The sequence below is a fragment of the Zea mays genome, chromosome 4, assembly GCF_902167145.1.
Source record: "Zea mays cultivar B73 chromosome 4, Zm-B73-REFERENCE-NAM-5.0, whole genome shotgun sequence".
NCBI lineage: Eukaryota > Viridiplantae > Streptophyta > Magnoliopsida > Poales > Poaceae > Zea > Zea mays.
The window spans coordinates 47,551,393-47,623,481 of NC_050099.1; the positions used below are offsets into that span (position 1 = coordinate 47,551,393).

General features: G+C 42.2%; 2 protein-coding genes across 2 annotated transcripts; both read left to right on the forward strand.

Annotated features, from left to right (window-relative positions):
• The first annotated feature begins 27,354 nt into the window (after window positions 1-27,354).
• Window positions 27,355-27,972, forward strand: LOC100284838 (pollen allergen Phl p 2). The gene has a single exon (NM_001291534.1). It carries the CDS (start codon window positions 27,413-27,415, stop codon window positions 27,773-27,775), a length of 363 nt encoding a protein of 120 aa, NP_001278463.1. The 5' UTR covers window positions 27,355-27,412; the 3' UTR covers window positions 27,776-27,972.
• Window positions 27,973-51,846: 23,874 nt separating this feature from the next.
• Window positions 51,847-52,590, forward strand: LOC118476901 (pollen allergen Lol p 2-A-like). The gene has a single exon (XM_035967270.1). The coding sequence runs from the start codon at window positions 51,897-51,899 to the stop codon at window positions 52,248-52,250; it is 354 nt and encodes a 117-aa protein (XP_035823163.1). The 5' UTR covers window positions 51,847-51,896; the 3' UTR covers window positions 52,251-52,590.
• The last annotated feature ends 19,499 nt before the right edge of the window (window positions 52,591-72,089 follow it).

A 72,089-nucleotide genomic window follows, 5' to 3' on the forward strand; every position in this document is an offset into this window, starting at 1 on the left:
AATTTTACACAAGTAAGATGAAGAAATTGGCTACAACTTTTATATACAACACCTCTACCGAAAACATGGTGTAATTTATTGAACTAGCGGCATAACCAAAACTGGTCATGTAGCCCCGAACATCAAGCAATAGATTTATTCAGGTTCTATACTCTTCTAAGATTAAGCGTTCATCGAAGGACTAATAACTTTAGGTTCTTCATTACGAGACACTTAGAGCCAACATAAGGGTAGAAGCAATATGCTTACTTTTTAAATCATTTTACATGCAAGCAAGAATCGATTTAAGCATACTACGCCTGCCCATATATCCATCCAAGCATATTCTATACATTATATCATCCCATCGAAGAACTCTCTCTTTTTTTTAATTATACTATGCATATATATATCCATCCAATAACTCACACAATCTGCATCTCCACCTAGACTTCACACGACGTAACTATTTTATGCTTACGCAAACACGCCAAGACCAGAAAACATGGCTTCACAACAATATGTACTGGCCTATTCAAATATCCCTCGCTATCTCTCTGTTTCAGCCCACGCTCCGCATATACAATAACAACATAACTATCACAACCACTACATCTATTCCCTCCCACCATACAACATAATTAACATGGATTGCGAAAGAGCTCACCATAACTAAACCAAACTCCCAAAGAAATATCCTTAAATAGAAAATTGACTATCAACAACACAAATGCTCATTCTGTCTCTACCTCTTTCACTATAAAAGCAATGATAACAAAGAAATATTGTAAAATCATCTAAACTTCATGACCTACAACTTTTGTATTCAAAGGATAAACAAAGTTTTATTTTATCTCCATTTTTTTTAATTTGGCTTGTAAGGCGACATACATGATCTGCCACCAGAACCTGACGAAACATGACCCATAAATTCAAAACCTCATAACTCTCTGCATCTAACAAAATTTTACAAATATAAACTCATTGAAAAGATTATAACATTCCCTAAAAATTTTATTATAATGAGTGTCTCAGAATTGGTTTCCAAACCGAAAAAACAATGCAACTGCTTTGTTGCAAAACTGATAGGTTAGAAACAATGGACAACTAAAATTCAAAATACTATAACTCCTGCTATACTCAACTTAAAACTACAACGAACACGCGTTGGAAAAGTTTGGAAATTGTCCACGACTTTTGCAATAAAGTTGCACCCAAATTTATCTTTATAGCCCTCAACTCTGTATGACCTACAGCTAAACTCAGCCTGAGATACTGCACATCAGAGATTCGACTTATATCCGGACAACCACCTCTCCCAATCTATTTAACAGACAATTACAAGTAAATACCCATTAAAAGGTACTAAGAAAAACTAAAAGTTTTTCTTAAAGAGAATTCCCAAATTTGAGCTCTGAAACTATCAAAACGCGGTCGATTTATTAGTGGTTTTTAACGACACCTAAAGTTCAGACACAACGGTGCAACAACTTCAGAGTAGCCTAACTCCAATTATATGCAATGAAAATTACAAACCAATACTCTTTGGGAAGATCATGAAATTACTAAAACTTTCATAATCCAACAAAACCCAAAATTTACCGTATTCAATGTCTATACTTCCGTACAAAATTAAGGCTGCTATAGGAAACCCATAACTCTCAAATGTTTAGACCAAACTGGGTGATTGAGCATCCTATGCAAAGATGAAGAAACCTACTACAAAACATTCTAGATAAGTGAAGCCTGATTCAGCCTCCAACTAATTTAAAATGACTCCCAAAACAAAACAACACCTTACCCATAATAAAAAACAATATAAAATAAAACCCAAGGCATTGGCAGGTGCGATCAACACTAGGATTTTGCACTACCAAATGGGGATGCAACTCCCCAAAGCCTTTAAGCAACACTTTACCTAATAGGTTAGAACACTAAGCACATCAATCAACGAATTCAACAACCTCATTTGTTAATGCCACTAAGGTCAAACATCCATGTATCGACAATGTATGAAACACCTGACATACCCGTCTCTAGCACTATAAAACATGGTTGTTATTACACTAGAATCCAACTATTAGAGCTCTCCACAACTATTCTGTTGACGTGAAGCAAATGGTGCTCATGTCATGTAACGTCTTTTCCTCCTCTCAAAAGAGATAAAATTTGCAATACTCATAAAGCAATGGAGGGATAACAACAAGAAAAACTAATGTACTTCTTGACACAGACTCATGCAAAAGCTTCATAAATATTACTTTCAATACTAAAATAATAACACGATACTATGCTCAATAGGAGTAATTGGACGTCAATAAGACAATCCACATAACCAAACTACCTTCATTAACCTCACATACAACAAAACCTACTATTACCGCACTTGAAAAATTTGTACCTCGTGATATCACAGGATGCATTCAAAGTAGTAGACATACATGATCTATCAGACCATCATTCATAAAAGAAAAATCTCAATCCGATGCAACAACCCCATCATTAAAGAGATAGATGACTAACAAACATAAGCAACTCCCAGTTAAGCATTGACTTCGTTTAAGATAAAGCGGTCCAAATAATGATTCAATAAGCATGCATAGAGAAACTGCTCATAAAAAAAATCAAACTGCCATACAATGTTGGCAAATAAAAAAATATAAAACAGGTTGTCAATATCGCCCACATGACTAGCCTGCAACAACTAAAAATTATGCATAGCCTTTATGGCTATTGAAACAAGCCATAGAAGGAAAACATGCACGACATAAAATCCACTTGAAACCACCCTATTTATTGTTAAAAATAAGGTTGCACATAATAAGAAAATCTATCAGGTAGACATGGTTGGACTTATCAATCTACGTCATCTCACAAATTCACTCGAGTTCTACCAGTCTAAAGATTTCATAGACATTACAATGTTGCCTCTGCTCTATAGAGACAAACCAATTTTATACTAAGATCAAGTTAGCAAGTAGCCACACTAGCCTAAAAAAAGTGAGGCGCAAAGCATTGCACCCATGGAAATATTACATTGATAAGTTGGGTTGTAACCCAACAGTCAATCAAACTCAACAACACCATAAAACTACATTATATAGTGTTTTCACACTACACCAAGTCGGATTAGACCCACTATACACAAGCTCAATAAACAATCGGTCCTATAAGTACAAGAACCCAAGAATCCTTTTGGAAAAAAAACATCCACAATCAAGCATATAGAAATATATGATGGTAATAGCTCAGAGATTTCAAAACATTGCATTCCAAAAAACATCATGACGATATGTATATAAAACAAGTACATTAGTATCTTCACTTGCATAATATCTTCAATAACAACCACATCAAGAAACCAATATTAAATAGAAGTAACATATCATATCAAGCATTACGTCGTTAACGACATACCCCATCAAACCATAAAGGGATTTGGAGTAAGGAAGTTCTAGTCATCTATACAATAAAATACTAATATGAAAGATATACGAACCCATACCCTTCCTATATGTGCAAGTGTGTCAAATTTATCTTCAAATTGCGTAGAATCTAAAGCCTATCCTCTGATACCAACTGTAACACCCCGGGGTCCACAAACACCCTGGAATGCTACTAAACAACACTTCTGACATCTATATACAAAATTTCGGCAGCATCCCCTTTGCAAAATTGCATAAATGAGGGGGCAACAGTGTATAAACATACATCATGACAAAAATATACTAAGTATTATTAATCGGCTAGCAAAGAGAAGTTAAACATACGACATGAACTGAATTAACTAGTGCGCACGACTAGTTAAAAAAACTTCCTTTGACAATAAATTTCTAATTAAATCATGGCTGCGCCTGGGCAGCGCTATTGTGAGAGTGAAAGTGGACGTGCTGCTACTCCCCTCATTCCCAACATGTATCAAGTACCTGCATTAAGTAATGCAAGAGTGAGATGACACATCTCAGCAAGTAAAATAATATCAAACTATTTAACCACATAAGAACATTGTTTTACCACCACTTGATTCCACAACCTTCTTATTACAAAGGTGCAGCACGTATACAACGTACAACACACCTAGTCACCACACCTCATAGGTAGAAACCACAATAGTAACATAGTAATGTCACACTTCATATATACCTCATGAGTGCAAATGTCTGCAAATGCAAGGATGACTTCTGCCTTCATACCTCTAAGGATATGAAGCCGCATCGTACCCCTCCTCGGGCAACGTATGATGCTAAAAATGTACCGGTACGGTCGGACCATAAGATCACGACATAACTTCAAAATGCAAGATGGATGATGCGATGTGCATGTCATGCCTACAACACTTCATATAACGTGATTCAAAAAGACACTTCAACTTCATCAAGATGGGAATCAACCACATATATCATTACCAAATTATGATCATCCACAATATTAGACAATTGAGAATTAATACTTCCAAACAAATAACTTCATCATAGAATTCAATGATTAACATAATTAAAACTTATGCATACTCAATGACAGGGAATAGGATGCAAACCAAACGGTAGCAACCACCACTGTATTTACTTGCCTTTACCGGAAGTTTGGGCAAATCCCTAAGTACGATCCGGAAGTCCACCACCTATTTTTGACACACAACTTAGTGCACCAATTTCACATAATCAGGCTCATAAGCGACGCCGCACCTACGCACAAACTCAAACCCCGCCGCGGGTTACATCTCTCCCCACACCCACCAAACTGCAGCGGCGCTGCCTAATAATTTCATAACTTTAAATTTATTACAGCAGTGGTAACAAACAAAAACTCAAGATGCATCTACATAAAATTCCCTACAAGTTTTGTATACAATTTATAATTAAATTCTAACATCTAATTAGCCCAAAACAGTCCACAAGATGAACCCTGTAATCTGTTTTTTTTGTCTTTTGGACAGCGACACACCCGGATTCAAACAGCGATATCTTTTAAAATATAATTCCAAATCAAGCGCATAAGTACCCATTGGAAAGATAAGACAAATCCCTACATGATTATTATACTGGTTAACACTAATTACCCACGAAAAATTCCCAGAAACTGCTAATACTACTGCTGTTCACCCACCTGAAAAATCTGTTTTTTTGGACAGCAACATAACCGGATTCAAACAACGATATCTCCTAAATTATAACTCCGAATCGAGCGCATAAGTACTCGTTGGAAAGGTATGACAAAGCTCTACATGATTCTCCCACTGATCCCCACTAATTGCCCACGAAAAAAATCCCAGAAATCCCTAGAACTACTATTGTTCGTCCACCCACTAAATTTCTGGACAGCACCTCTACCAAATCGCATAGATAAACATGTAACCAATTGGATTGCAGCACAAATACAACAAAATGATCACGAAAATCACCTTGGGTTCCTCCTTTCCTCCTTCTTTTCTTCCTTCTTCCTCTCTCCAAACTCCCATGGAAGACTCGCACCCACACGACGGACACCAAGCGGGGAGGCTCCACCTTGGAGAGGAAGAGGTGGGGGGGGGCTAGGGTTGAGGGGTGGCGCTGCAATCACTTGGGGAAGAAGGAGAGAGATTGGGGCGGCTGCAAGAGTGGAAGAGAGGAAGAGAGAGGGGGCGGCCAAAGGGGTGGGGGAGTGAGAGGGAGGGGGCGGCTAGGGTTAGGGGGGGGGGGGGGGAAACTAATGGGCTCCCCACCGCCGGATCGAGATCCACGGCCCAAACTCGCTCTCACGTCTGCTCCCGACCCCAGCGCACAAATCCAACAAGTATTCTACTGTTTTACTGGTGAATGCTTCCTAAAAAAACTCCAACCCCAAGGGAAAAATAAATTTAACTTCTTTTCGGAAAATTGGGTATCACATTCCCGCTTCACTTGGGTATTCTTTTTGCAGGATAAATCTGAAACCCAAGGGACCCTCAAGCTCTTCCTAAGGAGAGCCCAAAACGAGTTTGAGCTCAAAGTGAAGAAGATAAGGAGCGACAATGGGTCCGAGTTCAAGAACCTTCAAGTGGAGGAGTACCTTGAGGAGGAAGGAATCAAGCACGAGTTCTCCGCTCCCTACACACCACAGCAAAATGGTGTAGTAGAGAGGAAGAACAGGACACTTATAGACATGGCGAGGACAATGCTTGGAGAGTTCAAGACGCCCGAGCGGTTTTGGTCGGAAGCCGTGAACACGGCTTGCCATGCCATCAATCGGGTCTACCTTCATCGCCTCCTCAAGAAGACGTCATACGAGCTACTAACCGGTAACAAACCCAATGTTTTGTATTTCCGAGTTTTTGGGAGTAAATGCTACATTCTAGTGAAGAAAGGTAGGAATTCCAAATTTGCTCCCAAAGCGGTAGAAGGGTTTTTGTTAGGGTATGACTCAAATACAAAGGCGTATAGGGTCTTCAACAAATCATCGGGTTTGGTTGAAGTCCCTAGCGACATCGTATTTGATGAGACTAATGGCTCTCCAAGAGAGCAAGTTGTTGATCTTGATGATGTAGATGAAGAAGACGTTCCAACGGCCGCAATACGCACCATGGCGATTGGAGACGTGCGGCCACAGGAACAAAAGGAGCAAGATCAACCTTCTTCCTCAACAATGGGGCATCCCCCAACTCAAGACGATGAACAGGTTCATCAAGAGGAGGCATGTGATCAAGGGGGAGCACTGGATGTCCAAGAGGAAGAGGAACAAGCACCCCAGGCCCCTCCAACTCAAGTTCGAGCAACGATTCAAAGGAATCATCCCGTCGACCAGATTTTGGGTGACATTAGCAAGGGAGTAACTACTCGCTCTAGATTAGTTAATTTTTGTGAGCATTACTCCTTTGTCTCTTCTATTGAGCCTTTTAGGGTAGAAGAGGCCTTGCTAGATCCGGACTGGGTGTTGGCCATGCAGGAAGAGCTCAATAACTTCAAAAGAAATGAAGTTTGGACACTGGTGCCTCGTCCCAAGCAAAATGTTGTGGGAACCAAGTGGGTGTTCTGCAACAAACAAGACGAGCACGGAGTGGTGACAAGGAACAAGGCTCGACTTGTGGCAGAAGGTTATGCCCAAGTCGCAGGTTTGGACTTTGAGGAGACTTTTGCTCCTGTGGCTAGGCTAGAGTCCATTCGTATTTTGCTAGCATATGCCGCTCACCATTCTTTCAGGTTGTTCCAAATGGATGTGAAGAGCGCTTTCCTCAACGGGCCAATCAAGGAGGAGGTGTACGTGGAGCAACCCCCTGGCTTCGAGGATGAATGGTACCCCGACCACGTGTGTAAGCTCTCTAAGGCGCTCTATGGACTTAAGCAAGCCCTAAGAGCATGGTATGAATGCCTTAGAGACTTTTTAATTGCTAATGCTTTCAAGGTTGGGAAAGTCTATCCGACTTTATTCACTAAGACTTGTGATGATGATTTATTTGTGTGCCAAATTTATGTCGATGACATAATATTTGGTTCTACTAACCAAAAGTCTTGTGAAGAGTTGCGTAGTGAGCTAAATGTCTTAGATTCGCGGAACTTGGATTGATCTATAGCATACATGTGTTTATGCCTTGATCATGTTCCTTAATGCATTTTCTTGTTTATTTATGGTGCTCAAGTTGTACAAGTACTCCCCGGACCTCACAAGTCCGTTTGCAAGTGATGCACATATTTAGGGGGAGATGTGCTACAACTTGACCCTTTGAGACTAACTGTGTGCTTGAGTTTGCTCAATTTAGTCACAAAGGAGGTTTGAAAGGGAAAAGGTGGACTTGGACCATGCAAGACTTCCACTGCACTCTGATGAAAGAGTAACTGATTCCAAGTTCATCTTTGTACTCTTATTGCCTTTGTACTCTTATTTGAAGATTTTGGTGAGGCAATGGGGTTTAAGGGCCAAGATTGATCCCGTTTTGGTGCTTGATGCCAAAGGGGGAGAAAATAAGGCCAAAGCAACAAATGGATCAGCTACCACTTGAGAATTTTGAAAATAGTAGAATAGAGCTTTTGGTTAGTCAAAAATCTCTTATTGTCTTATTTGTCAAAAGTTGGCCTCTTGTGGGGAGAATGGTTAATTATGGGAAAAAGGGGGAGTTTTTGAAATCTTTGATCAATTTCTCTTGGAACAACTCTCTTTATGTCTCAACAAGTGTGTTTGACTTAGAGATAGGAAATTGAGGTCGATTTGCAAAAACAAACCAAGTGGTGGCAAAGAATGATCCAAATATGCCAAATTTGATTCAAAGCAAATTTGTGTTCTCATTTGAATTGATGTTGCACTTCTTTTAGTTGCTTTTATGTTGTGTTGGCATAAATCACCAAAAAGGGGGACATTGAAAGGGAAATGTGCCCTTGGGCCATTTCTAAGTATTTTGGTGATTTAGTGTCCAACACAAGTGCTTAAATGATAAATTATGCCAAATGGTGGATAAGGTGCAAATCAATACAAAGGTATGATTCTAGACTTAGTACATTGGTTTTTGTGTACTAACATGTTTGTCTAAGTGCTAGAATCAGAGAAAATACAATTGAAAAAGCTTGGATCGAAGCAGCCAAGAGTCAGCTCAGTCTGGGTGCACCGGACTGTACGGTGGTGCACCGGACAGTGTCCGGTGCGCCAGGCTGGCGTCTGTCAACTGGCTGCTCTCGGGACTTCGACGGCGGCGTACGGCTATAAATCACCGGACTGTCCGGTGGTGCACCGGACTGTCCGGTGAGCCAACAGTCGGCTCGGCCAACGGTCGGCCGCGTAATCCGCTCGCGACGCGTGGCAGAGCCAACGGTCAGAAGGGGGCACCGGAATGTCCGGTGTACACCGGACAGTGTCCGGTGCGCCAATGGCTCCAAAGCGCCAACGGTCGGCTTCGCCATAGAAGGAAAGAAATCCGCACCGGACAGTGTCCGGTGGTGCACCGGACTGTCCGGTGCGCCAGGCGACAGAAGGCAAGAATTGCCTTCTTGAAATGCTCTCAACGGCTCCTAGCTGCCTTGGGGCTATAAAAGGGACCCCTAGGCGCATGGAGGAGTACACCAAGCATCCTTTGAGCATTGTTGATCACTCACACTTCATTCTTGCGCACTTGTTCGACATTCTTAGTGATTTGAGCTCCGTTCTAGTGAGAATCTTGAGATATTGTGTTGAGCTCAAGTCTTGATATTGTGTGTGCATATTTGTTGTGGTTTTGAGTGTGTCGCTTTCCTCCCTTACTCTAGAGCTTCATTTTGATTCTTATTGTAAGGGCGAGAGACTCTAAGTTGTGGAGATTCCTCGCAAACGGCAAAGAGTAAAGTAAAGAAGATCACTGTGGTATTCAAGTTGATCATTGGATCACTTGAGAGGAGTTGAGTGCAACTCTCGTCCGTTGGGACGCCACAACGTGGAGTAGGCAAGTTTTGTACTTGGCCGAACCACGGGATAAATCCTCGTGTCTCTTGTGCTTGTCTTTACTGTGTCTGTTGTGTTTCACAAGAGAACTCCTCTCTAGCCACTTGGCCTTATTGTGCTAACTCCTAATCAAGTTTTGTTGGATTAAGTTTCAAGTTTTTACAGGATCACCTATTCACCCCCCCTCTAGGTGCTCTCAATTATCCATTTCCCATTAGCTTTCTTCACCATAACGGTGTTAGCCGGCCACTCTGGATATGTTACTTCTCTGATAACACTGGTACTGAGAATTCTCTTTACTTCATTTCGTGCACCTTCGGCTTTATCATCAGACATTTTCGGAAGCCTCTGCTTTCTTGGTCTGAAGGATGGGTCCACATTGAGTGAATGCTCAATGACGTCTCTATTGACACCATAGAGATCATTAGCTGTCCAAGCGAAGACATCTTCGTTGTTGAACAAGAATCTAAGCAGAGTCTTTTCCTGTTCACCGGATAGCTGAGATCCCCGCAATACCATTTGGTTTGCTATGTCTTCACACAAGAGCATAGGCTTCGGCTGATCTGCTGAAGCAGCCTTCTCTCTTTTGTGCTTATACTACTAATAAGCTTCGGCTTCATCTATATTATGGATAGCCTTCGAATCCGTCCAACTCCCTTCAGCCCTCCTAGCAGCTTCTTGACTTCCGTGAACAACAATAGGCCCTTGTTCCAAAGGTATCATCATGCATAAATATGCTAGATGAAGTATTGCTTCGAAGGCATTAAGCGTCCCTTGACCAATGATTGCATTGTATGGATACTCCATATCAACAATGTCAAAGACAACCTGTTCAGTTCTTGTGTTATGGACATAGCCGAAGGTAAGTGACATTGTTATCTTGCCAAGTGCCACAATCTATCTTCCTCCAAAGCCACAAAGAGGGTGTGTTGCATCGTGTATCTTATCTTCTGGCTCTTTCATTTGCCTGAAAGCCTTTGCAAAGATAATGTCCGCTGCGCTGCCTATGTCAACTAGGACATTGTGGACCAGAAATCCCTTGATGACACAAGATATAACCATTGCATCGTTTTGGGGATAATCTTTGAGCTGAAGATCTTCCTGAGAGAAGGTAATTAGAATGTGAGACCACATGGATTTGATGAAGGGTCCTTGCACCCCAACTTGTTGTACCCTTCTTTGTGCTTCCTTCTTCTCCTTCTTGTTGGCTGGTTTAGAGCTTGAACCACTTGTGATTGGGAGCACCAGCTTCGTGGCTGAAGGTGCTACAGCTTGATTGTTGTGCGAAGCCATCGTCACAACCGTGGAAGTGAGTTCACCGGAGGTGGGCGCCAATGTTGGTCCTTGTTCTCGGATGCTACACATCAAGAACAAAGCAACACAATTGTTAACGATTAGGGACCTTCGTCCTTCGAAGCATTATCTCCCCTAGGATTGAAAGTGCATTCATCCCTTTTGTGAGTTTTGGTGATTTGGATAACAACACATTTAAAGGTCTAACAAATTTGCTAAGTGTTGAACAGGGAATTCAGTATGATGAACATACTTGAATAGTGTATAATGATCAGTGAACAAAGTTCAACACAAGGTCAAATAACCAGTGAGACAATGCAAATGGATATAATATGGTCTCTATATTGGTTTGAATATATGGACAAGTCCTGAGAAATCACTATGCATAAATATGATCATAATAGAGGTTGAAGTGATTAAGAGGATTGGTCAAGCCAAAGTGAACAAGATATGAGGAATCGTGAATTGGCTTGACCATATTACTATTAGTCCATATATGAATATATGAGAATCAAACTAGAGCTTGATTGATCTTAGCAGTTATATCTAGATGACATTCAAGCAAGGTTCACAATATTGAAGAAATGATTCTCTCAATGGATGCTCAATAGGATGTGACTCAAGAATGGCTTGATAGGGTGAAGATAGCAAGGAAAGGGCTTCGAGGAACTAAGCGAAGGTGAAGGCCAAGCGACGGCTTGTAGACCGAGGTACCATGGCTAAGGTGAAGAAGAGAGTACTTGCACTAAGTCGATGAACTAATCAGCTATGAAGAGTTATAACATGTTGATGCATCAGCAAGGTGACTTGAAGCCATGATTTGAACTCCTATATGGTGAAATGGCACAAGTCATAGGCTCGATTTGTGTTTGCTTCAAAAGGTGAGACAAAGATGTTTGTGATCCTTATGAAGCAACACCATGGAGAAATCACACTTGAGACACCAATGACTCAAGGAGTTTACTTAATTATATTTTATTTAACTTGAGTATAGGAATCGTCGTACTATCAAGGGGGATCCAAAAAGAAGGTTGGTGTTGGTACAAAAGCTCAAAAATCCTTGATCCAAAACTTCCATTTTACCCTTGTTAATCCTTAGTGAAAGTATGTAGTACAACCTTTTAAAGTCTATCTTGGTCAAAATTGATTTTTGGAAAAACAGGTTCAACCGGTTTTTGCACTATTCACTTTTTTCTGCCAGTCTGCTGTGTCAGCCAAAAAGCTGTGCGCAGCTTTTTGAAAACCGGTTCAACCGGTTTTGGAACCGGTTCAACCAGTTTTTGGGCAGAAAAGTCAAAAACGGCTAGTTTTGGAGCCCCACCTATATATACTCACTCCTACCTCTCTCCCCACAGGAGAGCACGCACAAAACTTCATTCCCAACCTGAGAAACACCTCCCACTCTCTCTCACACACCTCTTGCCTCTCCCATTTCAAATCTTTGGAGAAGAAATCTTTGAGTGAGTTTGAGAGCTGCGGTTTTTGTGCTTCATCTCCAAATCTCTCTTACTCTTCTTCATTCGAGCTTTGGTACTACATCGAGTTCTTTGTGGATTCATTACTCTTGGAGCTTCTAGCTCCTAGACGACTAGGTGTCTCTTGTGAGTCTCCAAATCTTGTGGAAGACCACAAGAAAGTTTGTATTACCCGCTCGTTTGAGCAAAGATTATTGTGTGGGCTTGACCTCTGTGGTTGGCAAAGGGAGGATTAGGGTTGAAAGAGACCCGGCTCTTTGTGGGCGCCTCAACGAGGAAGTAGGGCACCTTGGTGGTGTGACCGAACCTCGGGATAAATCTTGTGTCTCTTGTGTTCTTGCTCATTGTGTTTGTTTGTGTTCTTCGTTCTCTCACCATTGCGTGGAAGATTTGTTTATATATATTTGGTGTGTGGATTTTGAGAAGTGCCCTTCTCAGATCTACTATTTTGAACCCTGTGGATCAACTAGAACATCTCATTTCCAAAGTTAACTGGGTGAATTTCGAGATCAATTCAGTTTTACCGAGTTTGCTTCTAGTTTTTGTTGAAAAAGTTTTAACTTGCCTATTCACCCCCCCTCTAGGCAACTTTCAATTGGTATCCGAGCCTAATCCTCGTTCTAACGCTTAACCGCATGAGGAAAAGATCATGTCGGGGGGACTAAGAAACAAAAGTGCTTCTAAGCTTGAAAAAGTTGAGGTTGCCTCGACTTCATCTTTTGTTGCAGATGTCGATCCTAGGGCAATAGATCTTGCCATGAGAATCGCCGAAAGGATGTTCCTCAAAATGAAGGAAGATGAGGCGAAGAACAAAATTGAAGAAGAAAATGATCGATGGAGACCAAATGATGAATCCACCTCTTCACAAGGTTCGTCTTTCAAATCCACTTCTCATATGTGCTTTATTGCTAATGGGAGTGACAGTGAAAGCGAAAGTGAGGATGAGGAGGAGCAAGAAAGTGATAGTGAAGATGAGGATGATCTTCAACAATTCTTCGCTCAGCTAAGCAAGAAACATCGGATGAGCTTGCTCAAACTCATGAAAAGAGCGGAAGAACAAAAAGAAATGCTTCATAAGCAAGAAGACTTCCTCATCAGAAAAATTGAAGACTTAGAGAAGTTGACCAAAGAGCATGAGAAGCTAAAGTGCTCTCATGATGATTTGGTCCAAAGGTATGAAGACATTTCAATTGAGCAAATTAAAGTTGTTAATCATTCATCATATATTGCTCAATTAGAAAGTAAAAATGATATGCTCAAGAACACAATAGAAAAGCTAAATATTGAAAATCTAGCTTTACAAGAAAAACATGATATGCTTGTGTTCTCTCATAATAAATTGATGGATTCACATATCATGTTAGAAATGGCTCATGAGGTTGTGTTAACTAATTTGAAATCATACCAACCTCACATATGCACATGTACTCAAGTAGAAACTATATTATCATGTGCTAACAAATGTTGCTCTCAAGAAAGCCAATCTTCCATTGAGCTAGAAATTTCAGGAATTAGTGATATTTCTATCACACAAGAAAATAAAGAGCTCAAGGAAGAAGTTGGAATGCTAAGAAGGAGCTTAACTCGTTTGAAGGGAAAGTGTCATGCTCAACATTCTCAAGATAATCGTGATAATATGGTGAAAAATCTTGATAAGGGGACAACCGTAGCATGCACAAAACCCCTTCAAAAGAATACCAAGCTTTCCAAGAAGGGCATGAGCAAAATCCACGGTGAGAAAATTAATGCTCATATGATTTTCTCTAACAATGTACCTATGTGCTTCAACAAAGAAAGATCAAAGAGAAGCGATAGGAGGTGCTATGGATGCAAGGAGAAGGGCCATGAAATTGATTCATGCCCCCACATGAAGAATCAAGACCTTGCACGATCAAGAAAGATGACCATCAAAAAGGATGAAATCAAAAGGCAAATGCATTGCAAGGACAAGCATCGCATTTGCTACAATTGCCGTGAAAAAGGTCATCTATTCAAGGTTTGTCCAAAGGGTAAAACACCTAAGCCTAACTTCTTAATACATTCAAATATGCTTAGGAGACCCAAATTTGACCCTTGTGCTAGAAAGGTGATGAGTTTACCACATTCTAGGACCAAGGCTATTTGGGTGCCTAAGTACTTATTAGCTAACCTTGGTGGACCCATCCAAAAATGGGTACCAAAATATACTTAATAAGTTTTTGCAGGTACCTAGAGATGATATGAAGCTTTGGGGTGCTTGAGCGGTTTAACTCAATTCTTATCTCAAGCTATCAATCTTACATTGTCTATCCTTTAAGATTGACCCAGAGATGAATTGAGTTGTTATATCACTAACTTCATATTTATCTCTAGCAAGAACTTGTGTTGTAGGGAATAAGGATTAACCTTTGTGGGAATCAAGCAAAAGGCCTACAACCAAGTGATATCCAAAGGATGGTAACAATTAATTCTTAAGTGCACATTGCTTTTAATTGGTATATTCCTTTGTGTCTTTTGTAGCCACATAGGAAAAATGAAGCACTTGAGAATGAACTTAAAAGATTTTACCTTGCTTTGGAAATGATCTAATTATATGGTAGATTGCAAGTTCATATTTTTATATTGTGACAATCTACATGCTTTAAATTGATTATATGTACCTTGTGGCATATTTCAAATTAATTATCGTGTTATTGCCATGACCTAGACATAAAGAGGATTATCCCATGTTCTTAAATGAATAGAGTGCTAAGTAAGAAATTCAAATTCTTATAGCACTTACCAAATGGGGAATTCTCTATATGACTAGAGTTGTGAGACTAATGTTTCTATCTAAGTGTTTATGTAGTCTCACAACATGAGAATGTGTTTCCCAAATGGAGTGTGCCATTCAACATTCAAAGAAGATCGAACCAATACTATGTGTTGTATTCATTCTTGTTTAAATTGGTTTTGAGTCTTCTACATTAATCACTCACCATGCTATGAATTAAACTTGCCATGTGAACTTAATTAAATAATCGTGCTACTTTCATCTTTTTTTACAATTGATGTTATGCATGATGCTTGTAAGGGTAATTTAGTTCATATCATGAGGTTTCCTTGCATGTTTTAGTAACCTTCTTGTCATTCATATACTAGAGGTTGCTAAATAGGAAACTATCGCTTGTGTTACTAATACAATCTCTTTTAAGATATTTCATGGAAATTCATAAGTAGAGATTGTGCTCTTTCCATTGGTAAAATCACAAGCTTTAAAGGTTAATCTTCACCTAAAAGAAAGATTAGGAATGCTCAAGGCAAAGGTATGGAACAAATTGCTTCAATTGGTTGTTGATCAATGGTAGTTCCTTTCAAGTGACATTCTTTCAATTGCTAATAATATATTCTATGGAAAGGAAGGTCAATATGAAGGTTAAATTCCTTTTGGCTTAAATTTGTAAATTAGTGCATATTGTGAATTCACTGCTCCATGTGCATTAACTTAAAAGGAATTTAATTTATGCCTTTACGCCTCATAAATGATGATTTGTTTGCCATTCATATATAGATATCATCATTCATTAAATACTTCCTTGTACTACTAATACCTCTTTTCAAAGTGTTTTATCGACTAGTTTTAAAAGGAAAAAAGATAACAAAGAAGGAAGTCTCCACAAATGATGAAAAGAAGAATACTAAGGTGACACCACCACAGATAGTAAGATCTGTCAAATTGGTATAACAAATGGTACATTCTATATGGTGGTAAGTATTCTTAGGCATAAGTTAATTCATTGCAAATTTGTCATGCCTTGACCAATATATGTAATGTACTCCTCATGCGACTCCTAATTGAATTGAAAGTGCATTTGACAAGTCATTCAAATACTTGATGCACATATCTGGGGGAGCACATTAGGTATCTTGTGTCTTAGAGAATAAGTTTCTCTTGAGTAAGCTATACTAACTCAATCCATAATGGTAAAAATTGTATCTCATTTTTATGGATTGTAATCTTTGTTTTCAAAATAGCTACTCTTGATGCAGTTTAAAATTCTCTTATCGTTAATTCTAAAAGTGCATAGGAATCTTTTTGTTGATATTCATCACATACATATGCACTAACATGGATATGATTTTTAAACTGTAAAAGGTACAATTAGTGATCCATACTCTCTAAATTTTGGAAACCCATATTTTGATATCTTAGAAATCTACTTCAATCGATATACATATGCTTCACATTGAATTGGATCACTAAGTTGTAAATTCCATGCATAACTTGTCTTTATGATATGAATGCTTGTGCGACTAACCTTGATAAGCTAGGTGCACCCAAAGTCAAGGTAGGTTCATCATCAAGAAGGCAACACAATGATGTATAAATAAAAGGAGAAAAGGCTCCTATTCTTAACTCTAGTTTTTATCTATGTGATTAAATATTGACTTGAAACCATGTAAGATGGTTGTCAAGTATATGTGGGTGCCTACACAAAGAGAAAGGCCACAATAAGGATTGTGTGGGTACTCAAGGCTCTTACCACTAATCTCAAAGGACCCAATTCAAATTGGGTACCAAGATATGAAGCTTAAACTTGTTTTGCAGGATCACTCCTTCAATGGATCAAGTTGGGTGCTCGATAATGAATGTATAAATCATCTTTGGAGATAGTAGCTAGGGTGGTAACAACTGAATCTCAAGTGCATATTATTTTCAAATCTTATCTTTTTGTGACTTGTGTAGCCACTAAGGAAAAAGAAGCACTTGAGGATATACATCAAATGTTGATTATGAAATAAAGGTCTAATTGGAAGTTGAATGAATATTATCATATGGTGAACAATCCAAAATTATGTGATGTATTCTCTATCTAGTTAATTTGGATTTGATTCTTCTATATTAGACACTCACCATAATATGGATTAAGTCATCCCTTTAGACTTCATTGAATAACCATGCATATTATCCATGTCATTCAAAATATATTGTGCATGAGGGTTCAAGGAAATTTAGTCCATATTATGATGTTTCTCTATTTTAGCAACTCGTTTGCCCTTCACATATAAAGGGTTGCTAAATAAGAAACTAGTGCTTGTGCTACTAATGCCATCTCTTGTGTTGAGTTTATCCATAGAAAATCTATGATAAGAGATGGCGCTTGTTTTAAATTGTATAAATCACAAGCTTAAAGGATACTATTCAACTAAAGTAAGAAGAAGTTGATAAGAGGCCAAGGTATGAAAACTTCCTATCCTTCAGTTGTTTTAGTATTCTATCCTTAGTGGGATGTGCCATAGTATAGGTTAAATTCCTCGCAATACAAAATGTTCAATAGTGCATATAACTTTGACATCAACTATATGTGTGCACTAATTTAAAGGAATTTAATCTATCCTTTTGGGTTTCAAGAATGATGATTCATTTTCCATCCACATATAAGGATTATCATTTGTGAAACCCTCCCTTGTGTTTCTAATGCTCTCTTTTCTAAGTGTTTCAATAAGGTCCTTCCAAGTGCTTTCAAGATGGATTGAAAATCTACGGATATAAGAGTCTTAGTTGTTTCAATCATTGAGTTTCAATTGATCTCATATCAAGTATGATCGAATCAAGAAAAGATGAAAGAAGTTCATGATCACTTGGTTGGATGAAATCGTAAAGGGAAAAGAAATCACAGTGATTCAAGAAAGGAGTTATATTTTTTTGTCAACCAAATAATGAAGATGTAGTGACATATTTATGTGATATCCTTCATTATGAGGTTTGAGGTTCATATTAGCATGTTTTACCATTTAGGATTTCAATTGATATACTTTCAGTTTTTAAACTTTCAATTGGTTTGATTTTCATCATCTATGTAAAGCATATTATGTTAAACCAATATATAGTGCAAACATCTCCTTTAACCTCGTATTGTTGATGTGCATAAGTGTACTTTGTGTACTCTTGCATGCACAAATTGAGGGAGAGTTTAACCTATATCTTGTGAGATTAATGATTTCTTAAAGTTCATGTTTTGTAGTCTCACACCTTGGAGAACATCAAATGAGGATGAGTGGTTCCAAGGAAATGATCAAATATTTACCACATGTCACCCCATGGATTAGTTCTATTGAGGATCAATATGTGTTCTCTAGCATAAATTCAATTGTTTCAAATATATTATGCCTTGACCAAGATATATGATGAACCCCTCTAAATCTTAATTGAATCAAGTGCATGTTACAAGTAATTCGAGTACTTGATGCATACATTTAGGGGGAGCTCATTCTATATCTTGTGTCCTTAAAACTAACATTTTCTTTTAGTGAACTTGTGTAGTTCTTTGAAAAGAATGGGTTTCTCTTGTTTTTTTAAGAGGATATGTTTGTCCTTGGCATGCTAAATTTACTCAATACATGTCGTAATGAAGACTGATGGGCATGAATGAAAATCATCTTGCTTTGTGCAAAAATAATGTCAAGCCTATCAAAAGCTAAGATGTAAATTCATGATTATAATGGAGACCATGTGGCGTAGAACAAAGGTGTGTCACTCCATGAACTATTGTATTACAATTTTTGTATCTAGGCTCTTACATGCTAATGTGTGCATGTATATGCAATATCTTAAGTCTCACCATAAGGTTGCACTAGTGGTGATGATTATAGAATCTCTAGATATTTGATTAATACCTCTTGTGGTGATGTCATAAGTTTGTCTTAAGTCATCTTAGTGAGGTATGAGTCAAACATGCTAACTTCTCTTGAATCTTGGCTTAAAATATTGCATATCATATCTATTAGTATACCTTTTTATTATGAGTAATTCCTTCAATTGGTACAATTTCACATTTTCATACTTTATCTGTACCAAGGTTCAAATTGTAGAACTTAATCCCCTGACCTCACAAGTCCAAGTGCATAAGCTAAACAAGTATTCATCACTTGTATGCACACATTTAGGGGGAGAATGGTCTATAATTTGAATCTTTGAGACTAACTTCATTTCCAAGTCTATTATGTGTGTAGTCTCAAATTAGAAAGGAATCTTCGGGCAAAGACAATCGCTTCCACTGCAAATTTTGATGGGTATAAAAAATTCTTTGCTCCAATAAATGTATCTTTTATACATTTTATAAGAGAATGAGTTTATCTTGTATATGCTACTCCAAAATCATCTAAAACTGGTAAACATATATCATATTCTTTTGGATTGCAAATGTCTAAAGTAGCATAGCTTATAAATTCTCCTGTCTAGAACTTAATTGATTAAATAGTGCACATGTTTCTTATGTCGCATGATTATGTTCAATTTATACTCATTTTATGCTAATGGTACTTTAAATTACAAATAAGTACTCTCAACTGGTATCAATTGAATTCATATATATGTGCGCTCTAAAACTTGAGGAGAACTTAGTGTAATATGCTATTAGTGATCTGCTTATCTATCAAATTGTATCAATTGGTGTTTTTCAATTGATATTTTTCATACATGATCACTAGTTGTATAATCCATACTTGTGCAATTTTCATGCTGCCTCTTGTTATGATAAGAAAATGCTAGGTGACATCTAGACTCCAGGTATCAAGATTTATCTTTCAATTAGTATGACAATATTCATTTGATATCTTGGACCTATGTCATAATTATGCCAACAAGAGATTGCAAAATGAACTCTAAATACAACACAAGTGTGGAACACCCCTTTGAAAAGGTAAAACGTAAAGGTACATCACTTATGGCACTTCTCCATTACCTTTGTGCCATATAAGGACCCTTTTCATGATAGTGTGTTCAAATCTTGATTAATCATAATTTCTACCCTTTATATTCTTTATATCTTTTTTTTGGAGATTTATGACAAAGGGGGAGAAATTTTGCATTAAAGCTTACCTTTAGTCTTATGTAACTAAGTGTTAGAAGACTTTAAAAAGGGGAGAAATAATTAAAAAAAGGGGAAGTCATAAGAAAAACATAAGATGTAGAAAGTTGATGAGTGCATACTATGTCATGAGCATCACGTTTATTTTATGACGCACTGCATCCTATGAATAGTATGATATAAGTTGTCTCCATACTTTGACCCAAATATGTGCTTTTGGCATTTGAGTACAAAATTGGTATTTTCTGAAATGCACATATTTAGGGGGAGGAAACTATATCATAGGATTCAAAATCTTATTTATCAAATCTTATGTAAGCTTTAAATGTGTTGTCATCAATCACCAAAAAGGGGGAGATTGAAAGTGCATTCATCCCTTTTGTGAGTTTTGGTGATTTGGATAACAACACATTTAAAGGTCTAACAAATTTGCTAAGTGTTGAACAGGGAATTCAGTATGATGAACATACTTGAATAGTGTATAATGATCAGTGAACAAAGTTCAACACAAGGTCAAATAACCAGTGAGACAATGCAAATGGATATAATATGGTCTCTATATTGGTTTGAATATATGGACAAGTCCTGAGAAATCACTATGCATAAATATGATCATAATAGAGGTTGAAGTGATTAAGAGGATTGGTCAAGCCAAAGTGAACAAGATATGAGGAATCGTGAATTGGCTTGACCATATTACTATTAGTCCATATATGAATATATGAGAATCAAACTAGAGCTTGATTGATCTTAGCAGTTATATCTAGATGACATTCAAGCAAGGTTCACAATATTGAAGAAATGATTCTCTCAATGGATGCTCAATAGGATGTGACTCAAGAATGGCTTGATAGGGTGAAGATAGCAAGGAAAGGGCTTCGAGGAACTAAGCGAAGGTGAAGGCCAAGCGACGGCTTGTAGACCGAGGTACCATGGCTAAGGTGAAGAAGAGAGTACTTGCACTAAGTCGATGAACTAATCAGCTATGAAGAGTTACAACATGTTGATGCATCAGCAAGGTGACTTGAAGCCATGATTTGAACTCATATATGGTGAAATGGCACAAGTCATAGGCTCGATTTGTGTTTGCTTCAAAAGGTGAGACAAAGATGTTTGTGATCCTTATGAAGCAACACCATGGAGAAATCACACTTGAGACACCAATGACTCAAGGAGTTTACTTAATTATATTTTATTTAACTTGAGTATAGGAATCGTCGTACTATCAAGGGGGATCCAAAAAGAAGGTTGGTGTTGGTACAAAAGCTCAAAAATCCTTGATCCAAAACTTCCATTTTACCCTTGTTAATCCTTAGTGAAAGTATGTAGTACAACCTTTTAAAGTCTATCTTGGTCAAAATTGATTTTTGGAAAAACAGGTTCAACCGGTTTTAAAACCGGTTCAACCGGTTTTTGCACTGTTCACTTTTTTCTGCCAGTCTGCTGTGTCAGCCAAAAAGCTGTGCGCAGCTTTTTGAAAACCGGTTCAACCGGTTTTGGGACCGGTTCATCCGGTTTTTGGGCAGAAAAGTCAAAAACGGCTAGTTTTGGAGCCCCAGTTATATACTCACTCCTACCTCTCTCCCCACAGGAGAGCACGCACAAAACTTCATTCCCAACCTGAGAAACACCTCCCACTCTCTCTCACACACCTCTTGCCTCTCCCATTTCAAATCTTTGGAGAAGAAATCTTTGAGTGAGTTTGAGAGCTGCGGTTTTTGTGCTTCATCTCCAAATCTCTCTTACTCTTCTTCATTCGAGCTTTGGTACTACATCGAGTTCTTTGTGGATTCATTACTCTTGGAGCTTCTAGCTCCTAGACGACTAGGTGTCTCTTGTGAGTCTCCAAATCTTGTGGAAGACCACAAGAAAGTTTGTATTACCCGCTCGTTTGAGCAAAGATTATTGTGTGGGATTGACCTCTGTGGTTGGCAAAGGGAGGATTAGGGTTGAAAGAGACCCGGCTCTTTGTGGGCGCCTCAACGAGGAAGTAGGGCACCTTGGTGGTGTGACCGAACCTCGGGATAAATCTTGTGTCTCTTGTGTTCTTGCTCATTGTGTTTGTTTGTGTTCTTCGTTCTCTCACCATTGCGTGGAAGATTTGTTTATATATATTTGGTGTGTGGATTTTGAGAAGTGCCCTTCTCAGATCTACTATTTTGAACCCTGTGGATCAACTAGAACATCTCATTTCCAAAGTTAACTGGGTGAATTTCGAGATCAATTCAGTTTTACCCAGTTTGCTTCTAGTTTTTGTTGAAAAAGTTTTAACTTGCCTATTCACCCCCCCTCTAGGCAACTTTCAAGGATATATGATCTTCAGACGAAGGTCAAGAAGGGCATACCTTCATCATTTCAGTGAATGAAATATAAATAAAGACATATGAAATACAAAGGAATATAAACAATCATTACAAATCATTATATTATTTACATTATCGTTTTATAAACATGGATAAACATCAATGATATTTATATTACATTTATACCTTCGGTTTGACAGAAGATGGAAAAGCGAGAGTGACGCGAGAGTGATTATAATTCAGCGTGAACAGTACGGGGGTACTGTTCATCTATTTATAGGCATGGGACGCAGCCCGGACAAAATTACATCCATGTCCCTGATAATTAATTATAATCATATTACAGATTATCAGGGGCTATACAGTCTTTTCCTCTTTAAGTTGGTATCGTCCTTCGTCTTTAGCATGTCACCATGCCGAAGCTCCTTCAATCGTAGCTTTGACTTATATCTTCATGTCACACCTGCTTATGTATTGTCCTACCGAAGGTGTTTTTGCTTAGAGGACCTTCGACGAAGAAGAAGGCCCCCAACAGAACCTATCATAGACAGGTATGCCTTTTGATCAACGGACTTACCTCCTTTGTCGAGGTCCAAGTGTCCGTCCGTTCCCATCGGCGTCTTAGAGGGCTTTGCATCCTTCATCCCAAACCTCTTGAGTAAGTCTTGAGTGTACTTCGTTTGAGAGATGAAGGTTCCTTCCTTGATTTGCTTTACTTGGAATCCAAGGAAGTAGTTCAACTCGCCCATCATAGACACCTCGAATTTCTGCATCATTACCCTGCTAAACTCCTCACAAGACTTTTGATTAGTAGAACCAAAAAATATGTCATCAACATATATTTGGCATACAAACAAATGACCATTAAAAGTCTTAGTAAAAAGAGTAGGATCAGCTTTCCCAACCTTGAAAGCATTGGACATAAGACTGATTATAAGAACCACAAGAGTAAGGGAGGGAACAGAAACACACACAAGAACTAGAGTCGCAACAATAACACGCACACAAGTCAAGAACTGAGCACTCAAAACAACGCAGCGGAGCCACAGCTCAAAGAAGTGCTCAAATCTCAAATGCAATGAATAGAATGCGTGCTTGCAGAGTCTAGGCATCTTAGGATGTTCAATGGAGACTTGGTGTAGTGCTCCATGCGCCTAGGGATCCCTTTTATAGCCCCAAGGCAGCTAGGAGCCGTTAGAGTTCCATTTGGAAGGCTTTGGTTGCCTTCTGTCTGTGGGCGCACCGGACAGTCCGGTGCACCACCGGCCAGTGAACAGTGCGTGATCTCCTTCCTTTTCTAGCAAAGACGATCGTTGCCAGCCACGGCCCATGTGGCACACGCACTGGACTGAGCCACGTGTCACCCGCTGATCGCTCGGTCGACCGCTGGTCGGGCGCGCGGCTGGCACACCGGACAGTCCGGTTAATTATAGCCACGGTGCCCTCAACATTTTCCCGAGAGTGACCTGTTCGCCAAGGCGCCAGCCTAGGCACCGAACACACACATGCTGGTGCAAGTTTGGCTAGACTTAGCCAAACTTCTCCAATCCAATTTCTCTCGATTTGACAAGGTTCCTAGCACTTAGTAGAATAATGTTAGTACCAAAAACAATTTACTAAGTCTAGCATCATACCTTGCTTTTTCCATTTGCATATCTTTGATACTTAGCTTATATCAAACAAAACAATATGTGTTGAGCATCTCATCACTAAAACATTTATAGAAATGGCCCAAAGGCACATTTCCTTTCAGTTTTTTTGTTGAGTTGTTTTTACAGGATCACCTATTCACCCCCCTCTAGGTGCTCTCAATTGGTATCGAAGTCGTTCTCTTCATCAAGGGACTAACCGCCCAAAGAGATGGATCCCAAGGGCAAGGGGGTGGTGATCAACGACAAATAGAAGGAGACTCTCAACATAAATGAGCCAAAAGGTGACAAGCCCACCGACTCGTGCTCAAACAACAAAAGGAAGGATGGGAGGAAGAAGAGACACATCAAGAAAATCATATACTACGATAGTGACACCTCCTCTTCTGCACCAAGGAATTAGCCTTTATGAAAGGGAAATGTACCCTTGGGCCATTTCTAAATGTTTTGGTGATTAAGTGCCTAACACATCACTTTGAACTAACATGCTACTGTGAGTATGAGCTCAGAGTCAAAGAAAAGGAAATTGGAAGTCTTGGAAGAAAGTTGAACATCCTATACAATTGGAGAAACTAAGGTATGATTCTAGCACTTAGTAAAATGTTTTGGTATTAACTATGTTCTACTAAGTGCCAGGGAACTTCTCAAAATGAGAGAAATTCAATTGGAGAAGTTTGGCATAGGGTAGCCAAACTTGGACCAGTCTACGGTGCACCGGACTGTCCGGTGCGTTTCCGGTGCTCAGGCTGCATACCCAGCGAACAAGCCACTCTCGGGAAAAAGCCAGGGTGCCGCGGCTATAATTCACTGGACTGTCTGGTGTGTCAGCCACGCGCCTGGCCAACAGTCGACCGTGCGATCAGCGGGCACCACTTGGGCTCGGCCAACGGTTACTAGGCCGCACCGGACTATCTAGTGTGCCACCGGACTGTCCGGTGTGCAAAGGGACCAGAGGGTGGCAATAGCCGGCTTCGCCAAATAAGGAAGGTATCGTGCACTGTTCAATGTCCGGTGGTGCTCCGGACTGTCTAGTGCGCCAACTGACAGAAGGCAATCAGAGCCTCGCTAATGGAGCTCCAACGGCACCTGTGTCCCTTGGGGCTATAAAAGGGACACCTAGGCGCATGGAGCACTACACCAAGCATCATTTGAACATCCTAATACACTGAGACATTGCGATCATGCTAGAGCTTTGATAGTTTGAGATTTGAGCAAGAGTTTGAATTGTAATTCAACTATGTTGTTTCTTATGCTCCTCTCTCAACTTGTTAGTGTGTTTTGCTATGATTTTTGTCTCTTGTGTGCGGTTCTACTCCCCCTTACTCTTGTGTTCATTTGAGATCAAATTGTGTAAGGCGTGAGGGACTCCAAATTGTGGAGATTCCTCACAACAGAAAAAAGTTGAGATAAGAAATAGAACCGTGGTACTCAAGTTGATCAGTGGATCGCTTGAGAGGGGTTGAGTCCATCCCTCGTCCATTGGGACACCACAACATGGATTAGGCAAGCATTTTACGCTTGACCAAACCACGGGATAAAATCGCCATGTCATCTGTCTTTATACCTTATAGCGATTCTACTCTTTCTTATAGTTCACTTCACTTCATAATTGCTCTAAGTTTAATACTCACCTTGTGAGAGCAATTAAGTGAAGAAGTTCACTCCTCTCATCTTCTTCATTCAGACTTGGCTCTTGCTTTCACTAATCCAATATTAGTCCAAGTTTGTTTTGTTGAGTTGTTTTTATAGGATCAGCTATTCACCCCCTCTAGGTGCTCTCAATTTGGTACTGTCGAAAACGGTCATTCATGGTCGTTTTTCGGCCAAAAATATTGGTCGTGTACTCATGGACCTTTGGTGAGAGGCTCCTATTACTTACCCCATACATATTACCTTGCTAAAATTTAGTTTCTTGTGTTTTTGGCAGAGCATTTATTCATGTAAAATCTATAGGTGTTAGCATTTAGTATTGCCGAAAACAGACGTTCAAGCCTGTCATGGGTGTAGTAAATCCAAAGGACTCATTATTTATGAGTATAAGCTAGCTAGAAAATTATTGTCTTAGCTCGGTGGTGGCTCAAGAATGTGTGATACTCAATAGATCTAGACATCAAAAAAACTTGAATTCAGTAAACTAGCTAACAAAAAAATGTGAAACATGAAAACTGGCCTGATATCATGGGATGTCCAAAATTTACACAAGAAAATGGATTTGTTGGGGACTTGTTCTCAAATGGTATGAGTTAAGAACAAGGCAACACAAATGTTAATGGTTAAAGGCGTTCGTCCTTCGAAGCATTATCTCCCTTAGGATATAATGATCTTCAGACGAAGGTCTTGAAGGGTATACCTTCGTCATCCCAATATATAATAGAAAGCAGAAGTATAAATTACATATAAAGAATATGAATAGGCATCTCAAATCATTAGATCATTTATATATTTATTGAATAACCATGAATGAACATTAATGATATTGAATTACACTTGTACCTTTGGCTTGACGGAAGGCAAAAGTCTGAGAGTGACGTGCGAGCGGTTACAAGTCAGCGTGAACAGTACAGTGTTACTATTCATCTATTTATAGGCACAGGACGCAGCCTGTGTAAAATTACATCCATGCCCTTGACATTTATTATTGACTAAGGGCAAACTATCGAGGACTAGACAACCTTTTCCTCTTTAGGTCGGTTTCATTTTCCACCGCTAAGCCAAAGCTTCTCCATCCGTAGCTTCGGAACTGGTTGGTCCTTCTCCCAGATCGCGCCTTTCATTCCACGCGCACCTTCATCTCAAGGCCGAAGGTTCCTGTGAAAGTATATTATACTTGGAAAACATGTTAGTCGTGTTTCTGAGGACCTTCGGAAGATGAAGGCCCCCAACAGGATTTAAGAAACAACACATGCTTGAGTGCCAAGTTTGCCATGTTTGACATGTCAGAACCAACAAAAAGTCGAGAAATCATAATCCAAAAAGAGCAAAAGGAGTGGAACAAGAGTGAAGGTGATTTGTTGTTTATAGTTTACTTTATTTTATAAAAGAATTTAAAAAGGGAGTTGGAAAAGAGTGAATGAGGTTTATTGTCTATAGTTTTTAAGGGGCATGGAGTGGGACAAGAGCGACAGTGATTTGATGTTTATAGTTTTTTAAAGATGATTTGATGTTTATAGTTTTTATAAGGAAATAAGTAGAGAACTGATGATGACTACATGCTTTTGCTTTTTGTTTCTTTTCTTTTGAGAGGAGTGCATGTCATGCGTTTGTTTTGAACTTTTGCATGAGAGGAAAAGAGCTAGGACCTACTTATAGCAATTGTGTACACGTGTTAGTCTTTGAACTAGCTGGCCAGGGTTTTTTCAAGGAACAAAAATAGGACGGCCAGCGATGTCTGTGGCGTGCCATACGTTAATGTCTAGCTTCCTTGCCTCCATTGTCCATAAATACATGAGCATCTGCAACATCGATCTCCACACACACACATCCATCAAAGAAACAAGCGCACAAGATCAAATACCTCGCCGCCAACAATGGCCTCCAGGTCCTCCATCCTGCTCGCCATGGTGATGCTGGCTGCGCTATTCGTTGTTGGTTTGTGCACCACCCCCCTCACCTTCCAGGTCGGCAAGGGATCCAAGCCTGGCCACCTGATCCTCACCCCCAATGTTGCCACCATATCCGACGTGGAGATCAAAGAGCACGGTGGCGATGACTTCTCCTTTACGCTCAAGGAGGGCCCGACTGGCACCTGGACGCTCGACACCAAGGCCCCGCTCAAGTACCCCCTTTGCATCCGCTTTGCTGTCAAGTCCGGCGGCTACCGCATCGCCGACGACGTCATCCCTGCCGATTTCAAGGCCGACACCACCTATAAGACCACACTCAGCATCTAATCAATCTCTGGTGATGAATTAGATTTCAAAAGAGCTCATCTAGCGCACATGTTAGCAAGACAATATTATTTTTTCTATGGTTATTTTGTGGAACCAAACCACCCAAGAAATAAGTGATGCTAGATGTACCTTCTGACCTTGTTGTATTGGGTTGATATTATTACATAAACTAAATACATTATTTATTTAAGATTTTAGGAGAAATATGTTGATCTGGTCCACCTTCATTATCGAGATGGTTGTAAATTACATTTTCCAATGTTTTCATACTTATGAAATGCTTTGTGACACGACCACGCCATTAAGCAACACGTTACAACCCCCAAGTCATACTACATCAACTCAAGTACAACCAACATCATCACCAATCCAAGTCTTTGATGGACCAATTACACGTAGCCGAGCTAAGAAGCTACAACAAGAGGTGCACACGCTACTTTATAAATTTCAATTAAACACTAATGAGAACTTTATGCTACCTAAGTCGTGTATGTTGATATTACATAGGTTCACCAAAGAGGAAGGACAAAACATATCAAGGGCGAATCAGCAAGAAGAGCTATGTTCGAGTCAGTCCAGCGCAACAGAACCGTCCAGAAGAAACAGTCATATCTTTTGATTCCCAAAAGCTATGAAGGCCCATAAGTATTTTTTGGAAAGCTCTTGAAGTCTAGTTTCCAATGCTTCTAAGGCCGACTTAATCAAATCTACCAGAAAGGCAGCCGACCTACTTTAGTGCTGACTGGTCAGAAAGTCAACAGTCTGTTTGATGACCAAGTTTTTGTATTAAACTGCATCATCTACGAAGTTTCTTTAAGCATGCTATACATGGTGAGAAAGCTTATCAAGTCAACTTTCCAACACATCCAGCCCCACCTCATTTGTAGATTCCTAGGAGAAGTTATTATCAAAATACTAAAGGTTGTGCAGAAGTCAAACAGCCATACGGAAATCAGCTCTGCAGAACTCTCGAAGAGGCTCCTTCACATTAGCACGTGAAAATACTTTTGTTTCGTGTTTATACCTCTCTAAGGCTGGTTGTTACTAGTAAAAATACCCCCTATGTCTATGATGTAAGGCAACTTTTGATAATCTAAAAACAGAACCCTTTTGTTCAGTTGTGTGCTAACAAATATTGAGAGTGATCTCTACCCATTTGCTCTTGTGAATTCTTTCGCGGGATTGCAGAAGCAGCAACTTTATCTGCTCCCAAGTGTTGCTCCTACTCCCTTTGAGGTATCCTCGATTGATTGTAGGCTGTGTTGGTTGGTTCTTTGAGAGTGTGGTTGGGCGAATCCTCGATTCAGGTTGCCGATTAAAGACGGTGGTTGGCTTCGAGTTTTATTTGTTAGGTTGCACTAGTTATCGCTGCTTGCAGCAAGTTATCTTGGCTTCTTGGAAGCTAGTTATCTGAAGATTGATCCTACGTCGTGAAGATCGGGCATCGTGATGCATCATTTGGTATCAAAGCCTCAGTTGCCACGGTAGAATTCTTTACCCCTAGCTACATCTATTTTGTGTTCGTCCTATCCACCAAAAAGCCATAAAATATTTTTGCCATAGCCCTTTGTTTCAATCTATTGTTCCAGTGAGTTTTGTTAAGTTTTAGTCCTTAGAGTCTTTGTTTAGTTGCTGGTCACTCTATCCTTTGTGTTCCCTTTGAGCCTCTTATATATATATATCTGAAAATATCCACAAAAAGAAAAATCTGAAAAAAACCTCATCATTTCCTTCGCGTTAACTTTGATCCTATTTAAGTTATAGCTGTTGGTTGAGTTCTTTGTTAATTATTATAAAGTGTGCAATAACATATCATATCTCTGTGTTTAGTTCTAAAAAAGAGTATCAAAAAAAGAGAAGAAAGAAAAGTAACAAAAAAAAGTGTTGAGCAAGATTGTGAAAAAAGTAGAACGATCAGTTTGTTTATGTGCACAAGTGCTGAAAGTTCATCAAGTTGTTCAACCAGTTTGCAATTGTCATTTGGTGCAAAATTTTGGTTGGGTCTGATCGCAAAACTTACATTCCAATCATACTCCTTGATTTGCATCAAATATGAAATTTCTTTGCGCGTGTGTTTGATCTACTTACATCACTCATATCTTGTGGTCAGCACTAGGCAGTGAACTTCTAGTTGGATGGTTATTTAACTTTACAACAACTAGGATTCAGGTTGCATCCCTTGTTTATTATTCCCCACCAAGCTCCACATATAAGCCATCGTAATCTGTACTCTGGTCTTGTATTCGCTTAACCACCACTTTCTTGTTACCACCACACATTTTCTTGCAACCCACAGGGACCTCATAAGAGCTTTGGTTGGTAAGAGTGGTGAAGTTGTGAGATTCTATATAGCTTCATATTCCACCTATATTTGTTGCCTTGTCGCCACTAATTTCGCAGGAAGATGGATTCCAACGCTGAGATTGAAGAATGTGTCACCATGATACAATTCAATGAACTCAAACAAAGCATAGAAAACAAGCAAGATCGATTGGCACAAGATCTTCAGACACTTATGGCTGAAATCAGAGGTCGTCGTCGACTCCCTTATGGTGCAAGAAACCATGATGAAGACGGGGACAAAGGTGAAGGAAATTATTCTAGAAGAGCAAGTGAACATGGGAGGAGAAATCAAGGTGCTGCACGTGGTAGAGGAAGAGGCCGGAATCGAAGAAATGATGACAATGAAGAACCTAAATTTGGGGATGATGATGATCAGTCCCAACATCGCTATGGTCGTCGTCATCATAGAAGCGTCAACCAAGAAGAGAGATTTGGGAAACTTAAGTTTACCATGCCAAAATTTGATGGTAGATCTGATCCTGAAGATTATTTCACATGGGAATTGAAGGTGTAGAAAATCTTCCGCCTACATAATTATTCAAAGGAGAAGAAACTTGCAATGCCAGCTCTTGAGTTTGAAGGATATGCTCTGATTTGGTCGGAGCAACTTCTTCGTGATCGTGAATAAGATGGAGAGGACCCTATTATTACTTGGCAAGAGATGAAGCGAGAAATGAGAATTCATTTTGTACCAAAGCATTATCAGTGTGATCTTTTTGATAAATTGCAGAATTTGAGGCAAGAAAGTTTCTCTGTTGAGGAGTATTATAAGGAGATGGAGAAGGTCATGATTAGAGCCAATGTGTATGAAGATGAAGAGCAAACCATTGCACGTTTCATGGCTGGGTTACACCGCAACATTCAGCGTATTGTTGAGTTTCAGCCGTACCAAAGTCTTATTGATTTGGTACATCAAGCCACCAAAGCTGAATGCCAGCTCCAACAAGATGCTAAGAGCACCAAGACCTTGTCATATGGTACACGAACCATGACTGGAGGAAGCAAATCAATCTCATGGTTTACTGCTGCATCCTCAGCGATAAAAGGTTCAACTGGAGGCTTGCGATTCAATATTCAAGGCAATTTTAGTGGAAAGAACGGTGCTGCTCCAGACACGAGTTATAAACCAGCAGTATCCACTTCAACATCAAAGGGTTCAACAGCCAAGAGTAGTGGTATTCAGTGCTTCAAGTGTGAAGGTCGTGGTCATGTCATAAAGGAGTGTCCAAACAATCGTGTGATCCTTGAGAATGATGATGGAGAATATACATCAGCTAGTGAAGAGTAAGCTGAAGCAGGAAATGTAGAAGACACTCATAAAATTGAGGAACACACTTGATGTGAATTTGAGCATGGTACTACTCTTGTGGTTACACAAATCTTGAGTGTTCAAATGAAAGAAGCTGAAATTGGACAGCGACATAATCTTTTTCAAACGCGAGCAAAAGTGCAAGACAAAGTAGTAAATGTTGGGACCATGCTTCGTCGCCGAAGGTCCTGCAAAAAGAAACAGCTTCGGCTGAAGCTGCTTGAACATGATGCCGAAGACACCATTCACGAAGCTTCGGAACTACAGCATATCCGAAGACGAAGGGTCGAACCGACTTAAAGATAGAATGACCTTTTAGTCCATAAAGGTCTGAGTCATTATTGTAAACTTTTATGAGGGGCATAATTGTAATTCCTCATGAGCTGTGTCCTGTGCCTATAAATAGTGAACAGTATTCCTTTACTGTTCACGCATTCCTGTAATTGCTATCGCATCACTCGGGAATTATTGTCAAGGCAGAGGTATAAATATACCTAAACATTGTGTTCAAATACCTTAAATTCATATAATAAGACATGTGAATGGTGTTATTCATTTTCAATATATTTATCTTTAACGTTTCATATTTTATATTACTTTTGTACTATCTTTGTAAGTTTAATTACGAAGGTGAAACCTTCGTAACATTATACTTGTGACCTTCATCCGAAGATTCATTAAATCCTTGTGGAAATAATGCTTCGGCGGACGAAGGGCTTTGATATTTAACATTCTATGTTGCCTTGTTCTTAATTCATAGCATTTAAGAGCAAGTCCACAACATTGGAGCCCACCTCCGGTGAACTCACTTCCACTTTTTTGAGCTAATGGCTTCGTTCAACATTCAAGCTGGAGCTGCTTCGAATCCGAAGTTGGTACTCCCGATAACAGGCGGTTCATGCTCAGAGCCAGCCAACAAGAAGTAGAAAAAGGAGGCACAGAGAAGGGTACAACATGTCGGGGTGCAAGGACCCTTCATCAAGTCAAGATGGTCTCACATTCCAATTACCTTCTCCCAAGAGGATCTTCAACTCAAGGATTACCCACACAACGATGCTATGGTTATCTCTTGTGTGATCAAAGGATTTCTGGTCCATAATGTTTTGGTTGATACAGGCAGCGCAGCTGATATCATATTTGCTAAGGCCTTCAGACAGATGCAAGAGCCCAAAGATAAAATTCACGATGCCACACATCCCCTTTGTGGCTTCGGAGGAAGGCAGATTGTAGCACTCGGCAAAATCACAATGTCAGTGAACTTCGGATTTATCAACAACACAAGGACTGAACAAGTCGTGTTTGATATTGTTGACATGGAATACCCTTACAATGCAATCATTGGTCGTGGTACTCTCAACGCCTTCGAAGCAATTCTTCATCCAGCTTATCTTTGCATGAAGATACCTTTGGACCAAGGGCCCATTGCTATTCATGGAAGTCAGGAAGCTGCCAGAAGGGCCGAAGGATATTGGACAGACTCAAAAGGAATCCATAATATAGATGGAGCTGAAGCTTGTGAGCAATACAAGTTTAGAAGGGAAAAAGCTGTTTCGGCTGATCAGCCGAAGCCCATGCTCTTATGTGAAGACATAGCAGAGCAGAAGGTGCTATTGGGATCTCAATTGTCTGAAGAACAGGAGAAAACCTTGATAAGGTTTTTGTTCAACAATAAAGATGTTTTTGCTTGGTCAGCTAATGATCTTTGCGGAGTTAACAGGGATGTTATTGAGCACTCGCTCAATGTTGATCCATCCTTCAGACCCAGAAAGCAGAGGCTTCGGAAGATGTCTGATGACAAGGCCGAAGGTGCTCGGAATGAAGTGAAAAGACTCCTCAGTGCCGGAGTTATTAGAGAGGTAAAATACCCAGAATGGTTGGCTAACACTGTTATGGTGAAGAAGGCCAATGGTAAATGGAGAATGTGTATCGATTTTATTGATCTCAATAAGGCCTGTCCAAAGGACGAGTTTCCATTGCCAAGGATAGATTCCTTAGTCGATGCAGCAGCTTCATCAGAGCTTATGAGTCTGCTAGATTGCTATTCAGGCTACCACCAAATCTGGATGAAGAAGGAGGATGAACCGAAAACCAGCTTCATAACCCCTAGTGGAACATATTGTTATCTTCGGATGCCTGAGGGGCTTAAGAATGCTGGAGGAAGCTTCAGCAGAATGACAGCGAAGGTTCTCCATTCTCAGATAGGCAGGAATGTGCTAACTTATGTTGATGATATCATTGTAAAAAGCACGAAGCAAGATAATCACATTGCTGATCTGCAGGAGACCTTCGCTAATTTTAGACAGGCTGGTTTGAAGCTGAATCCAGAAAAATGTGTCTTTAGAGTGAAGAAGGGGAAATTTCTTGGTTGCCTAGTTTCAACAAAGGGAATTGAGGCTAATCCAAGCAAAATCGAAGCTATACTTCGAATGGAAACACCAAGTACAAAGAAGGGGGCTCAAAGATTGACAGGAAGCCTGGCATCTCTCAACAGATTCATATCCAGATCAACAGAGAGAAATTTACCATTTTTCGAAGTGCTGAAGTCAGCCGAAGTTTTTCAATGGGGACCAGTCCAGCAGAGAGCCTTCGAAGAACTGAAGCAATATTTGATAGATCTAACAACACTAACTCCACCAACGCCAGGGGCTCCTTTGTTATTATATGTGGCAGCTTCGCACTCAGTGGTAAGTGCAGCACTTGTTCAGGCGAAGCTTGAAGGCCAAGTCAAGAAGCAGGCCCCAATATATTTTGTATCCGAAGTTCTTAGTTTATCAAAGAAAAATTATACAGAATTGGAGAAAGTACTGTATGCTGTTTTAATGGCCTCCAGGAAGCTTCGGCATTATTTTCAAGCTTACAACATAATTGTTCCTTCTTCACAACCTTTGAAGGATATTATGAGAAACCGAGAAGCTACTGGAAGGATTGGAAAATGGGCTGCAGAGCTCAATGAATTTTGTATTGATTATGTCCATAGATCTTCGATTCAGTCCCAAGCGTTGGCAGACTTCATTGCTGACTGGACGCCAGGGGCTCAGGAGGAAGAAATGAATAAAGATGCCGAAGCGTGGATAGTGTTTTGCGATGGGTCTTGGGGAACCTTCGGAGCAGGAGCAGTTGCTGTATTGGTTTCACCTTCCAAAGTTAAAACTTGTTATGCGGCAAGACTTGATTTCAGTTGTACAAACAATATTGTTGAATACGAAGCTCTGCTTTTGGGTCTTCGAAAGTTAAAGGCAATGGGCATCAGAAGGGCCATTCTTAAAACTGATTCCCAAGTTATTTCTGGTCATGTTGACAAGAGCTATAAAGCAAGGGATCCGAAGCTTGAAAAATATCTAGATACAGTCCGAAGAATTGAGGCCTCCTTTGAAGGATTCTCTGTTAAAAATATTCCTCGTGGAGAAAATGAATATGATGATCTATTGGCCAAGTCAGCAGCACAGGGGCTTCCTTTACCTTTGGAAGTATTTTTTGAAACAATGAAAGCACCTTCGGTCGAGCTTCTTGAAAGAGCGGTCCTCAATATATCCCCTGTTTATAGTGAAGATTGGAGAACTGAAATCATCTCTTTCCTTCAGGGTAATTTTCTTTCAGACGAAGAAGCTTACAACAGGAGGATAGAAGCAAGAGCTCGACCATATGTCATAATAGAAGGGGAGCTATACAAGCGTGGGGTCTGTTCCCCATTGCTCAAGTGTTTATCCAGATCCGAAGGTATAGAATTAATGAAGGAAATACACGCAGGCCTGTGTGGATCTCACATTAGAGCTAGGCCTTTGCTTGGGAAAGTTTTTCGTCAAGGATTTTATTGGCCAAAGGCAGCTTCGGATGCAGCGGATTTAGTCCAAAAGTGCGAAGGTTGTCAGAAATGTGCAAGAGATCAAAAACAACCTTCGTCTTTAACTCAATTAATACAACCCACTTGGCCGTTGCAAAGGTGGGGCCTTGATTTACTAGGTCCATTACCACCAGCACATGGAAACTTAAGATATGTTGTAGTGGCAGTGGAATATTTTTCTAAGTGGATTGACGCAAAGCCTTTAGCCACAATAACTTCGGTCACTATTCAAAAGTTTTTCTGGCAAAATATTGTTTGTCGCTTCGGAGTGCCGAAGGCCATTACTGTGGATAATGGGACACAATTTGATTCTGAAGCTTTCAGAGAATTTTGTGATCAAATTGGCACGAAGATCCATTTTGCATCAGTTCAACATCCGGAGTCAAACGGACTTGTCGAAAGAGCTAACGGGATCATAATGACAGGAATAATGAAGTCAATCTTCAATCAGCCTAGGGGAAAGTGGCTAGACGAGTCAATCAATGTGGTATGGAGCCATAACACAACCATGTCAAGATCAACAGGCTTTACGCCATTCAAACTGTTGTTTGGGGATGAAGCAATAACCCCGGAAGAGGCCAAAGCAGGATCGATAAGAACGGTAGCTTCGGCAGAAGGTGAAGACGAAGCTGATAGCTCTGTGGAAAAAGATGCTATAGAAGGGATCAGACTTCAAGCTGTGGAAAATATCAATAAATATCAAGCCGAAACAATAAAATGGCGTGACAGGAAGGTTAAGCTCAAGAACATTGAACCAGGACATCTGGTGCTTCGAAGAGTAGCCAACCCTGAAACAGTAGGCAAATTACAGCTGAAGTGGGAAGGACCCTTTTTGGTAGTATCTTCGTCAAGACCCGGTTCCTATAGATTGAAGGATATGGACGGCAACGACATTCCTAGATCATGGAATGCGGATGAGCTTCGGTGATATTATGTTTAGTTTGATGTAATTTTTTCTATTCTTTTTTGTGGCACCCTTTTCCTTTCCAAAGGGGGAGAAAGGTTTTTAATGGGGCCACAACATGTAATTTTTCTTTTCCTTATTTCCATTCTATAAAAGTGATATCCCCCAAAAAATGTAAATGTAAATGCCAAGGGAAAAGAACAGAAAACAGGGAGAAGCTCAAAAGTCGTTCCTAAGGGAATGCAGAGCTTACAGCGAAAAGTCAACGCTGATTCCGCTGAAAGTAAAAGGCGAAGAAGCTCCTAAGGGAGGCTTACAGCGAAAAGTCAACGCTGATTCCGCTAAAAGTAAAAGGCGAAGAAGCTCCTAAGGGAGGCTTACAGCGAAAAGTCAACGCTGATATGTCAAAAAGAAAATGATGAAGCTGAAAAGTAAAAAGATTTGAATCATTCCCAAAGGGACGAAGGGCTATGATTATGGTTTTTGAGCATGTGTCCCGATATTCACTTACACAATGCATTTCATCATGTCATTTGCATTCATAAACATTCATTTAGACATATATAGAATCATCATCATACCACACAAAAAGATAGGTGCTTCGGCAATGAGGAAAGACTTCGAAAAAGGAAATCTTTATGCTTCGTTGTGCACGAAAAGAAGGGAAGGTGTTTTTCGCCTTCGGCTCAAAAAAGAAGTTTCGTCCACAGCAAAGCAGATTGTACACAGATAGCGGGAATAAGATATATTACAAGGTATGTACAAATTTACATGAGTTTTTCCATAATGATATTACAAAAGTCTCTCCAGAATTTTTGCAGGAAAGAATATTGTAGCAACTATCAAGCTTCAGGTCGTCATACTTCAGATTTGTCACACTTCAGCTTCGTCATACTTCAGCTTCGTCATCCTACGTATATTAAATAACAGAATAAGAAAGGTGCAAATTTCAAGGAGAAGGTAAAAGTAATAAATATAAGTTTCTTACCGGCTTAAGATGCCTTCGAGCTTCGTCACCCGCCAGTTTCCGCCCGCCATTTACCCAAATCTGGGTCATAAATCTATTTCCGATGCTTCGGGCTAGGCTTGGAATATATATCAGATCTGACGATGATAAGCTGAAGTTTGGTCTATTCACAATTTTTCCATGCGTGCAACCAGCCTTCAGAAAAGCGGTAGCTGTGCCCCGAGAAGCTACCAGGGCGCAGAAGTCAGCATAGCCACCAATAACTTCGTCAAGAGCGTCAACCTCGCCTTCAATATATTCTAATGTGCTGGGCAGGTTTTCAGCTGAAGGTGTAAATTTTTCAGAGCTGGCTCCGATAGAATGGAACACATCCTTCAGCCGTTGCACGCATCGACTGCCGAAGCCTAGGCACTTCTCTTGAAGCTCCTTCAAGGATTTTTGCAAATTTTAATTCTTCTCCATCTCAGTTTTAAGACTTGCTTCAAGGTGTTTCTTTTCCTGCTCAGATTTTTCTGATTGTTTGAGCAATTCATTCTTTAAACTGTTATTCTCGGCTTGGACCTTAGCCAAGGAGCCTTCCATAGACTGAATAACAAAGTCTTTCTTTTCCAATGCACTTTCGTGTTCTTTAGCCATGATTTCAAGGTCCTGGATGGCGAAGTCCTTCTTTTTTAGAACAGCTTCGTAATTTTCAACTTTTTCTTCCAAATCTTTGATGATAGTTTTGTTCTTCTCCTCATCGAGATCTTGTTGCATTTTTAGAACCTTACTTAATAGTATACTCTGTCAAAACAATCTTTGTCAGAAAACGACCTAATATATATATATAATAATGATAATAATAAAATTTGTTACCTTAAAATTAGCATAAAGCAGGCTTCCGGCGATATGGTGTCGCTGGTACCTGCAGAGGTCTGCTTCTAGCTTCGGCAGGCCAACGCTTTTGGAGAGGGTTCTAACAACTTTGGCCTCGGTGCGGTTCCGAAGGCATCTTAGTTTCCCTTCGTTGACCCCACCAAATAGCGTAGCCCCTGGCTTATACCCGCAAGATATGACATATTTTTTCAACTCTTCTTTTTCGGCGCCTGTTAGCTCTTGTCCAAGCAAATCTTGAAAGTTAAAATTTTCTTCTAAAATGTCATCGATCTGCTCTTTTCCCTTTTCAGTTGTCGTGTTTACCGCAGCCACAGCAGCTTCTTCTTCTGCCATTTTCAGTAGAATATTGTCAATAACTTCAAGAGTAGTTTCCAGATTCGAACCTTCCGTAGTCCCGGCTTCGGCCCCAGCAGCTTCGGCTTCGCCGGTCTCAGCTTCGGTGGTTTCCACTCTAGAAGCTTCGGCTGCGGCGCCTTCGGCTTCAGCGGTCTCGGCAAAAACAATTTTTGACACTGTCGTCGGTGGCGGCGTCTGATGAATCACATCTGTTATTTGAATAATTCTTCGTTTTTTCGGCAGTGCAGGACTTTCTGTTGCCGAAGCTTCTTTGTCCTTCTGAAAAAACTTCGTCAGTTCCGGCGCCAGCGGACTTAGCTTGACAGGCAAGGGTTTAGTCATTACCTTCAGAATCTCTTCTATTTGGGAGCAGAAGGTGTCGCAGGAGTGTCTTCTTCTTGAACCAACGTTTTTGGTTCTGAGGATGCAGTTTTCCTCTTTCTTGCAGCAGCCACCTTCGGCTCAGGGCTCAACTTTTCAGGGCTCAGCTTTTTAGAAGTCTCCTTTTTCTTTTTGGTCACTTTGGTGCTTTCTTCGTCAACGGCGCTGGCAATTCTTTTCCTCTTCGGGCCTCCAGCATCTCCGCCCAATCGCCCATAATCAGGATATTCAAAGCCTATAGCATCAAGCACTCTGTTTAGCCTTCATTTCGGCCGGGTGCCGAAGGCTGCTGTCATCAATTGGTCCTCTTTCTTAGAGTAATTTCCAAGAATTTTAGTACTCATTATTTCGATTGTTTCGAGCCATTCTTGGCAGGGTGCCTTAAAATACTTCTTGAATTTATAATGATAGGGTAGTCAGACAAGCTCCCCCTCTTTCTTCTCTCCTTTAAGCTTCGACATAGCCCATTCCTTCATAGTAGGAAATACTTTGAAAGCCAGAAATTCCTGCACCAAATCCCTAGTGCCAATGTGCTCTGCAATAATTCTGAATTCAGCCAACGTCGTTTGAGTTGGACCTTCTGGTGTCATGCTGCACTGGGGACGGGTTTCTCCGAAGATCAATTCAAGCGGACTCTGTACAAGCTTCTCCTTGTCGTCATCAACTTTGACGTAGAACCATTCCGATTTCCAGCCTGCCGGCCACTTGCTTCGATAGCTGATCACAGGAAATTTTGTAGTTTTCCGATATGCAAAATTGTAACAACCAAAATTTTCATGTAGCCCATCCTTTCTGGCCTTAGTTTGGTAGTGTAGCTCGTGTACTCGGCAGAAACCTTCGGCAAATGGCTCCACCCCCTAGCTTTGGAGAGCCCAAATATAAACACTAAGCCTAACAATAGCGTTAGGGGTTAGTTGATGAAAATAGATCCCAAACTTTTGTAGCACATCAGCAATCATCCTATTCAAAGGAAATCTCAAACCAGCTTTGAGGAAACTCTTAAAAATCACTATTTCATCTTTCTGTGGCTTCGGGGTAATCTCTTCTCCACCAAAGCGGATCATCTTTTTCTCATCTTCGCTGAAGTAGCCCGACTTCACCATCTTTGTGAAATCAGCCTTCGAGATGGTCGACTTCCCGAAGTCCAGATGACTAGGCTTGCTCGGTACTGCGATATTATAATCACCGTCAGTATCGGCCTCCTCAATATCTGCTTGTTCTGCTTCAGCAGCAGGGATGTGTTCTGATGTCATCAATCCAGATCGCTTCATTGCTTCAGAGATAGGAACAGTTTCCGCGTCTTCGGTTTCGTCTCCCTCGCGCTCAACTCTAGCAGTAGAGCGCACCCTGGCCATTTAGATTTGAATTTCTTGAAAATTTTCTTGGAAAATAATAACCTTTTCTTCCGAAGCTCTTCTTCTGACGAAGAAAGCACCAAATTGGAGCTTCGTTTGAATGCGAAAGTCAAGCTTCGGCTATGGTTAAAAATTTTGGCAGCAAAACAGTGCAATAACAATGAATGTTGTGGTAACTTCACACCTACCCGTCTATTTATATAGTGCTGCAGGTAAGAAGGTGAATCGTCAGGATTTTTACACCAGGCGAACAGTTGCTCGCACCCGCTGAACGGTGGGCCGCAAAAACCATAATAGTGAACCTGCACGGTGGGACCGCTACGCGCTCGAAAGCTGAATCGTTTCTCGACAACGAGCTCAGGGAAGGTGTTTTTCGGACCTTCGGCTTCCTGAAGCCTAAGAGACTTTTTTCACGGATCAAGCTCGTTACGAAAAACGATCTAGCACCGTGAAGGGGCTACTGTTGGGACCATGCTTCGTCGCCGAAGGTCCTGCAAAAAGAAACAGCTTCGGCTGAAGCTGCTTGAACATGATGCCGAAGACACCGTTCACGAAGCTTCGGAACTACAACATATCCGAAGACGAAGGGTCGAACCGACTTAAAGATAGAATGACCTTTTAGTCCATAAGGGTCTGAGTCATTATTGTAAACTTTTATGAGGGACATAATTGTAATTCCTCATGAGCTATGTCCTGTGCCTATAAATAGTTAATAGTATTCCTTTACTGTTCACGCATTCCTGTAATTGCTATCGCATCACTCGGGAATTATTGTCAAGGCAGAGGTATAAATATACCTAAACATTGTGTTCAAATACCTTAAATTCATATAATAAGACATGTGAATGATGTTATTCATTTTCAATATATTTATCTTTAACGTTTCATATTTTATATTACTTTTGTACTATCTTTGTAAGTTTAATTACGAAGGTGAAACCTTCGTAACATTATACTTGTGACCTTCGTCCGAAGATTCATTAAATCCTTGTGGAAATAATGCTTCGGCGGACGAAGGGCTTTGATATTTAACATTCTATGTTGCCTTATTCTTAATTCATAGCATTTAAGAGCAAGTCCCCAACAGTAAAGGTGATCATTGATGGAGGGAGCTGCCATAATCTTGCAAGTCGTGAGATGGTTGAAAAGCTTGGTTTGAAGTTGCAGCGACACCCTCACCATGTCCAATGGTTGAATGAATCGGGAGATATCAAGATTGGTTATAAGGTGAAAGTTCCGTTCAAGATTGGAGAGTATGTTGACACGGTGGAGTGCGATGTTGCGCCCATGTCTGTGTGTCACATGCTGCTAGGAAGACCTTGGCAATATGATCGATATTCTCAGCATTGTGGAGGAACAAATCAATACATGCTAGATCTGAAAGGGAGAAAGTTTGTACTCAAGCCTATGACCCCTCAACAAATCATGGCTAAACATTTACAAAAGAAAACTGAAATTAGTGCAGCATGTAGAGGAGGAGAAGAGCAAAATAAATTGAGTGCCATCCACAATTCGGTGAGCGAGTGCTACAAGCCAAATTCAAGAGATGAAAGGAAGGAAGAGGGAGAACATCTAGTTATGCTAGCCACAAAATCTGAGCTGAGAGAAGTGAGGAACAACCCATATCAAGTGCTCTTTGTACTTGTGAACAAAGATGTTTTGATTTCTCCTAACGACATAACATCTCTTCCTAGTGTTGTGGCTGATATTTTGCAGGACTTTGAAGACGTGTTTCCACAAGAAACATCGGCTGGACTACCTCCAATTCGAGGGATTGAGCATAAAATCGATCTTATTCTAGGGGCTGCACTTCCTAACCATCCACCATATCTAACCAATCATGAAGAAACTAAGGAAATACAAAGGCAAGTGCAAGAACTTCTTGATAAAGGTTTTGTTCGTGAAAGCTTAAGCCCTTATGCTGTTCCTATGATTTTAGTACCTAAGAAAGATAGATCTTGGAGGATGTGTGTTGATTGTAGAGCTATAAATAATATTACCATTCGCTATCGCCATCCTATTCCATGGCTAGATGATATGCTTGATGAATTAAGTGGTTCCACAATTTTTACTAAAATTGATTTGAGAAGTGGATACCATCAAATAAGAATGAAAACTGGAGATGAATGGAAGACTGCATTTAAAATAAAATTTGTTGTTGTCTACTTCGATGATATTCTAATTTACAGCAAGTCTTTTGATGAACATGTGAAACACATTTGACAAGTTTTAGATGAGCTTAGAAAGGAGAAATTATTTGCTAATCTTGAGAAGTGCAGTTTTTGCACATACCATGTTGTGTTTCTTGGCTTTGTTGTTTCAGCAAAAGGAATAGAGGTGGATGAATCCAAGGTGAAAGCAATAAAGGATTGGCCAGCTCCAACGAATGTAAGTCAAGTAAGAAGTTTTCATGGTCTTGCTGGTTTTTATAGAAGATTTGTGCGAGATTCCTGTACAATTGCTTCCCCTTTAAATGAATTGACAAAGAAAGGTGTTGAATTTAAATGGGGAAACTCACAAGAAGATGCTTTTCAAGAATTGAAGAAACGTTTGACTGAAGCACCTGTACTTATTCTTCCTGATTTCACTAAAACTTTTGAAGTAGAATGTGATGCTAGTGGGATTGGGATAGGAGGACTTTTAATGCAACAAGGAAAACCTATAGCATATTTTAGTGAAAAATTGGGAGGTGCTCAATTAAATTATTCTGTGTATGACAAAGAATTGTATGCTTTGGTCCGAACGCTTAAAACTTGGCAGCACTACTTATGGCCAAAAGAGTTTGTTATTCATTTCGTTCATGAAGCTTTGAAGTATTTGAAAGGGCAAGCCAAACTGAACCGTCGCCATGCCAAATGGGTGGAGTTTATTGAAACATTTCCATACATTGTGAAATATAAGAAAGGTAAGGACAATGTGGTCGCTGATGCCTTGTCTCGAAGGAATGTGTTGTTGAATCAACTAGAGGTAAAAGTTTTGGGTCTTGGAAATTTGAAAGAAATGTATAATGATGATCCTAAATTTTCAGAACCATACAATCATTGTAAAGATGGAAAAGGTTGGGAAAAATATCATATACATGATGGATTTTTGTTTAGAGCTAACAAACTTTGTGTACCAAATTCTTCAGTTTGATTGCTTTTATTGCAGGAGTCACATGGAGGAGGTCTAACAGGTCATTTTGGACAAAAGAAGACTTATGAACTGCTCAGTGATCATTTCTATTGGCCCAAGATGAGGAGAGACATCATCAGATTTGTGGAGCGTTGTGTCACCTGTCACAAAGCTAAGTCAAAACTGAACCCTCATGGTTTATATACTCCTTTACCCGCTCCTAAAATTCCTTAGGAAGACATAAGCATGGATTTTATTTTAGGGCTGCCGATGACTCAAAAAAAGAGAGATTCTATTTTTGTTGTGGTTGATAGATTTTCAAAAATGGCTCATTTTATTCCATGCAACAAGAGCGACGATGCTTCACATGTTGCCAATTTGTTTTTCAGAGAAATCTTGAGGCTACATGGAGTGCCCAAGACCATCGTATCTGACCGTGATGTGAAGTTTATGAGCTATTTTTGGAAAACATTGTGGGCAAAGCTTGGGACTAAACTTTTGTTCTCCACCACATGCCACCCCCAAACTGATGGACAAACTGAAGTGGTGAATCGTACATTGCCAATGCTGCTGCGAACAATGGTAAAAAAGAACTTGAAGGATTGGGAGGAATGTTTGCCACACGTGGAGTTTGCTTATAACAGGGTAGTACATTCTACAACTAATTTATGCCCCTTCGAAATTGTATATGGGTTCAAACCTATTGCTTCGATAGATTTGTTACCCCGTCCATTGCAGGAAAGAACCAATATGGAAGCTTCCAAGCGTGCTGCATACATAAAAAAGATACATGAGAAGACTATAAGGAAGCAATTGAGCTCAAAGCAGTGCGCAAGGCTGCAAGCATGAACAAGCATAGGAAAAAAGTGTTATTTGAACCGGGGGACTTGGTTTGGATTCACTTACGCAAGGAGCGTTTTCCTGATCAGCGCAAATCCAAATTGATGCTACGAGGGGATGGTCCATTTCGTGTTCTTACCAAGATCAATGATAATTCATACAAGATAGATCTTCCTCCAAGCTATCGCGTGAGCAACCGTTCAATGTTGCTGACCTCTTACCATATACGAGTGAAGACACTTCAGAGTCGAGGACGACTCCTTTTCAAGGGGAGGAGGATGATACGACCACGCCATTAAGCAACACGTTACAACCCCTAAGTCATACTACATCAACTCAAGTACAATCAACATCATCACCAACCCAAGTTTTTGATGGACCAATTACACGTAGCCGAGCTAAGAAGCTACAGCAAGAGGTGCACGCGCTACTTTATGAATTTCAATTAAACACTAATGAGAACTTTATGCTACCTAAGTTGTGTATGTTGATATTACTTAGGTTCACCAAAGAGGAAGGACAAAACATATCAAGGGCGAATTAGCAAGAAGAGCTATGTCCGAGTCAGTCCAGCGCAACAGAACCGTCCAGAAGAAACATTCATATCTTTTGATTCCCAAAAGCTATGAAGGCCCATAAGTACTTTTTGGAAAGCTCTTGAAGTCTAGTTTCCAATGCTTCTAAGGTCGACTTAATCAAATCTACCAGAAAGCCAGCCGACCTACTTTAGTGCTGACTGGTTAGAAGGTCAATAATCTGTTTGATGACCAAGTTTTCGTATTAAACTGCATCATTCTATGAAGTATCATTAAGCATGCTATACATGGTGAGAAAGCTTATCAAGTCAGCTTTCCAACGCATCTAGCCCCACCTCATTTGAAGATTACTAGGAGAAGTTATTATCAAATTACTAAAGGCTGCACAGAAGTCAAACAGTCATACGGAAATCAGCTCTGCAGAACTCCCGAAGAGGCTCCTTCACATTAGCACGTGAAAATACTGTGACAGAACCACCCGAATTATTCCAACTTAAGTGCCTAAGTCCCGCCTTAGAGGCTAGACTACACTTAAATAGGAATAACACATCAGTCCCTCGGATCTAGTCCGACGAGGCCACTAACAGGATCAAGTACCACGTACTCACTCGATGGTGAGGCACAGAGCAAATACAATAAAGCATAAAACCATACATTAAGGAGTATCAAATTTATTATATCATCATTGGAGTTTTAGCAAAAGTAGTGATCATTGTTCGGAATGTAGCAGAATAAAACTAACAATAAATAGAGGGATGGGGAAGCATGTCCCACCACTCCTCATGCTCCTCCTCAGCTGAGGTAGGGTCCCACTCGACTGTCCAACCCGGTGGCAAGATGGACGGCCAAGTCACTCCAGCAACCATGTCCTCCAGAGAACCTGTAAAATTATGCCACAAGCAAGGCTGAGTATACTAATACTCAGCTAGACTTACCCGATGTGAGGAGTCTACTCCTCTACCTCTAGACATGCAGCTGTTTGGCTGAGGGGTTTGGTTTGCCAAAAGCACTAGTTGAGTCTAAAATCAAGTTTTAGCTTTTTCAAGTTTTAGTGTGACTCTCTTAAGACTAAGTGTGTACCTATCTATCAATACATGGTATCAAACATTTAGCAATCAACATCTTTTGCCAAATCATCACATTTCCACTTGTTACTCAATGCAGTACAATGGATCAAGCAGTCTCATTAGCTGCGAGAAGCAGACGATTCAAATCGAGTTTTTATCCTTGCAAGGTAAACCTAAACACACGACGTGGCGAGGCACTCCATCCCCACACACATCAACCGTCCCCTTCGATTCCCCGCCAGCAGAGAGGGGCTCACCGCCTTGGCGTACAATGCCTCACTGACCCCGACTGTCGTCGTGCAGTGACAGCACTTGTACCCACCATAACTGGAATGGGAGACCACGTCTCAGGTCGCGTGAGGAGGGCAATCTGCTGCCAGGTTCAATCAGGTATTAGGCTTACCGATTTACCATATTTCTCGGCATATGTTTAGTACGTTCAAACACTTGAGACATGTATCCGCACGTTAATCCTTATTCCAATTTCATCTCGTAGACCACGCATCCCCATGGATCCGTGTCCACAGACCATCATCATTCTGATATAAAAATGGATATATTCAATTCCTGACCTTGCGCGAGTGCTAGAAAAATCACTCGACTTCTACCGGGATCCTTAATTAGTAAAGCAGCTACTCGACCTAGCATACTAGTATCCATCTCAAAGGGAAATCCTGAGGTAATGCAACTAGGGTTTCAGGCAACTCCTACACTTAAGTGCACAATACAAGCCTACAATCATTAAGTGTAGTAAAATAATATATAGAACTGGTTATGCATAAAACCGGGGCTTGCCTTCCAAAGCTGGGGCAGGCAGATCCTCGATGGCAGGTTCTGGTGTTGGATCCTGGGTTACCTCCTGAGCAACTCCTTGCTCCGGCACGAGGATGTACTCTCCGTCAGCGAGGTTGCAATCTATCGAATGCAATGAATAAGATATATGTATGCTATGATATGTAGAATTTAGTAACAATTATGCCTAGTGAAGAAAACTAAGTTAGTTAATAACTTAGGGTTTCCTTGTTATAAGAGGCTCTTAGTGGTTTATGCTTATCAATTTAGGTTTGAGGTTTTGCTTAGAGGTAAACATAGTGGATTAAGACTTGGATTGCCCTTAAAGGTTTTAGTAGGTACTCAAGGGGTTTGCTGGGTTGGTTAGGGTAACATTAATTTCCACTTCTAATTTCCCCTTTTCATTTTCTACTTATGCTCTTAAGGTGGGTTTGAACTACAAAAGTGGTTTTAAATTTTCCAAAATTTTTGTAAAAATTACAGTGGGTTAACATTGGTCACCCTAGTCTGTCATATAAATTTGAGGACAAAAATAAATAAAATATGCCCTGGACAAAAATAACAAAAGTTGGGGCAGAGGGGTCACTGTGCACTACAACTTTCATCTAGGTGTGGGTTCTGTACTAAGAGTTATTTTTGTTGGTACCTATGGTTAATAACATGCTTCTATGCCAAAAATCACAGAGGATTACTTAGTGGTTATTTAGTTATGCTTTTCTAAAGTTTTAATGCCAAAAAGACACTTATAACTAACTTGCTACTTGAAAAATATCAAACAACAGAACTTGTATTTTTCCTAGGTTCTTCTTAGCACAAGAACAGTCATTCCTAAGGTAGGGGTGTTTTCTCCTTAGGATTATTTTCTTATGACTTTTTAAAGTTTTCTCTGTTTTTTATGAATAATTGTGAGTGCAATTTCCTTTCACTGAACTATAGTGCAATAGATTTTTCTTGTAAACTATATAACTTAGGCATGCTAGGAAAAATATGGTTGCCCTCTGGTTTTCACTTTCTATCCCTTTTCTTAATTTTCCTAAGTTTGAGCATAAACAAGTTTTAGTGAATAAATTTCCCTTAACCTTTTATACTGGGGTGTTTATTGATTTTAAACAGTGTAACTACTAGGTTAGTGTCTCCACTATTTTTCTTAACCCTGGTCTAACAATATTTCTATTTTCCCCTTTATTATTAAGTTTTGGGCAATTTTCTTATTTAAATCAAAACTCTAGAAAACATTACAAGAACTATGGGGTTTATTATTTTTCCCTAATAGTTTATATTGCACAGAGTCTAGCAAAATTGGTTTGACTAATTTTGGATGATTATTCTTCAAGTTATGCATTTATTAAGTTCTCTGCAATATTAAAAAGAAAAAGTAAATTCGAAATGGAAAAGAAATACAGATTTGCGCTGAAGTCCCTTGGTTTTCTTCCCCCTTTTCTCTCACAAACAGCCCTCGGTCTACTATTAACATGAGTCATTGACCTTACACAAAACCCCCTAGAATTAACCTAAATCTAACCCGCGATCCTTGGCTGGCTGAAATAGTAATCGGGGCAAAGATCTCGGCGGTGAGGCTTACCGGCGGCAGTAGAGCTCCGGCGGGGGGTCAGTGACGTCGGGGAGGTCACGGCGGTCACGTCGGTGTGTGGGTCGGCGTCGAGGGTGGCTGGAGCTGCTCTGGCCACGAGCGCAGGCGGCGGAGGTCGTCGTCGGCTCCTGCTCCGGCCAAACCACAGCGGTGGGGTTCAATTAAAGTGCACGAGGAGCTCCACTGGGTGATGTAGAGGCCATGTGTGCAAGGAATTGAGAAATGGTGCAGAGGGTTACCCGGTCCACGCGCTCCGGCGAGGTTACGAACTCCGGTGAGCGTGAGCGTACTGTTTCGGTGGGGCTGGTCCTCGGCTCAAGCTCGGGAAAGCTTCACGGCCTCTCGAGGAAGCTATCCGAGGGCTCGGATCGAGTGGAGATGGGCAGGAAAGGGTTGGGCCACGGCGAGCGCCCTCGGGCGGCTCTGGCGGGTCGCGGGGAGCTCGCCGGAGCTGCGGGCGGGCTCAGGAGAGTTAGGCGGGGTGCGGAGGGGGTAACAGGGAAGGTGGTCGTGCATGGGGGTGGGCTTTATAGCCATTCGCGGGCATGGCACAGGCGTGGGCATGGGGGTGGCTTAGGGCGCGTGGGGGTGCGCGTGCGGGCGTGCTCTGGCGCGTTCCCGAGTGTCTGCCCACGTCGAACACGTGGTGGTTTACTTCTGCCAGTGTTCAACGGCCTGTTTGGTCGCCTTAGCGTGCAGATCTCAGCAAAAACCCATGTACGGTCTCTTCTCTGCACCAAATCCTATCTTTTCCATGTGAGTTTCAAGCAAAGATATGGTCGGGGTAGAGAGATATGGGGGTGGGAAGTTGGCTTTGTCCGAGGTGTCCACACCAAGACAAAAACCGTGTCAAGTCATGTCAAACGACTTAGGGTTGGGTTCAAATTTTTCGAGGGTGTTCTAGGGGTCTTTAGGTGCCATTTTGTCAATTGGACCCTTTGGTTTTGAGGTTTGGAAAAAGGTGAACATGTTTGATCTTTGAAAGAGGGTTGGTTTTGAAAGTGAGAAAAAATGATTTTTCTTTTATGTCCTTCTCTTTGGTGACCTTTTTGGGGTTTTTCTGAATTCTTTTTGGGGTCACTCTCTTACTAATTTTTGTTGGGTATTAAGTGTACTACAACTTTTATAATTAGCCCAAGTCATGATAATGTGGTTTACATAGCCCTTCTGTCATAATCCCCTCTAGGGCTCCATTTGCCTAAAGGGATTTGAATTAGGGTTTGAGCCCTTCTCTCCTCTTTAGGTGCATGATAAGGCCAAGGCATGACTTCTAAGAGGGGTTACACCTTCTTAGGATCTTTATCCCCAAGTTTGGTGTCTTTTGCTCAAACTAAACCACATGTGATGATGGGTTCAATAGGGGCTTGGGTGAAATCCCTAAGTAACACCTGGGGTGTTACAAATACTTTTGTTTCGTGTTTATACCTCTCTAAGGCTGGTTGTTACTAGTATAAATACCCCCTATGTCTATGATGTAAGGCAGCTTTTGATAATCTAAAAACAGAACCCTTTTGTTCAGCTATGTGCTAACAAATATTGAGAGTGATCTCTACCCTTTTGCTCTTGTGAATTCCTTCGCGGGATTGCAGAAGCGGCGGCTTCATCCGCTCCCAAGTGGTGCTCCTACTCCCTTCGAGGTCTCCTCGATTGATTGTAGGCTGTGTTGGTTGGTTCTTTGAGAGTGTGGTCGGGCGAATCCTCAATTCAGGTTGCCGGTTAAAGACGGTGGTTGGCTTCGAGTTTTATTTGTCAGGTTGCACTAGTTATCGCTGCTTGCACCAAGTTATCTTGGCTTCTTCGAAGCTAGTTATCTGAAAATTGATCCTATGTCGTGAAGATCAGGCATCGTGACACATCACTTTTTTTGTGTATTTTCTATTCCTGGATTAATAAAGTTCGTTTTCTCAATTTTAACACAATGTTCATGCTCATTTTTTTGCCAAAAAAATCGGTCGTATAACCATGGATCTTTAGTGATAAGCTCCTATTACTTACCCCATACATCTTTCCTTGCTAGAAATTAGTTTCTTGGATTTTTGGCGGAGATTATTTTTTCATGAAAAAATCCATAGGTGTTAGCCTTTGATATTATCGAAAGCGATCGTTCATGTTCGTTTTGGCCAAAAATACTAGTCGAATACACATGAATCTTCGGTGAGCGGCTCTTATTACTTTTCCCATAGATATTTTATTGATAGAAAAGAGTTTCTTGCGGAAGGGCCTCTAGCCTAGTGGTTAAAGTGTATCGAGTAGCACCTCCAAGTCTCGGGTTCGATCTCCCTCGTGGGCGAATTTTTGGATTAGTTAAAAAATCTCCTAGCTATGTCTCTTCTACTCTCGAGTTACGATATCATGTGTGCCCCCTACATTTGGGCCATTGCAATGTGTACAGTTGACACCAAGCCCGTTAGTCATGGGAAGCTAGGGTTTAGGGATTTTCTTGGCTCGGACCAGTGTTTTGGTCTCTTAGCCATCAGTGGGATGTGTGCATCAGGCATTATACTGGGAGGGTGGTCATTCCCAACCCGAACGAGTTTTAAAAAATAGTTTCCTCATTTTTTGGTGGAGGCCATTTCTTTATGAAAATCCGTAGCTTTTAGCCTTCGATAATGCCGAAAACAGTCGTTCATGCCCGTTTTCTGCAAAAAAATCGGTAGTATAACCATGGAACTTTGGTGATTGGCTTCTACTACGATATTACTTACGCCATTCATATTTTCATGCTAGAAACCAGCTTCTTGGATTTTTGGTGGATATCATTTCTTCATGAAAAATACATAGGAATTAGCATTTGGTACTGTTGAAAACGGTCATTTGTGGTCATTTTCGGCCAAAATTATTGGTCGTGTACTCATGGATCTTTGATGAGAGGCTTCTATTACTTACCCCATACATATTTCCTTGCTAAAATTTAGTTTCTTGTATTTTTGGAAGAGACTTTATTCATGAAAAATTCATAGATGTTAGCGTTTAGTATTGTCGAAAACAGACGTTCAAGCCCGTCATGGGTGTAGTAAATCCAAAGGACTCATTGTTTATGAGTAGAAACTAGCTAAAAAAATGTTGTCTCAGCTAGGTACATCCTAGTTGCCCAATAATGTCTGACACTCAATAGATCTAGACATCGAAAAAACCTGAAGTTAGTAAACTAGCTAACAAAAAATGTGAAACATGAAAACCGGCCCGAGATCTTGGGATCCCCAAAATCTACACAAGAAAATGTATAGAAGAAACAACACATGCTTGAGTGTCTAGATTGCCATGTTTGACATGTCAAAAACAACAGAAAGTCTAGAAATCATAATCCAAAAAGAGCAAAAGGAGTGGAACAAGAGTAAAGGTGATTTGTTGTTTATAGTTTACTTTATTTTATAAAAGAATTTAAAAAGAGAGTTGAACAATAGTGAATGTGATTTATTGTTTATAGTTTTTAAAGGGCATGGAGTTGAACAAGAGCGATGGTGATTTGATGTTTATAGTTTTTAAAGATTGTTTGATGTTTATAGTTTTTTATAAGGAAATAAGTAGGAAACTGATGATGACTACATGCTTTTGTTTTTTGTTTCTTTTTTATGAGAGGAGTGCATGTCATGCGTTTATTTTGAACTTTTGCATGAGAGGAAAAGAGCTAGGACCTACTTATAGCAATTGTATACACGTGTTAGTCTTTGAACTAGCTGGCCTGGGTTCTTTCACAGAACAAAAATAGGCCGGCCAGCGATGTCTGTGGCGTGCCATACGTCAATGTCTAGCTTCCTTGCCTCCATTTTCCATAAATACATGTGCATCTGCAACATCGATATCCACACACACATCCATCAACGAAACAAGCGCACAAGAACAAATACCTCGCCGCCAACAATGGCTCCATGTCCTCCATCCTGCTCGCAACGGCGATGCTGGTTGTGATGTTTGCGGTTGGTTTGTGCACCACCCCGCTCACCTTCCAGGTTGGCAAGGGATCCAAGCCTGGCCACCTGATCCTCACCCCCAATGTTGCAACCATATCCAATGTGGAGATCAAAGAGCACGGTGGCAATGACTTCTCCTTTACGCTCAAGGAGGGACCGACCGGCACCTGGACGCTCGACACCAAGGCCTCGCTCAAGTACCCCCTTTGCATCTGCTTTGCTGTCAAGTCTGGTGGCTACTGCATCGCCGACGATGTCATCCCCGCCGATTTCAAGGCCGGCACCACCTACAAGACCACACTCAACATCTAATTAGCCTCTCATGATGAATTAGATTTCAAAAGAGCTCATCTGGCGCACATGTTAGCAAGACAATATTATTTTTTCTATGGTTATTTTGTGGCACCAAACTACCCAAGAAATAAGTGATGCTACATGCCCCTTCTGACGCCTTGTTGTGTTGGGTTGATATTATTACATAAACTAGATACATTATTTATTTAAGGTTTTAGGAGAAATATGATGATGTTGACCACATTCATTATCGAGATGCCTGTACATTTGATTTTCCAATGTTTTCATACTTATGAAATGCTTTGTTTGTGTAGTTTCTATGCCTGGATTAATAAAGTCTGTTTTATCATTTTTAACACACTGTTCATGTTCATTTTTTTGCCAAAAATATTGGTCGTATAACCATGGATCTTTAGCGAGAAGCTCCTATTACTTACCCCATACATTTTTCCTTGCTATAAATTAGTTTCTTGGATTTTTGGTGGAGATTATTTTTATGAAAAATCCATAAGTGTTAGCCTTTGATATTATCGAAAGCGGTCGTTCATGTTCGTTTTGGCCAAAAATACTAGCCAAATACACATGAATCTTTGGTGAGACGCTCTTATTACTTATCCCATAGATATTTTATTGATAGAAAAGAGTTTCTTGCGAAAGGTCCTCTAGCCTAGTGGTTAAAGGCTCTCGAGTAGCACCTCCAAGTCCTGGGTTCGATCTCCCTCGTGGATGAATTTTTCAGATTAGTTAAAAAATCTCCTAGTTATGTCTCATCTACTCTCGAGTTACGATATCATGTGCGCCCCCTACATTTGGACCATTGCAGAGTGTACAGTTGACACCAAGCCCGTTAGTGATGGGAAGCCAGGGTTCAGGGATTTTCTTGGCTGAGACCAGTGTTTTGGTCTCTTATTAGCCATCAGTGGGTTGTGTGCATGAGGCATTATACTTGGAGGGTGGTCATTCCCTTCCCGAACGAGTTTTTTTAAAAAAATAGTTATCTCATTTTTTGGTGGAGGCCATTTCTTTATGAAAAATCCATATCTTTTAGCCTTCGGTATTGCCGAAAACTGTCGTTCATGCCCGTTTTCTTCCAAAAAATCGGAAGTATAACCATGGAACTTTGGTGATTAGCTTCTACTACAATATTACTTATTGAAAGAGAAATGTGCCCTTGGGCAATTTCTATAGTGTTTTGGTGATTAAGTGTCCAACACGTTTAATTAAGTTCTTATGTGCCAAATAAAGTGAGAAGTGCAAATCAAGGAAAAATGTATGTTTCTAGACTTGCTAAATTGTTTTATGTACTAACATGGTTATCCAAGTGCTAGAAACAATGACTAAAGAAGAAAAGAGGAAAAGGGAAGGACTTGGCTCTGTGCAGCCAAGCTTCAGCTCGGTCTGGCACACCGGACTGTCCGTTGTGCCAGGCTGGTTCGCGGTGAACTCGCCGCTCTCGGGATTCGACGGCGGCGTACGGCTATAATTCACCGGACTGTCTGGTGAGCCAACGGTCGCCAGCGCCAACAGTCGGCCGAGACATTTGCGGGCGACGCGTGGCAGCTCCAATGATCGGTGGGGGGCACCGAACTGTCCGGTGTGCACCGAACAGTGTCCGGTGCGCCAACGGGGCCGGAGCTGCAATGGTCGTCTGCGCCCGATTTGGAAGGAAATCGTGCACCGGACAGGCTACAGTAGCTATCCGGTGGCGCACCGGACTGTCCGGTGCGCCACTCGACAGAAGGCAAGGATGGCCTTCCTAATTTGAATGGATGGATGTATGTATGCTTGCAATCACATAGAGAACGATCCGGTTGAAGAGCCCGAGGAACTCGCAGGAGAAGCCCCTGAGCAGCAGTCGGTTGGTGGAGGAAAGTGTCCCTTGACCTATCTTTGTCCTATTCATTCTTTAATTCACCTCCCGCTTTACACATGTATACCTAAGGATTGCCTAGCTTTGTTATCCATATCCTTATTTACCTATTTGGGTTGGATTATTATTGCTTAACTTTATGCTATTGCTCAACTCTAATCAATGAACATGATGAGATTATCTATGATACGCTGTTTTCCCTTCTCTTATCATGATGTTATACTTGTGGTCTTCAAGGGGGCTCGAGCGGTTTCTCGAGTGCCTCTCCGTAAGGACCTGTTCTATGGATGACCGCCCGGGAAAACAGTGCAACCATGAGGGTGGAATGGGGTGCCCTTAGCTGAATAATTAGAGGAACCGGGGTGTAGTTCGCTTAGCCGTCGTGCCGTCAATGGGGCTCGGTGTATGAGGCTCGCTCTACCAAGGTTGATTTGTCCCTTGGGGAGGGGTGCGGTACATTTAGGAACCTAGCGGGCGACTACAGCCCCGGGGAATCTTTGTAAAGGCTACGTAGTGATGCCCTACTGGGTCACCTTGGTAGTGATCAATGGAGAGTCATGATCTCCGGGCAGAAAGGGAATCACGGCTTGTGGGTAAAGTGCACAACCTCTGCAGAGTGTTTGAAAACTGATATATCAGCCGTGCTCGCGGTTATGAGCGGCCAAGGGAGCTCCAGTGATTAGTGGTACTTGATCAGAGATACTCTGGTTTACAGGTGGCAATGAGACTGATGGTTTTGGTTATGGCTATGGTGCTGGTAAGTGGTATTCTTTCCGTTTGGAAAGGGTACATCGGGCTAATAACTTGGGTTAATGCTAAAACCTGGCTTTCTATTAGTAAATAATAATCTGACCAACTAAAAGCAACCGCTTGACTTATCCCCACATAAAGCTAGTCCACTACACCCAAACAGGATACTTGCTGAGTATGTTGATGTGTACTCACCCTTGCCCTACACACCAAATCCCCCCCATCCCCAGGTTGTCAGCATTGCAACCACTGCTCAGGCGAAGATGAAGCTGTGGAAGGAGACTTCCAGGAGTTCCAAGACTACGACGAGTTCTAGGCGTGGGTTAGCGGCAACCCCCTAGTCGGCTGCCTGTGAAGGCCGCGGTTATCTACCTTTCGTTTTCGCACTTTGATTTATTGTAAGGACTATATGGACGTCTCAGACGTATGATGTAATCGACTATTATTTCCCTTTTCAATACCATTTTGAGCACTGTGTGATGATGTCCATGTTATGTAACTGCTATGTACGTGAATAACTGATCCTGGCACGTACATGGTTCGCATTCGGTTTACCTTCTAAAACCGGGTGTGACATAAGGTGGTATCAAAGTCGTGCTGACTGTAGGACCGCTAACCTAGAATAGAATGGTCGTTCTAAGGACTATAGACCTTTGTCCCTGCCTTGACTTTGATATCCCTTCAAAAGTTGGTCATACCGACCAAAACCATGTTCTACTGTATATTATACCTTGCTGAAAATTGTGTTTTATTCTAATCCTTCATTTACTTATGGTTCATTACTTGCTGGTCATATTAATTCTGTTCTCACTCTTTTGCTTGCGGTGTCTTTTGTAGATGGCTCGACTTAGACACACTGCACGAAAGTCCGTCATCCCCTTCTTACCCTCCCGCCTTGCTGAGCGTCCGCTTCGCCGTCCCGTGGCTGGACAGTCCAGCCACTTGGAGAGACTGCACCACCGCCTGCATGAGGAGCAGGAACGTCGATGACAGGAGCAGCATGGCTCTTCTTTCTCGCTCCAACAGGAGATAGAGTCTGTGAGGAGCTGCTCCCCTGTGCTTCCCCTGGAGGCGCCCCCTACACCACCACTGGGCGCCCCAGCTTCTGGAGTAGCTGCTGGAGGAGACCTAGATGACAGAGGTGGCGACGACAGCTCGAGCCACGACACCGACCTCTCTGCTGACCAGGAGCCGGAGGGATGGGTTGCTCGACCCATCACTCGCGATGCTGCTCGCGGGTGTCACTTCCACGATGCGCTCGACACCCTGCTACGTCGGGCACTTAACCGGCGTACTTGGTCCCTCGAGTATCGCTGTGTGGTCTACCAGCATAGTCGCGGGGTCTACCCAGACCGCTGGGAGGCGACCTGCTTGGTGCGCCGTCCGGAGAACAGTCTCCAGGGTGCGGAGGCCTGCTCAGAGCACTATTCTATCTCTGAGCGAGACTCAGCTGAGGTAGCCATGCAAGATGCTGCACGGCGTGCGCTTTCGCACTACTGCTTGGTTCTCGGTGGGGTAGCTGACGGTCTCAACCTGAAGTATTACCCCCGCCGTCCATCTGGCAGCACAGGAGGTGTGATTGTTTCACCTGTCGGTGAGGACAATCCTAGGTTGAGCAGCACGGTCAACCTAGCCGTCGTGCTAAACACGGAGCTAGACCATGCATTAGACGAGCTGAGTAGGGCTCGTGCTGAGATCGTCCTGCTGCGGGCTGAGCGCGCGGAACGTTGTCACCTGGATGACGGTTCCCCCGCTCCCGTCGGGACTCAGCACCCGTACCGCTCACCTCGGCGTGGACACCAGCCTTATGGCAACCCCGACTGCAAGACCAAGATAAATCTAGAACCATAGATCGTTAGAGTTGGATCTTGTAATTAATACAAAATATACATACATAGAAGCTACAGTCTTAGCGTTAGTCTCGCTCTTAGTTAGTCTTAGTTAGACAGGGTAGTTTGCTATATCCTGTGCATTTATGTTTGTCATGATGAACTATGTTTGGTTTGGATCTTTGTAATGACTGTCACCAGAGTGTGGGTATCCCCTGCATTTTGGTTTACCTGTTATATGTTAATGGAGTTAGCTATATAGTTGGGAAACCTTTTATTCCACTTTCCTCTTTATCTGAGAAGCTGTGTGGTCTGTGTTGGAGATCAGTGAAGATGCTCATCTGTTCAGAGCTGTTGAAGAATTCTATACTCTTTTCTTATGCTGCAAGATTTGCAAGATCAGTTCTGATGTGTGGTTGCATTCTGCAGATGTCAGAGAACAGGCGCAGAGGAGGAAGGCGTGCTTAGCAGGAGCGAGCCGCTCAGCAGGAGGAGGTGCCCCAGCAACAGCACCTGTCGCCCCCGCCCCCGATGTCGATCGAGCAGATGTTTCTGATGCAGACTCAGGCAGTTCAAGCCATCGGTCAGACTTTGGCCGCCATTCAGCAGCAGCAGCAGCAACAGCAGCAGGCCCCACCTCAGCCTCAGATGCCTAGAGACAAGCGTGCTGAATTCATCAGAGGTCATCCACCAACGTTTGCTCATTCTTCTGACCCCATGGATGCTGAAGACTGGCTGCGCACTGTGGAGCGGGAGTTGCATACCGCTCAGTGTGATGATAGGGAGAAAGTCTTGTATGGTCCCCGTCTGTTGAGAGGAGCAGCTCAGTCATGGTGGGAGTCTTACCTCGCCACCCATGCCCACCCCGACACCATCACCTGGGAAGAGTTCAGAGGAAGCTTTCGTCAGTACCATGTTCCGGCAGGTCTGATGACAGTGAAGAAGGAGGAGTTCCTGGCTCTCAAGCAAGGTCCATTGTCTGTCAGTGAGTACCGGGACAGGTTTCTGCAGTTGTCTCGCTATGCTCCTGAAGATGTCAACACCGACGCCAAGCGGCAGTACCGTTTCCTAAGAGGCTTGGTTGACCCTCTGCACTATCAGCTGATGAATCATACCTTCCCGACATTCCAGCACCTGATTGACAGAGCAATCATGACGGAGAGGAAGCGTAAGGAGATGGAGGGTCGTAAGCATAAGATCAGTGGACCCCAGCTTGGAAGTAGCAATCGTCCTCGTTTCTCAGGCAATCAACCTCAGCAGTTCAGGCAGAACCAGCGTCCACCTCAGCAGCATCAGCAGTTCTAGAGGCAGTATCCTCAACATCAGTACCAGAACCGTCAGAACAATCAGTCAGGAGGTCAGTTTCAGAGGCAGAATCAGCAGGCACCTCGTCTTCCTGCCCCAGCAACCCAGCAGAACAGTCAGGCAGCACCAGCTCAGGTTGGAAACAGAGCATGTTTCCACTGTGGAGAGCAAGGCCACTGGGTGATGCAATGTCCGAAGAAGGCAGCCCAGCAGCAGTCAGGCCCCAATGCCCCAGCAAAGCAGAACGTGCCTCAGCCTGGAGCAGGCAATCGCTCTCAACCGCGCTACAATCATGGGAGACTGAACCACTTGGAGGCTGAAGCAGTTCAGGAGACCCCCGGCATGATAGTAGGTATGTTCCCAGTCGACTCCCATATTGCAGAAGTGTTATTTGATACTGGAGCAACGCATTCTTTCATTACCGCATCATGGGTAGGAACACATAATCTTCCAATTACTACCATGTCAACCCCCATTCAAATTGACTCAGCCGGTGGTAGAATTCGAGCCGATAGCATTTGTTTGAATGTATGTGTGGAAATAAGGGGGATAGCGTTTCCCGCTAACCTCATAGTAATGGGTACTCAGGGCATAGATGTCATCCTAGGGATGAATTGGCTAGATAAGTATCAGGCAGTTATCAGTTGTGATAAGAGGACAATCAAGTTGGTGTCTCCACTAGGAGAGGAAGTGGTGACCGAGTTAGTCCCGCCTGAGCCAAAGAAAGGAAGTTGTTATTAGATAGCTGTTGATAGCAGTGAAGCAGACCCAATTGAGAGTATCAAGGTTGTGTCCGAATTCCCAGATGTGTTTCCAAAGGACTTACCGGGTATGCCACCAGAGCGGAAAGTTGAATTTGCGATAGAGCTTCTTCCTAGAACCACCCCTATCTTTAAGAGGGCTTACAGAATATCTGGACCAGAGTTGGTTGAACTTAAGGAGCAGATTGATGAGCTGTCAGAGAAAGGTTACATCCAGCCAAGCACCTCGCCTTGGGCCGCTCCTGTCTTGTTCGTGGAGAAGAAAGATGGCACCAAGAGGATGTGCATCGATTACCGAGCTTTGAATGAAGTCACGATCAAGAACAAGTACCCTTTGCCCAGAATAGAAGATCTGTTCGACCAGTTGAGAGGAGCCAGTGTGTTCTCCAAGATTGATTTGAGGTCAGGTTATCATCAGCTCAGGATCCGACCTTCGGACATTCCGAAGACAGCATTCATTACCAAGTATGGTTTGTATGAGTTCACTGTGATGTCTTTTGGTTTGACCAATGCACCAGCGTTCTTCATGAACTTGATGAATAGTGTATTCATGGACTATCTCGATAAGTTTGTGGTGGTATTCATTGATGACATTCTGATTTACTCTCAAAGCGAAGAAGAGCACGCAGATCATTTGAAGATGGTATTGCAGAGATTGCGAGAGCACCAGTTGTATGCAAAGTTGAGCAAGTGTGAGTTCTGGATCAGTGAAGTCCTGTTCTTGGGTCACATAATCAACAAAGAAGGATTGGCTGTAGATCCGAAGAAAGTGGCAGATATTCTGAACTGGAAAGCGCCAACAGATACTCGAGGAATCAAGAGTTTCATTGGAATGGCCGGATATTATCGGCGATTCATTGAAGGGTTTTCGAAGATTGTGAAACTAATGACAGCGTTGCTAGGCAACAAAGTTGAGTTCAAGTGGACCCAGAAATGTCAAGAGGCCTTTGAAGCGCTGAAAGAGAAGTTGACAACAGCGCCTGTCCTAGTCTTGCCTGATGTGCACAAGCCCTTCTCGGTGTATTGTGATGCTTGCTACACAGGTTTGGGATGTGTGTTGATGCAAGAAGGAAGAGTTGTGGCTTACTCGTCCCGACAGTTGAAGGTTCATGAGAAGAATTACCTAATCCATGATCTAGAGTTGGCAGTAGTGGTTCACGCATTGAAGACATGGAGGCACTACCTGTATGGACAGAAATGTGATGTTTACACAGACCACAAGAGTCTGAAGTACATATTCACTCAGTCAGAGTTGAATATGAGGCAGCGAAGATGGTTAGAGTTGATCAAAGACTATGAGTTGGAGATCCACTACCATCCAGGCAAAGCAAACGTAGTGGCAGATGCTTTGAGCAGGAAGAGTCAAGTCAATCTGATGGTCGCTCGTTCGATGCCTTATGAGTTGGCCAAAGAGTTTGATAGGTTGAGTCTCGGATTTCTGAACAATTCGTGAGGAGTCACAATTGAGTTGGAACCTACCTTGGAGCGGGAAATCAAAGAAGCACAGAAGAATGATGAGAAGATCAGTGAGATCCGGCGACCGATTCTAGATGGCAGAGGCAAAGATTTTCGAGAAGATGCAGAGGGTGTGTTATGGTTCAAAGACCGCTTGTGTGTTCCCAATGTCCAATCCATTCGGGAGTTGATCCTCAAGGAAGCTCATGAGACAGCCTATTCGATTCACCCTGGCAGTGAGAAGATGTATCAAGATCTGAAGAAGAAATTCTGGTGGTACGGAATGAAGAGGGAAATCGCAGAGCATGTGGCTATGTGTGATAGTTGTCGAAGGATTAAGGCAGAGCACCAGAGACCAGCTGGATTGTTGCAACCATTGCAGATCCCTCAGTGGAAATGGGATGAAATCGGTATGGATTTCATAGTCGGATTGCCTCGCACTCGAGCCGGCTACGATTCCATTTGGGTAGTAGTGGACCGCTTGACCAAGTCAGCCCACTTCATACCTGTCAAGACCAACTATAGCAGTGCAGTATTGGCAGAGTTGTATATGTCTCGGATCGTTTGTCTTCATGGTGTGCCAAAGAAGATAGTGTCAGACAGAGGAACGCAGTTCACCTCTCATTTCTGGCAGCAGTTGCATGAAGCCTTGGGCACACATCTGAATTTCAGTTCAGCTTATCATGCGCAGACAGATGGCCAGACCGAAAGGACCAATCAAATTCTTGAAGACATGTTGAGAGCCTGTGCGTTGCAAGATCAGTCCGGATGGGACAAGAGATTGCCTTATGCAGAGTTTTCCTATAACAACAGTTACCAGGCCAGTTTGAAGATGTCACCATTTCAGGCGCTTTATGGAAGGAGTTGTAGAACTCCGTTGCAATGGGATCAGCCTGGAGAAAAGCAGGTGTTTGGGCCAGACATTTTACTTGAAGCTGAACAGAACTTCAAGATGGTCCGAGAGAATCTGAAGATAGTGCAATCGAGGCAGCGAAGCTATGCAGACACAAGAAGAAGAGAGCTGAGTTTCGAAGTCGGAGACTTTGTCTATCCGAAAGTGTCACCGATCAGAGGAGTCAGAAGGTTCGGAGTCAAAGGCAAGCTAGCACCCCGCTACATTGGTCCGTACCAAATTCTCTCAAGGCGTGGAGAAGTGGCCTATCAGCTCAGTCTGCCAGAGAATTTGTCCGCTGTGCATGATGTCTTTCATGTGTCTCAGTTGAAGAAGTGCTTGCGTGTGCCAGAAGAGCAGTTGCCAGTGGAAGGTCTCGAAGTCCAGGAGGACTTGACCTACGTTGAGAAGCCAGTGCAAATCCTTGAGGTTGCAGACAGAGTCACCCGAAGGAAGACCATCAGAATGTGCAAAGTTAGATGGAATCACCATTCAAAGGAAGAAGCAACCTGGGAGCATGAAGATGATCTGATGGCTAAATACCCTGAGCTCTTTGCTAGCCAACCCTGAATCTCGAGGGCGAGATTCTTTTAAGGGGGATAGGTTTGTAACGCCCTGAATTTGGGGGTAGAATTTTTTCTTCTTTTCTCTCACCAAATTCAGGCGTTACTCTTTCCTTTTTCCCTTTTCTTCTCGCTAAGCCTTGACCTTTTCTAAAAGTTATAGCGAGAATTAGCTCGACATCTTGTGTTACCAAAACCTAGAACTATTTTTGTTTGTTGCATCATGCCGGATTATGCACTCTTTTGATTGCGGTTGAGTGAAGTGGAGAATTAGGCATATAAGAAAATGTGGAAATTAGAAAAAGAAAAGCCTTTTCTTTTCTCTCTCCCCCCCTTTTCTCCCCTTTTGGCCCAGCCGCCCCTTCCCCTTGGCCCAAGCGGCCCAGCCGCCCCTCCCCCATCGTGGGCCATCCTGGCGGCCCAAGCCGCGCCCCCCCCTTTGGGCCCAGCCGGCCCAACCGCCCCCTCCCCTTTTTTCTTTTTTCCAAAAATCCCCTCCCCGCGGGCCCCGCCCGTCATCCCCTCTCTCTCTCCCTCTCCCTAACCCTAACCGCCGCCGCCCTCTCCCTGCCCTAGCGCCGCCGCCGCGCCGTCCTCTCCCTCCGGTGAGGCTTCTCCCCCCTCCTCCCTCCTCTCCTCCCCCTCCCTCCTCCTTCCCTCCCGTCGGCGCCCTCCCCGCGCCATGGGCGTGCTCGCTCGGCCTCGGCGAGCTCGGCCGCCCGCCGTCCCCGGCCGCGCCGCCTCCGTGCCAGGCCCGTCGCCTCCCGGCGAGCTCGGCCGCCCCGTGCCCCGGCTCGGCCGCCCTCTGTCGCGCCCCGGCTCGGCCGCCCGCCCCCGCGCTCGGCCTCGCCCGACCGTGTCCTCGCCCGGCCGCGTCCTCTCTCGCCCGTGCTCGCTTGCCCCGGCGTGCTTGCCCGCTCGCCCCACCGTGCCTTGCTCGCGTCGTGACGGCCCCGGTGTGGCCTCGAGCTCGGCCCAGCGTGCCTATGGCGCGCGGCTTTGAGCTCGGCTAGCGCACGGCCCCGACGTGCGCACGGCTAGTTCGTGGCGTGTGCGTGCGGCCTCGCGCGTGTGCTCGCGTAGTGCGCGTGCCTTGGCACGACCCGTCGTGTCCCCGTCTACCCCCAGACGCCCCGTCTACCCCCCTGTACCCTATGCACGCTAATCCCGTTGTTCATATTAATAAGATACGAGTCTCAATTTGGAAATTGGTTATGTTAGTTAATTTGTATAGCTAATCGTCTAACTCATTCAATGTTAATCTACTAAAAGTGGTCACGTTTACATTAGTGCATGTAGCTAATTCTTTTGTTAGAACCAATTGGAACTAGAGCACGTGACGTCTAGTTATTCGTTTACCCGTAGTGCACCTCGAGCGTAAGCCTTAACCCCTGCGAGACCTTCCCTCGTTTCTTTCTAACCAAGGTAAATTCATTATCGTATGTGATATTCTATGCATATTTACTTTATTTGTTCTCTTGTATGGTGTACTGTTTGTTTCCTAATTTGAATGGATGGATGTATGTATGCTTGCAATCGCATAGAGAACGATCCGGTTGAAGAGCCCGAGGAACTCGCAGGAGAAGCCCCTGAGCAGCAGTCGGTTGGTGGAGGCAAGTGTCCCTTGACCTATCTTTGTCCTATTCATTCTTTAATTCACCTCCCGCTTTACACGTGTATACCTAAGGATTGCCTAGCTTTGTTATCCATATCCTTGTTTACCTATTTGGGTTGGATTATTATTGCTTAACTTTATGCTATTGCTCAACTCTAATCAATGAACATGATGAGATTATCTATGATACGTTGTTTTCCCTTCTCTTATCATGATGTTATACTTGTGGTCTTCAAGGGGGCTCGAGCGGTTTCTCGAGTGCCTCTCCGTAAGGACCTATTCTATGGATGACCGCCCGGGAAAACAGTGCAACCATGAGGGTGGAATGGGGTGCCCTTAGCTGAATAATTAGAGGAACCGGGGTGTAGTTCGCTTAGCCGTCGTGCCGTCAATGGGGCTCGGTGTATGCGGCTCGCTCTGCCAAGGTTGATTTGTCCCTTGGGGAGGAGTGCGGTACATTTAGGAAACCTAACGGGCGACTACAGCCCCGGGGAATCTTTGTAAAGGCTACGTATTGATGCCCTACTGGGTCACCTTGGTAGTGATCAATGGAGAGTCATGATCTCCGGGCAGAAAGGGAATCACGGCTTGTGGGTAAAGTGCACAACCTCTGCAGAGTGTTTGAAAACTGATATATCATCCGTGCTCGCGGTTATGAGCGGCCAAGGGAGCTCCAGTGATTAGTGGTACTTGATCAGAGATACTTTTGTTTACAGGTGGCAATGAGACTGATGGTTTTGGTTATGGCTACGGTGCTGGTAAGTGGTATTCTTTCCGTTTGGAAAGGGTACATCGGGCTAATAACTTGGGTTAATGCTAAAACCTGGCTTTCTATTAGTAAATAATAATCTGACCAACTAAAAGCAACTGCTTGACTTATCCCCACATAAAGCTAGTCCACTACAGCCAAACAGGATACTTGCTGAGTATGTTGATGTGTACTCACCCTTGCCCTACACACCAAATCCCCCCTCCTCAGGTTGTCAGCATTGCAACCACTGCTCAGGCGAAGATGAAGCTGTGGAAGGAGACTTCCAGGAGTTCCAAGACTACGACGAGTTCTAGGCGTGGGTTAGCGGCAACCCCCCAGTCGGCTGCCTGTGAAGGCCGCGGTTATCTACGTTTCGTTTTCGCACTTTGATTTATTGTAAGGACTATATGGACGTCTCAGACGTATGATGTAATCGACTATTATTTCCCTTTTCAATACCATTTTGAGCACTGTGTGATGATGTCCATGTTATGTAACTGTTGTGTACGTGAATAACTGATCCTGGCACGTACATGGTTCGCATTCGGTTTACCTTCTAAAACCGGGTGTGACAAATTCAAATGCACATCTACTTTCAATTCCCCTTGGAAAACCTCCACACTTTGATGGAGAGGACTATTCGTTTTGGAGTCATAAAATGCGTAGTCATTTATTCTCTCTCCATCCTAGCATTTGGGAAATTGTAGAGAATGGGATGCACTTCGATAGTACGGATAACCCTGTGATAATTAATGAACAGATTCATAAAAATGCCCAAGCTACTACTGTCTTGCTAGCTTCACTTTGCAGGGATGAATATAATAAGGTGAGCGGCTTGGACAATGCCAAGCAAATCTGGGACACCCTCAAGATATCTCATGAGGGAAACGACGCCACCATGTTCACCAAAATGGAGCTAGTGGAAGGCGAGATGGGGAGATTCGCGATGATCAGGGGAGAGGAGCCAACTCAGACTTACAACAGGCTCAAGACCCTAGTCAACAAGATCCAAAGCTATGGAAGCACAAGATGGACGGATCATGATGTCGTCTGACTCATGCTAAGGTCATTTACTGTTATTGACCCCAATCTTGTTAATCTTATTCGTGAGAATCCCAGGTACACCAAGATGACGCCTGAGGAGATTCTTGGAAAATTTGTGAGTGGACGCATGATGGTGAAAGAGGCTCGATACGTGGATGATGCTCTAAACGGTCCACTACCCATCTACGAGCCTCAACCTGTTGCTCTTAAGGCAACCAGTAGCAGGGAGGCGCTTCCAAGCAAGGTGGCACAAGTGGAGGCTGCTGGCCTCAACGAGGATGAAATGGCGCTTATCATCAAGCGCTTCAAGACCGCGCTTAAAGGACGCAAGGAGTACCCCAACAAGAACAAAACAAGGGGAAAGCGCTCCTGCTTTAAATGCGGTAAGACTGGTCACTTTATTGCAAATTGTCCTGATAATGATAGTGACCAGGGACAAGAGAAGAGCGAGAAGAAGGAGAAAAAGAAGAACTACAGGAAGGCAAAGGGCGAGGCGCACCTTGGAAAGGAATGGGACTCGGACTGCTCCTCCTCTGACTCTGATGACGAAGGACTTGCTGCCTCAGCCTTCAACAAATCCTCACTCTTCCCCAACGAACGCCATACATGTCTTATGGCCAAAGAGAAAAAGGTACGTGTTCGGGACACACCCAAGTACACTTCATCTAGTGATGAAGAATCGTCCGATGAGGAAGTAGATTACTCTAGTTTATTTAAAGGTTTAGATAGAGCCAAAGTAGAGAAAATTAATGAATTAATTGATGCTCTAAATGAAAAAGATAGACTGCTAGAAAAGCAAGAGGACATATTGTATGAGGAACATGACAAATTTGTTAGTGTGCAAAAATCCCTTGCTTTAGAAACTAAGAGAAATGAAATGCTATCTTCTGAGTTATCTGCTTGCCATGAATCTATCTCTAGTTTAAAGAGCTTAAATGATGAATTAAATGCTAAGCTAGAAAAAGAAAATGAAACTAGTTCATGTGTAGAGCATGTTGTTATTTGTAATAGATGCAAGAATTTTGATGTTGATGTCTGTAATGAACATCTTATTGCTATTACTAAATTGAATGATGAGGTGGCAAGTCTTAATCACTTTTGCAAGTCTTAATTAAGACTTGCAAAAGTGATTTTGATAAATTGAAATTTGCTAGGGATGCCTACACTATTGGTAGACACCCCTCAATTAAGGATGGACTTGGTTTTCGAAAGGAAACCAAGAACTTAACAAGCCAAAAGGCTCTCGTTCTCAACAAGGAGCAAGAGAAGGCTCCTATGGCTAGTAGTCCTCAAAGGAATAATGTTTTTATTTATGATAGGAAAATTGCTAGTCATAATAAGAGTTATGCTCATACTGCTTACAATGATTCACATGCTATGTTTGCCGCAATCAATACTTGATATATTTGTTACAAATGATTTGAGAAAAGGTGTGAGTTTTCAAAAGAAAATGCTTTTCAAAATGTGTATGATGAAGGGTTTTCACCCTTATCACCTTGTGAGTGGGATAATCAGGGACTCCCTGGTTTAGGGGAGGGCCTAAGGTGAAGGCTCAGCTGGTTTAGGCGTGAGCAGAAGGATTGTCCCCTCATATAAGGACCAGTTTGTCATCTTTCACTACCTGTACTCATGATAAGTACAACCACTCGAGACTGTGTGGGTAGTCACTCAATCTGAACTCGTACGGTCCAACCCCAGGGTTATGAAGGCTGGGGAGCACCGGGAGGATAAGGAGGGGGAATGTTTTGTCCGGTTTGGACATGGTGGTGGCGTGACTCCTTCCGGTATAACCGTTAAGGTTAGGATGTGCGAGGAAAGAAAGAGATTCGGCATTCGGGTCTCACGACGGTGAGATCGCAGAAACCGGACTAGTGGGTAAAGTGTACACCTCTGCGCAGAGTTTGAAAACCTATTCGAATAGTCCGTGTCCACAGGAATGGACGAGTCTGGTATGGTATGGCAATTAATGTTTTGTTTTCATAAAAGGCTATGTTTGAGAAAATGTTTTTTAAAAAAGGTTCGGCGGTTGAGCCGTGAGCTATGGTGGACGGGAAGTCCAGTAGCTGTTTTCGAAAATGAAAACCAGTGGGAAACTACTGAGATACCTAGATGGTTTAGTCCAGGGGATTTTGTTCTAATATTGAAAAACTTCTCGCTCCTTTGGGAGAGGATGCGCTTTGGAAAATACAAAATGTTTTACAAAACAACCCTGCAAAAAATATTGTTGTTTCTGCAAAATATCCTGAGCTCCAGATATTCCATGCATTATATCTGATTTCCCCATTCCGCGGGTGAAGGTGGGCTGCTGAGTACGTTTGTACTCACCCTTGCTTATTTATTTTTTTTTCAGAAAAAGGAGATCGGGTAAGAGTTACGACTGTTCCCAACCTTGCCTGTGGCTGCTGGACCGCTGATTTGCTTCGCTGCGTATATCGGGCTGCTTCAGCCCCACTCTGATGATATGTCCCGAGTTGTGGACCAACTCTTAAAGTTGATCGCCACCTTTATAGGTTTGTCTCGTTTAAGCAGATCTGTAATCATCTGATGTATAAATGTGTTTACTAGCCTCCTAGGACTAGTAATTGTATCACATTTGAGTCCCAGAGGACTGGGGCGCTTCACTAATAAGTGTGCATCCCCAGTATCCCAATTAATCAAAGATATAAGAATATATCAAAAGCACTTAAGTGAAACCACTTAAGCAAACCATTGGTAGATCATCAGATCTTGATTTATTGTCCATCTTTAAGTTCAATTATCATGTGAGGGTCAACGTTGCTCTTAACCGTGAGCATGGCTGACATATCAGTTTTACACTCTACAGAGGTGGTACAACTTTACCCATAAGCCATGTATACCATCTAGCCTGGGTTGATTGGACCCGTAAACACTGCCGAGGTGAATGCCTAGGGATCCATTATGAGGCTTTCACAAATATCCTTAGTACAAAGCCACCCGCTAAGGTTTCCACGTCAGTATTAATGGCCCTCTAGTGAGGTAACTTAGCCAAGACTACCACCCCATGTTAACATGAGCTGCCACCAAACCACTGCCGCCCCCTCTTGCCCATCTTTCAGGTAGGGTTGCTAAGCACTAAGTCTATAGAGCTAATTACCAAAGCCAGGGCCATGATAGCACTCGTGGTTGCACTGTTATCTTGGATGGTCACTCCATGTTCCATTTAACACAAAATGTTCTTGTTTAACCATCGGGTTAACATCATAATAAAACTTCATTTCCGGAACATAGTATCATTAAAAGAATGACATCATAGCAAAAATTGCAAAAATTGCTAAGCAAAGCATTTATCCCAGGGTAATTCACGGAATAGGGTTGGTAATTCTAGGAAATCCTTATTTAGGCAAATCCCATCAAATTATGCAATATATCCAAAAAGTAAAAAATATTATATGCATTAATTGGGTACAAATAGAATATGCAGAGGGAGAATCCACTTGTCTTGCTCGAAAGTGTCCTGTGGGTCATCCTCGAACGAGTTTGGTTCGTCTACCTCACAGTCAACTTCTAGCATCGATTTGCGTATCGTACATACAAAAAGAATACATTCGCCAAATAAATAAACACACGCCATTACAGGGGTAATCATTCACCATTACATTCACATTCATGCATCACACATTTATACTCATAAATACGTTTTAAAGCGTAAATACTTGTTAATCCATTATGACTACTAGTGTGAGTTATTCTTGGTGAAAATATGAGTAAGTGACTATGACACTAGTTTTATCTAGTAAAATATAGATAAACATATATTAACAATTTTTATGGAAAATAATTGCTAATCATTTTCTTTCTTACTAATAATAGACTTTTGAGTTTTATCCCTTTTATTTCTAAATAGAAATGATATGTGTAGCTAAAAATCGTTTATTTATAATTCTTCTAACATTAATATTCTAAGAATTAATGTAAATTACTAATTGGAATTTTAATAACATAATCATGGTTATTATGACATCAACAAGTATTTTACTAATTCTAAGTAATCAAGTGCTATACTTATGAATACATTTATCATGACTAGCAAAATTTATATTTTCCATCTGACCGAGAATATGTGGCCTAGTATTTCTTCTACTTTCTTTTATCAATAAAATTATACTTAAAACACTACTAACAATTATCATTCATGTGCTAAAGCGAGATCAATCATAATCGTCTCTAGTATAAAAATAACCAAGTTAGTGACTAGTGACGTAATTTATTTTTGAAATATAAATTCATACACCTGTCAAAATATTGTTGCAAGGCTTGTTTATGATTACACGTATACGTCGGAGCCTCTTTTCGGTAATTTCTAAACTAAAAATCTCGGAATTAATTTAATTTACAAAACTAGGAACTAAAATGTAAAATGTGCTTCTTCTACCTTGAGCTAGAGCTCACGAGCGGGGATGGAGATCGACGGGGGAGGGAGTTCGGCCGGGCAGAGGAGAAGGGACTCGGTCGTGGGGCGCGGACGGGGGAACGGGCGCGGACGGCGAGGTTCGACGACAAAGCTCCGGCGAGGCGCGGACGGCGGGGCAGACGGTCCGACGGACGGGCGAGCGCGGGCAAATTCGAGAGCGAGGAGAGCGAGAGAGAGAGAAAGCTCAGGGAGGGAGAGAGGAAGGGAGTCCGGCTGCTTTTATAGAGCGAGAGGGGAGAGGAGAGGGCGAGCCGGGAAGAGAAACGACCGGTCTTCAACTCCATCAATGGTGGCGGCCATTAACGACGCCATTAGGGAGAGAACGTGGGGGAGGGAGAGATAGGGTCGGGCGGCGGTTTCCGGCTCAGTGTGGCGCGGATGTCGAGGGCACGAGGCGTGCGGGCGCGACGCGGTGGCGGCGACGCGGGAGGGAGAAGAGAGAGGGGGCCGCGGTGGGGCCCATCCGTAAGAGAGAGGGAGGGGATAGGGCGCGGCCGGTTGGGCCCTGGTGGGCCGAAATGGCCGGTCGGCTAGGGTTTCTTTCTTTCTTTCTTTTCTTTTCTATTTAAAAATATAAATATATTTAAAAATCAAAATAATTATACCAAAATTATTTATAACTAAAATATTTATTTTTGGACCAATATTTCTATATTAATTAATTGGATTTTCAATATAGAAGAAATTCTATTCAACGTCCAAAAATCAAATATGAGCAAACAAAATTATTCTAAATGTAAATAAACATCGAACACTTGAATGAAAATTCATTACCATATTTACCATTAATAAACTAAATGCATTATTTTTAGTTGATGGTTTTTCTAGTGTTACACATGGTCAACCTGGTCGTCATGCTCAACACTGAGATGGACCACGCCCTTGACGAGTTTGGCAAGGCTTGGAAGGAGATTGTGGAACTGCATGCTGATCGTGCGGAGCGCCGCCATCAGGAGGATGGTTCCCCCTGTTGGGACTCAACACTCTTACCGTTCGCCGCCCCTTGGTCATCATGCTTATGGCACCCTAACTACAGGACCAAGATAGACTTGGAGTCCTAGATCGATAGAGTCGGAGTTTGTAATAAATGTTTAAATCAGTGTCTTAGTCTTAGTCTTAGTCTTAGTCAGTCTTAGTTAGTTTTAGTTTGCTTATCATGTGTTTCCATGTTTGTCATGATGAACTTATGATGAAATTGGATCTTTGTAATGATTGACACCAAGGGGTGGGCATCCCCTTCAACTTGGTGTAGTTATTAATAAAGTTAGTTATTTAGTTGGGCAACCCTTTATTTCCACTTTCCTCTTAATCTAAGAAGCTATGTTTTGCTGTGTTGAGAGTCAGTGAAGATGCTCATTTGTTCAGTGTTGCGAAGACTTCTATATATCTTTTCTTATGCTGGAATACTGTAGGGTCAGGTCTGATGTGTGAATGATTTCTACAAATGTCTAATAACAAACATCGAGATGGAAGGCGTGCCCAACAAGAGCAGCAGGCACCCCAGGATGAGGCACCCCAGTAGTAGTTGCCACCACCACCCCCAATGACAATGGAGTAAATGTTTCTGATGCAAACTCAGGCAGTTCAAGCAATTGGTTGGACCTTGGCAACCATGCAACAGGTGTAGCAACAACAACCTCCACCTCAACTTCAAGTGCAGATGTCGCAGATGTCAAGAGACAAGCGTGCGGAGTTCATGAGGGGTCATCCCTCTATGTCTGCCCATTCTGTAGACCCCATGGATGCCTAAGACTGGTTGCACACAGTGGAGCGGGAGCTGCATACCGCTCAGTGCAATGACCGTGAGAAAATTTTGTATGGTCCCCATCTGCTAAGGGGAGTAGCACAATCCTGGTGCGAGTCCTACCTCGCCACCCATGCTGACCCTGAAGCCATTACTTGGGAGGAGTTCAGAAACAACTTCCACCGGTACCATGTGCCTGAAGGTTTGATGATAGTGAGGAATGAAGAATTTCTGGCATTAAAGCAAGGGCCCCTGGCTGTTAGTGAGTACAGGGACAAGTTTTTGCAACTATCTCGCTACGCACCTGAGGATGTCAACACTGATGCCGAGAGGCAATACATGTTCTTGAGAGGTTTGGTTAACCCCTTCACTACCAGCTGATGAACCATACATTCCCTACCTTTCAGCATCTGATTGATAGAGCTATCATGACTGAAAGGAAGCACCGGGAGATGGAAGACCAGAAGCGCAAGATCGGTGGACCGCAGGCTGGGAGTAGCAGCCATCCCCGTTTCTCAGGCAATCCACCCCAATAGTTTAAGTAGAGTCACCCTCAAGGACATCAAAACCAGCACCAACATCAACGTTGGCTTTAGCAGCAGTTCCGTAGGCAGTTTCCTTAGCAGCAGCAGCAGCAGTACCGCCAGCACAACCAATAGGGAGGAAACCAGTATCAGTGGTAGAGCAGCCAGGCACCTCGCCTTCCTTCCCCAGCCACCAATCAGCGCAACTAGATAGCCCCATCACAAGGAGGAGGTCGTGGATGTTTCCACTATGGGGAACAAGGCCACTAGGCGACACATTGCCTGAAGAAAGTGGCTCAGCAACAGCTAGCTTCCAACACCC

Excerpts from the sequence above, each read along its gene's own strand:
- LOC100284838 (NM_001291534.1), top strand. The coding sequence starts at position 27,413 with ATGGCCTCCAGGTCCTCCATCCTGCTCGCCATGGTGATGCTGGCTGCG.
- LOC118476901 (XM_035967270.1), top strand. The coding sequence starts at position 51,897 with ATGTCCTCCATCCTGCTCGCAACGGCGATGCTGGTTGTGATGTTTGCG.